Source organism: Argiope bruennichi, chromosome X1 (assembly GCF_947563725.1).
Source record: "Argiope bruennichi chromosome X1, qqArgBrue1.1, whole genome shotgun sequence".
Taxonomy (NCBI): domain Eukaryota; kingdom Metazoa; phylum Arthropoda; class Arachnida; order Araneae; family Araneidae; genus Argiope; species Argiope bruennichi.
Window position 1 is genome coordinate 67460842 of NC_079162.1, and position 60948 is coordinate 67521789.

At 28.5% G+C, this 60948-nt stretch overlaps 1 protein-coding gene across 2 annotated transcripts; it reads left to right on the forward strand.

Moving 5' to 3' along the window:
• The first annotated feature begins 23903 nt into the window (after positions 1 to 23903).
• LOC129959063 (uncharacterized) lies at positions 23904 to 50890 on the forward strand. 2 transcript variants are annotated; one of them, XM_056071857.1, is made up of 2 exons: positions 23904 to 24055; positions 49838 to 50890. In XM_056071857.1, the coding sequence occupies exon 2, from the start codon at positions 49883 to 49885 to the stop codon at positions 50330 to 50332; it is 450 nt and encodes a 149-aa protein (XP_055927832.1). In that variant the 5' UTR covers positions 23904 to 24055; positions 49838 to 49882; the 3' UTR covers positions 50333 to 50890. The 2 variants fall into 2 exon arrangements, with proteins under 2 accessions (XP_055927832.1, XP_055927833.1); XM_056071858.1 differs by lacking the exon at positions 23904 to 24055 and adding an exon at positions 37815 to 37952.
• Positions 50891 to 60948: the final 10058 nt, after the last annotated feature.

Here is a 60948-nt window from a genome sequence, read left to right on the forward strand (position 1 = left end):
CCGATGAGTTTTATCTATTTTACCAAACGTCAAGGTTGAAATGTTTTCAAACAGTATTCTTGGGACATGATTTAGGTAGATGAATCTATCTATATGGCATCGTAAATTCCTATGTAAAAACTAAGCATTATGATTAAGCTGTCTTAAACCCAGGAGATGTGAACAAGAAGTATTCCAAAGATATTAAAGAATTCCAGATGCTTAGAATCTCTCGAGCAAGATGGTCTAAAATAAATTTCGTGCAATTTTATTTTATTGAAAATGTTTAATCATGTTTTTTTTATCTTAATACAACCTGAAATATTCACAATAAGTAATTCAGTCTAAGCTTATTTCTGCTTCAGCTCTCTTTAAACTTGAATCAAGGCATATCGTTTACAAATCTATGATTAAGTATTTCGGATACAAATATTTAATATTCTGGAAAGTGATCAAGCCTATTCTCCCTAAAGTTATCGATACTGACAGATCTTAATGTTAGTGACAAAATATTTCGCTAAATTCAACTTGAATGATGGTTAGCCTAATCGTAATATTTAATTTCACTTATTGTAAATTTGTAACAAGTCAGCTACAACAAATCATACTGACTCAAATCTGGTATCGACACGACACAATCTATACTAAGAATCTTTCTGTATGTAAAATTGTATCTTCTAGTTGGATTCCAGTCTTTCGTTTATACTTGAATCATGCTATTATGGCCCTTAAATAGATTATTTTCTTTTTACAGATAAAACTCTACGGACTCTACATCATTTATTTTCATATGTTTGTAATATATCATTTATAACTAAGTCTTTCAAACTGAATCGGCAGCGGTGGCCTGGTGGTAAGGTCTCGACTTGTGAGCACGAAGAACCGTCGTGTAAGTGGGTTCGGTGCACGTTAAATCCGTCCCGGCCAAACGTCCTCCCGCTGGTGCAGCTTGACGCGGAGAGGGGGGTGCCCCTCGGTGTCGTCCTCGTCACTTGACTGTGGTTCAAAAGTACGAGGTCCGTCCCAAAATGGCCCTAGTGTCACTTTAATGAGTATTGTGGGCCTTTTCAAAATTCTAATTTAGAAAGAACTTTTATTAACAAAACTTTTATAATTATTTTCTAGTCCGAAGTTTCTATTTTTATGATATTCATAATGATTTTCAAAAAATAGCTTGAACACCTTATGAGGAAATCAAGCACGATGCGAGAAATACTGCTCAGCCATAAGCAAACTCTTATATAACATTAGAGGCATTCGCTTTTACATTCATATTTTAAACAGTAATATAAAATTCCATTGTCAAGAAAATTACCTTCTATTAGTGTTCAAAATTTCTAAGAATAAATATTCTAATTTGTATTTAATCTATATATCTTATTTTCTACTAGAGCAGTAAATTCTTATTATTCTAAGTATAAATATTTTACTCTAATTTTTTTTTTTTTTTTTTTTTACGATTATTAATTTTAGCTACTTTATTTAATACTAGCCGCCTTTGGCGACCAGCCGGTTCGCCAATCTTAATGTTCGTTAAAATTTTAATAATTAAATATTTTATGCAATTTCTACTTTAATAGCTTCTTCATCAAAATATTTTAAAACTTCAAATTTTGATTATCATATAATCCATTCATAATATTATAAAGGCCTTCAGTCATAACGTAATATGTATCTCTCTCATTTTCTGTTAGCACCCGTAGAATTTATGGTTTAAATTAAAGTGGAAAGAATTTATCTTCAATTAATATAATAATATTTTTTACTGAAACAAAGCATTTTTTTATAATCTGATTACTGAAAATAGAGTCACTCAGCGTTTAAACTTTATGGGCACTAAAGAATATCTTTTTAAATTTATGTAATATCTCAAGAGTTGGTCAAGAAAATTTTCTTAGATTCATTATGAGCAGATCGATTCATTAACAATGTTTAAATTTAAATGCATCAAACACTAAGAAAACAAAACGAATCGTTTAAAATAAACGGTTGAAAACAGGTTTTAAAAAAACTACTTAAAAAACGATGTACTTAAAACTATAAGCATATACAAAAAATATATAACTAACATAAATACAATTTACTTACAAAAGCATGCAACTAACCCAAAAATAATTTAAATCATTCATTGATAACGTTGTCATGGCAACAATCAGAACAGAATGCGCATGCGTGAATTTTCTTCGCCGGTTACGTAACGCAAATACGTGATTTTTTTTCTACGCCAGTTGGGGTAACGCTATGCGGATTAGAAATTTTTAATTTCCTTTATTCTGTTTTATTTTAATTCAAAAGTACTTCAGAATGAATCTGAAAGATTGATTCATTAACAATGTTTAATTTTAAATGCATCAAACATTAAGAAAATAAACAGAACCGATTGAAATAATCCGCCGAAAAATTTTAACCCTAGCCTCATTACTGTTGGGAGAAAAAAAAACTGAAGCCTTTCTCGTTTGGCGCTGGAGATAATGGAAGATTTTTTTGGTGGAAAAGTTGGCGGTAGGGAAAATGGAAGATTTTTTTGGCGGAAAAGTTAGTTTTTAATTAATAATTAAAATTCTAATTAAAAATTCGAAAAAAGAAACCCCAGGTGCACATTCCCAACCTCCAAGGTATACATGTACCAAATTTGGTAGCTGTATGTCAAACGGTCTGGCCTGTAGAGCGCCAACACACACACACACACACACACACACATTGAGCTTTATTATAAGTATAGATTAAGTTAATTACTTCATATTATGTACTTTTTATTCCGAGATGTCAAAACAAAACTAAAAATTTTGAGATTTAATTAGAAATAGAAATACTTTAAGTAAACTGGAATTTTAATCTCATTTATAATATATTTTAACTTTAATCGAATGTCCAGAATTCTATCTTTATGTTTTCCAACATCTTTTAATATCGTTATACGATTGCTATATTTTTGATAATATTTCAATTACAGCACAGAATTTCGAAATTCCAGCACACGAGGAAATGAGTGAAAATTCGATTACAAAACTTCATCCTTACAAAATAAAACTTGCAAATTTAAGTAAAAGCTTTTAAAAATAAGTTATCTTTTGACTGGCATCGAATCCCAATCTTCTTCTAATTCCAATCTCTTTTATAAAACAATACAACTTAAAATATACTCTCCAATCAATAAAAAAATCTAAAAAAAGAAGAATTTTAATCATTTGTTAACTTAAAAGCTATTTACAACAATAAAAGGCAGGTGTTTTTTCTTTTATTGTTTCTACTTTGACGTGAAAACAGATAAAAGCGTCTAGACGGTTTCAAATGTTGAGATTCCAAATAAAAGTTTAATTTGATGAAATGATGTGAACAACCTTCCTATTACGTTGAAACTCGTAATAAAATCCTACGACGTGAAAAAAACGGGGAAAGTAATGTCAATGATTCAGTAAAACAAGGTGAGTCATTACGTTTCGGAAAATTGTTGTAGAATCAAGTTTTTTTTCCTGCCTCTAAAACCCGATGCCTGTAATTAAAAGTTGAAGAGCTGGGAATTTCTTTGTGTATTTCGTTTCCATTTGTTTTGCATTTGGTGTCTTTGTCATAGATTGTTTGAAATATTCAGTTTATTGCAACGAGATATATCATTTTACAATGTATTAGACAAGTTGGTCCACACAGGGATTTTATACGCTCTAATCGGAGCCTAAAAATCAATTTCTAAGCCATTGGAGATAGTCATATAGTTTCAATTGAGGAAAGTGCTTTAAATGACATAAGGATTATATTTTACCCTCCTTCTCTTCTTGCTGAAAAAAATATAAATATTAATTTTTATACAATACCACCTGTCCTATTAATCATGTTTAAAAAACTATTCATGGCACACTAACATTTTACATAAAAAAAGTCAACCTCTTTTACTATCGAAACTCATCGAATTACGGAACTTTAAAGTTCATTATTATGAATCAATCAATGGCCACCTCGAGAAAATAGAGACTGTTGATTAGAAAATATTCATTGGAGCAGTTACTGATAAACTCAAAAATCATATAACTCGATCTGTTATACGATTCATGACTCGATCAGTTTGGTTCGTAGAATAGGAGCCCTTTTTTAATGTTAAAGTTTCAAAAATACTTTACTAAATATGATTTATAAAACCAGGGATTAAACAATTTATGCTTCATAATTTTTCAACTTTACATTCATTGACTGAACAAACATAAAATATAATTCTTTATGTCATTTAAACATTTTTTCGATTTGAATATATTTTTATCCGATTAGTCTATCACTAAGGATTTAGAAACTGGGCCACGTTTATAATAACTCCTTCCAAATATCCTGATGTTTTTATGCTTATTTTGATGAGTCCGTTCACCCCTCAGACCAATAAAAATATTTCAATTGCTTACTTACACTCTCCGGTTCATCCACGTCAATTGCAATACATATCGCGCCTGCTTGTTAACAAATATGCCAATATTTATTTTTTAAAAATTCTTTCTGTGGTTCTTTTAGTAAACTTTTGAATTTGAAACTACATACTTGCGTAAGAAAATGACAAAAACTACATAACATAATCATTTTTATTCAAGTAATTAATATTTATAAAATTTTATTACGTAATAAATATCATTGTTCATATTATCAAACTGTTGAAACAAAAATTATGAAACAGTAGAAGATAAGGGGAAAAAAAGCAATTAGGCTAACTTCTGGATTTAAAACATGATATGATTGCGAGGATCTTTATTTGTTTACTTTAGCTCAATTTATAGTTATTTACATGTGCTCTGATGAGCTTTTAGGCACTTCAATCAAGACAATTGATTTACCTTCTTGCGCAAGTATGTTTTTGTTTGAACTGAATTCTTTAACCGGGACACTTACTTTTCTAATTAGCCTAATGGTACATAAACTTGGTACAGTAATATTCTCAAACATCAGGCTAACGATCGGGTTTTTCAATTAGCCTTTCATACTAATTATCAAAATAGCGAAGTTTTTTTTTTTAAGTATTATTCCGTCAAAGTTACGAGTTTGCTTTCTTATCTATTCTTTAAAACGAATCAGCGTAATTTTGTGGCTTCCTTAAACAGTTAAAGAAAAGCGGTAACTGAATTTATCAACTTACCAGATTATGCAATAGCTAAATCACAAACCATTCGACAACAGTATAATTGATTTGTTTACATTAGTTTTATTAACATACAGTTTTCGAACTGTTAATTTAAGACGGGTCAGGTAATTCTGAATCGAAGTCATACAAGCCAGCATATTTCTTACAAACATCCACACCACACTATCCTATATTTCATACGATAGAATTTAATGTACATTAAATCCACTTCTATGCTAGAACTTTTTGGTACTGGATTTCGAATCCTTAACTGGACTCCTTAAATTTGATTGAAAATGGGCCTTATGAAGTGCTAACTTCCATGATACTGTGAATCACGTAACCAAATAACGAATTTCATAATCGGAATAACACACCTGTAAATAATTTCTTTGAATTGAAATCATCAAATTGTTAATTTTGTATAGTGTTTAGATGGATTTATGGCGAGAGAGCCATAGGTAATTTTTTTCAAATTGATTATCAATTATAAAATTTTAACTCTCTTTGAACCATATTGCTCATTTCTTTTGATCTGAATATCGCCATTTCTTGTGTCTCAGATTTGCTTGATAAAAATAGATTCATAATCTACATCGTTAAAATGAATAATCAATTTCTATGCTTTTAAAGAATCTAATTTTGATTTTTTTTTGTAACTTTGTTCTCTAAATGAGCAATTAATTTTCCTATATATAGTTTAGATGGATTTACGGCAAGAGAGCCATAAGTTCTTTTTTTTTCAAATTTGTCGTCAATTATAAAATTCTAACTCTTTGAGCCATATTGCTCATATCTTTTGATATGAATTCTTTGTTTTCCTGTTTCTCAAATTTGCTGGTTAAAAAAAGATTCATTGTCAACTTTTTTAAAATGAATAATCAATTTCAATTGCTACGTCTTTTGATCAATATGCTCTTTTGCAGAATCTAATTTAATTTTTTTTGTAACTTTGTTCTCTAAATGAGCAATTAATCTTCCTATACACAGTTTATCTTTCTGGTGTTTATTAAATCTTAAATGTTTCTTTTTTTAGTTCGGAGATTTTTTTATGCCTTCTGGGTATTATAAAATTTTATTATATTAAATAAGTAAAGTCTTATAAAATCTATACAGTTCCGATATTTATTTCTTCACGCAGACATTCATTAATTAAGAAAATGCGTAAGCATAGATTGAAGATTTACAAACATTTATTGCAAAGATATTATTATCCTTTATAAATAACATCTTCTCAAAAATAACCTTATTCTGAGGCATTCTGCGTTCGTGCCGACAGTAATAACAAAATATCTTTTTTAAGATTCTTCTCTTTAGAAACAAAGTACCTAAAGTCTATATATTTCAAACAAAGTATTACCAAGAAAATATTTCCTTTACTGGATGATATACCTAGAAAATCTATCTACCTCCCCTTCTCTTTATTCCTTCTTAAAAAGAAATAGATTTTATTCTTTGCTCACCTCTATCCTTTGATATTATTAAGAACTTTTCTTGTTAACTTTTTTAGCATAGAAATCATTCAAAGCTATAAAAAGCTCAACACTCTTAATATTAAAAGATCCTAAATATTTTTTAATTGTTTTTCGTTTGTTTGTTCCATTTGTGCTGCTTGGTCAGTCCCAAGACTGGATATAAACATTTAGTGACCCTTAGGCAATGTCGATATATATATATATATATATATATATATATATATATATATATATATATATATCTTAATTTAGCTCATATTAACTTCATTCTAAAATATTCTTTTATTTCCTGATCCGGTTCCCACCATTTTATTTGATTAATTATGCACTCACTTTGCGCAAAACTGCTGAATTCAGTAGGTTCTCACTGTCTGAGAGGAGGGATAAAAGTCCTAATGCTTGCATTATTCTTTTAAAGATACCTAAATTTCCCTTTCCTAAGACTACGCTTGTCAAAGAAATTCCTATCAAAATCTCAAAGTAAAACCAAGGAAGGGAAAATTTTTTGTCTTACTGAAAGAGTGAAACAATAAACTGCGAATCACTAAGAATTATTTCAATATTTTGTGAATAAAAAAATAAAATTGATTAATGAAATCATTTTTACTTAAATAGAGAAAAAGAATGACAGCATTTTTATAATAATTAAATGATATTTAATTATAGTATAGAGCATTTTTTTTAAATTATAAAAATTAAATATATGCTTGATATATTAAATCCGATCCCTATCAAAATATTCTTGGAATACATTTTATGTTATTTATAGAGTATGGTATGATCTATCAGATCATATTCCATGCTCATTCTGATTCTTTATTGGAATTCATGAGAACTATCTGCAAAAGTTGCATCTGTTACAATTTATGACCCAAATATTCTTATATATAATTATCCTGTTATGAAAATTTACAGGGATATTATCACTTCTTTCATATGCCTTCCTTTAACTGATGAGACTGTCGCTTCAAACTTACGAGATTCGACATTAAATATTGTCTTCTGCTTTTGTTAAAAGTATCTTTTCTCTAATCTAACGCATCAAATGAAATCAAATATATTACTTTTCTGTATTATAATACTAATACATGCTGGCATTCTTACATAAAAAATAAGTTTAAAAAATTAGAAATATTCAATTAATTAATTCGAGCTTAGTCCTTTCATAAGAATTTAATAATTAAGATCTCTACTGCGTCGAAAAGTTCTATGAAATATTCCAAATATCTGACTGAGAAGAATATGGTATGATGGCAGATACCTGTCTACGTCACTCGAGGTGCCTACCTTTCCCTTCTTTCTGTAGAAGGCATTTCTTGTTCAGGAATGCAAATAATGCGGAGACGGACGGTTCTTGCATTCACGGTTCAGAATTGCCCGATCCGTTCTCTAAAGTTCTCATTTAACTTCAGTTTGGCACGTCTCGCAATCAATTTGGAATTTAATATAGATAATCACACTGTTTTACATCATTCAAGAATTTCAAGGCCTAATATATTGCGATCTACCATTTTTTAATTATATCTTAACGCATAAAACCTTCATCGTAAGCACTTTTCAGTGTTTTGTTTTTGGAAATTTTTTTATAATTTTCTTTAGAAACACTGGAATCAAATTTTATAGTTCGTTTGGCATATGTATCTCGTCATTAAGCCTATCAGTTCGTATCCTAATATATAAAATCATATTGTTTTACATTCAAGAATTTCAAGCGCATAATTTAATTCAATCTACCATTTTTAATCATATTAATTATTAATTAGGCATTTATGAGTTTTTAAAACTGTTACAGATTTACTTAGAAAAAACACGAAATAAATATAAAAAATGCCAAGTGTTCCTGACTACTTTTTAAATAATTCCTTCTTATTTTCTAGTATATGAAGTACACAAGAAGAAAATATGTATTTGTCAAAAAATGCTACCTGAAATTTTGACGAATGTCCCTAATCCAAAAAGAATCATTTTTTGAATTATATCTCGTTCTTTATGAGTGTGATAAAACGATAATTCAACGCTTTAAGCAAGGCAGATTAAATTTGGTATGTTATCTTTGCACTAAATTTGTTTATTGTTATCAAATTTAGAGCAACAATACATTTAGAAAAAGTTTTCTGTTCGTCTTTTCGAGTACAAGCAAACTGGACTACAACAAAACATAAAGAGCTATATGGATAAGATTTGGCGCTCATTTAAGCATATAAAGTGTAGATTTGTATTAAATTTTAAACTAAATCTGTCAAAGAGTCAATCGTATGTATGTCTATACATTTGTATAGATGTATATTCTATAATTCAAAAACGCAATGGCTTAGATAAATGAAATTTGGTATGTGGTCGTGTTACTACAGTTGTAGTTCTGTGCTAAATCTTGATTTCAATCCATTGAAAAAATATTCCCCAAATGCATATTTTGTTTTCTTTAGTATTTTAAGGAGTACGAAATGCTCATGTGCAGGATTTTGATAGTAAAGATGTTAATGACATTCGCTATCTCGCGCACAGTATATTACGGACTTTCAGCTACCATAACCTTGATAAAATTCTAATCAATCGTTACTGAACAGACCAGCCACTGCAGTTCCCATTTTTCAAGTCAAAATTGCTAGCTCTAAATCTCTTAAACCAATTGCGGATCCTCGTAATAGTCGCTACAACATTCTTGCAGTCTTAGTTTTCCGTACACGTAGTATAGAAAAAAAACAGTAATGGTCAAAAAATTCGAACTCTAGATTTTGAAGAATTTCCACGTTTTAGACCTCCTTGCGTTCGAAAAACGCATTTTTGGAAAATGCCCATCTGTCTCTCTGTATGTGACAAAGATACAAAAATCTTTGAGCTAGAAAGATGAAATTTGACATTCGATCGTTACACAAAATTTGTGGATTTCTATCAGATTTTGAGCAAAATCCATTCAGAGAATTCCCGGTCACTTTTGTTGTGAGAAAGTTTTGGAGAAACCGATCTCTCTGGTTTTAAAAGCAATGAAGCATAACATGCCGCAAATGCTTCCTTTTGCTATCTATACTAAACATGTAAAACAAATTTTTAAAAAAAATGTCATGTCATTAACAAAAATTCTTTTAAAATAACTCCAAGACGACTGAAAACTATGTTATAGACAAGTTAATGGATAAGCCTGTATGTTTATAACAACATAGCTAGTTAAAGTCAGTGCGAAAGAAACTTGCGGGACATTCTAATATTTGACTGAAAAATTACCAGGAAATATCTTTATTCAAATAAAATTTTGCAGCATTAGGAATGCTAGAATGTTTTAAAACTTTAAACATTTCTGGAAATACTTACGACATAGCATTTAAAAAAATTTCCGATATGAAAATCTGAAAGCCAACAGAAGAGTAAATTTTGCAGTTCATTCACTACTTATTTGCATAATAATTTCAGAGAAAAAAAGTTGTTAGAAATGAAAATCAGCTTTATCACCTGCTCGGTCGAGTTGAAAACATTTTTATTTGTTTATGAGCTGAGTTATAAAAACTCGATTCTAATAATGCTTATTTCTGTTTTTCAGTTTCCCTGAATAGTATTTATTTCTATTTTAAAAATATACGACCATCTATATAGAAAAAGAATAGCAGTTGATCAATATTTGGAAGTAGAAAATCAGCCAAAAAGGGAATCAAATCTAGCTATATTTACTTATCTCATCAAACAGCGCTAGTTTGGGGCAGGATAAAAATAGATACACTTAGCGATCGATGGTGCATCTATATTTATTTATCCTACCAATTGTAATTATGTATTTAAATACGAGCTTGGAATGTTCTTTCTGCAAATACTCTTACTTCTTCAATCCCGTCTAGAAGCGTAGGCAGTAATCCCGGATCAGACATCTGCGTTTGATTCTACATCTTCTTACGTTCGAAATAAGTTTCGAAATATACAAAATAGCATTTGCTTTCTTTTGCCTAAGATAGATTATAAGGGAAAAAATTCAACAGTGCACCGGATTTTCTACTTATCTGGCGTATTACTTCTGTAAATTAATTAATTGGAACTATATTTCTATTTAATTTGATTTTATTCTTTTTATCATTTTTGATGAAAACTAAAACTGGAATGTAATCTGTATAAATTCCGTAAATTCTAGCCTGTATAAAATCTAATTCTATCCGATTCTATCTAATATCATATTAAATTTAATCACGATGCTTATTAAGTTTGCAGAAACTGAAATGTTTTGTGGAATAAAAATTTAGATAAGGGATTAAGTGCTGTCTTCGACGTCTGAACTTCATCGAACATGAGCGACTTGTCAGCTTATTGCTTAACTAGCCGCCTTTGGCGACCAGCCGGTTCGCCAATCTTAATGTTCGTTTAAATTTTAATAATTAAATAGGTTGAATCGGAGTTTAACCCTCTTCTTCGCCAAGTTGCGATAACGCGTCAAAGCTGGCAATCTTTATTATGCACTATAATTGAACATCTGCTCCTTTGCTTTTGAACATTTTGCAAGGCCATTGTTGGCGATTTTTAAAAATTGCGCAAGCAGGGGGTTAAACTCCGATCGTACCATTAAATATTTTACGCAATTCCAACTTTAATAGATTCTTCACAAAATATTTTAAAACTTCAAATTTTGATAGTCATATAATTCGCTCATAATATTATAAAGGCCTTGTCATAACGTGATATGTATCTCTCTAATTTTCTGTTACCCCTCGTAGAATTTATGCTTTAAATTAAAGTGTAAATGATTAATCTGTAATTAATATAATGATATTTTTTACTGAAACAAAGCATTTTTTTTAATAATATGATTACTGATAATAGAGTCACTGAGCGTTTAAACTTTATGGGCACTAAAGAATATCTTTCTTAATTTATGTAATATCTCAAGAATTTGTCAACAAAATTTTCTCAGATTCATAATGAACAGATCGATTCATTAACAATGTTTAATTTTAAATGCATCAAACAATAAGAAAATAAAATGAATCGTTTAAAATAATCGGTCGAAAACAGGTTTAAAAAAACTACTTAAAAAACGATGTAATTAAAACTATAAGCATATACAAAAAATATATATAACTAACATAAATACAATTTAATTACAAAAGCATGCAACTAACCTAAAAATAATTTAAATCATTGAAAACAGGTTAAAAAAAACTACTTAAAAAACGATGTACTTAAAACTATAATCATATACAAAAAATATATAACTAACATAAATACAATTTACTTAAAAAAGCATACAACTAAACTAAAAGTAATTTAAATCGTCTGTTGATAATGGTTGCCATGCCAACAATCAGAATACAAAGCGCATGCGTGAATTTTCTTCGCCTTTTACGGTAACGCAAATGCGTGAATTTTTCTACGCCAGTTGGGGTAACGCTATGCAAATTATACATTATTAATTTCCTTTATTCTGTGTTATTTTAATTCAAAAGTACTTCAGAATGAATCTGAAACATGGATTAATTAACAATGTTTCATTTTAAATGCATAAAACATTAAGAAAATAAACAGAATCGTTTAAAACAATCCGCCGAAAAATATTAACCCTAGCCTCATTACTGTTGGGAGAAAAAAGAAACGGAAGCCTTACTCATTTGGCGATGGAGAAAATGGAAGATTTTTTTGGCGTAAAAGTTGGCGGTGGGGAAAATGGAAGATTTTTTTGGCGGGAAAGTTAGTTTTTAATTAATAATTAAAATTCTAATTAAAATTTCAAAAAAAGGGCCCCCAGGTGCACATTCCCGACCTCTAAGGTATACATGTACCAAATTTGATAGCTGTATGTCAAATGACCTATCCTGTAGAGCGCCAACACACACACACACACACACACATTGAGCTTTATTATAAGTATAGATAAAGTACATTGGTCAAAGATCAATGTACTTTATATACGGACGGCTGAAATTTCAGTGTCAATACGGACGGTTGATGTCATATACGGACGGTTGATGTCATATACGAATGGTTGATGTCAATACGGACGGTTGAAATTTCAAAACTTTTCATAACTTTCAATATCCTTTTTTAAATGTATAAAACATAATTTCATTCGTTAACTAAAAGGTAGAAAATATTTATTTCATTGAAAATCTGTAGATCAAAACAAAAAACATAACAAGCTGATAAAAATTCTTTTGCCTAGAAATTTTATTGAAATCCATGTAGCATTTAAATTTTTAATAAATGTTTAAAAATCTTCTTCCATGTGATATTCACTGCGATTTAATGTTCTTATAATGTTTTCTATGTCGAATGTACCAGGAAAAAATGATTATATTTACATAGTTGCATTTATTGAATTTTATCCCACACCACCCACAAAGAAACACAGAAAAACTGTAAAAGAGTTCTGCTTTCATTCGGGGTTCTCACCCCCTGGGGGCACTAAAAGGAGTTGCCAGGGGGTATGCAGTTCTTCATTGGCAATATGAGCAAAACCACTTCGGAATATTACAGAATATTGTTTTCAAAGCCTTAGGCTTTTATTTCTTTACTTACAGGCTCTATAAATTATATTTCGATCTTCAAATTTTTAATAAAAATTTTCTACATTTTCATATATTTTTAGAAATGTGTGCTTTTTTTTCAATTTTTAACTACGAATTGTTATTTATTTTTTTAGTTTTAATTTTTATGGTGTATTATTATAAATAACATGCAGCAACATAAGTAGTTTTTCTCCCCTCAAATTCACAGTCAAGGATCGCTTGCTTATATGAAACCAAAAAATTAATCGAATAAGTGGCAAAGGATTTCTGTGAATATGAAAATTTGGCAAGAATTTTAGCAAAAAATAGAAGTTTTATTACAAAGTTCCATGCTTAAAAATGTGAAATCGAATTTAAATAAAATCGAGTAAAAATGAGGATTCTGGCTGTGAAATAAAAAATAGTGTTTTCCACTTTTCCAGTTATTTGAATCTAATCTGTATTCGTGTGTATATTCTTCTTTCTTATCTTCCTACAATGGCTATACACCAAATCATTAGAAATGAAATGAAAATAACATTGTGAGAATAAAACTGTCTGGACTATCTCAAATATAAGAAGGGAAGTTAGCTGTTTAATTATGGATAGAGGAATTTAATTTAATTATGGATAACTGAATGAGAAATTAATATATTTTCCCCACTAGGATATTTTTTCCAAAAGAGTAATGGTAGAGAATTTTTAATGGCTTAATGATTAAACAGCATTTGCTCAAAATTGTATGAAGATGAAAAATTTCTACAGGTCTCTAACGTCCGTCAGGGAATTGTATATATTATTGTGATCAAAAAGTATACGGAATGGTAGAATAACATAAAAGGTATCAATTCCTCGGTTTAAATTTATTTCATTTCCTTCAAGATAATCTTCTCTTTATGCAATACACTTCTGTCAACATTTTTCCTATCGTCAACACGTGCCTTAAAGCCGTTATACTGAAACCTCTCCAGAGTTCTTAGTAAATTTACTTTCGTCGAATTAATGGGCTGGAAATAGGGACTTCAACGAACAATATTAACCTTAGTAATAAAGAAAAGTCCTACGTTGTCATATCAAGTGAGTATGGAGCTTGTGGAAGCACATTTGTTGAATGTTTGCTTAACAACTCAAAAAAGTAATGCACTGTGAGAAGGCGCATTATCGTGATGCAAATATTTTTACCGCAATGCAGGTTGTTTTTGACGAGTTTCTTCATGGAAATTTAAAGCAAGCAAAATATTCAAATAATAACCTTTACTGACTGTCTAGCAGTTAAGAAGAATTTTATAATGTGCAACACCCCTACAATCAAAGAAAAGAATCATCATTACCTTGATTTTTGAGCGACTTTGACGTAGTATTTTCTGTCTTGCTTTGCCTTTCAAGCGCCACTCACTCAATTGGTGAGTTGTTTTTGTATCAAAAACACGTATCCAAGTTTAATCATCAGTAATAATGCGTTTTAGAAAGGAATCAGGTTGAGAAAGCATCTCTCGAGGCACTTGAGCACGCTGTTGTTTTTGGAACTAATTCAAAGTTCTTGGAACAACTCGAAATGCAACGCGTCGTATTCTAAATGATCTTTTAAAATTACTTAACAGGAAGCAAATAATATAGGAACTTGTTCAATAATGTCTGTTATCATCAAACGACTATCACCAAGCATCGATTTTCTGCCCTTATTTTTGGACCATTAATTGAAATGGATGGTTTACCAAATCTACGACTGATTCTCTATCTCTAAAACCTTTTATACCTTGTTATATAAATAATGTTGTTTTTCCTTACTATATAAATACTGTTTTTTTCCTTATTATATAGATACTGTTGTTTTTCCTAAACAGTTGTCTTCAAAAGTTTTTTGCGACATTTCAAATCCTTTCGTAGCAGAAATTTCATTACGAAAACAAAATTTAATGTATGTTCCTTGCTCATCAACATTTAACATTTCGGAAAATCAACAGAGTAAAAATTCTTATCTCAATAAAAATAAGTTTATTTTCAGACGATAAAACGAAATAAATTTATTACCGTTACCAAATGTTTACAGAAGAAGTAAAAATGTTTGATAAAAGTTTGCAGGTGATATCTGTAACGGATGTGTTTTAAATGCAACATTAAGGACTCTTTTTTGATCACAGTACTATAATTCTGAGTTAGATATTTTTGTGATAAAGTTTTCATCTTTGGAAATAAATATAAGGTACTTTTAATAAATTATTAATTTAAAGATCTCTGACTAGACTTTTTGGTTCTTTTTCCTATTCAGAAATAAAAATGGACCATACAAATTTTCTTTGTCCGAAAGAGGGCGTTATTCTCGTGAGCAGAAATAACACCTGTGTTTATACATCATTGTTCGAAATCCTAGCTGCATCGAAACTTTTATCCTTAATCCCATTCAATAACCACAACCTTTGAGATGGTATCTGGTAAAAATCAATTAATATACTAATTATCTCTTTCTAAAAAGCGAAAATTACGCAATCAAAAATTTAAGATAACACTGATATGTTCTGCTTTAAACTTCAAAAGAAAAAAAGTTAATGGGAAATTTAATTTGGGGGCATTTTGAAGGAAAATGAATTTTCGAATAGAATGTTATTTAATTTCAAAGCAAATTTATCTTAATAAAACAATCAATAAGAAATTTTCTGGTTGGGATATTGTTAGTGAAAATTAAATGTAGAATAAGTGTTAAATTCAATGATCTACACTAATAAGTTAGGTGTAATGTTTTATTTTCTGGACTCTAAAGGCAATCAGGTTTCTTCTCTTTTATTCCTAGAAAGACCAAAGAATTTCTTTAAAAAAATTATTGTATTTATTTAAAATTCTATGAAAATATTTCGTTTTTAAAATAAAATTTGTTCCAGAGAAAACTGCAGGAGGTATAACATGATTATATTACGAAAAATTGACTAGTTTGCTTTATGATTATTAGAGTTTTTGCAACCATAAAAAAATAAATTAAAACTTGGACTTCTTCTTTAAGGGATATTTTTGAAACAATTATTTTTGAAAACTGTTGGGCCCAGCTGTTCAGTGGACTGATAAACATAATAACTAGCCATGGTACAATTACAGAAACAGCTGTCTTCGAAATACGGCGCCTCGTGCAAGTGAGCTCGTGTTACAGCGCCTCGTGCAAGCGACCTTTTTCTTTCGTGGAAAAAAATAGGAACCCTGCTCTGTGATCAGAAATCCATAATTAAACAGCTAAGGTCCCTTCTTAATTTTTGAGACAGTCCAGGAAGGTTTGAGTTACCAACAGAAAGTTCAAATGCGTAGTTCATAAAAGTCTTTAATTAGATGAATGAAAGTTCTAAGATTTAGAAGAAATAAAGCACATTTTCAGTGAAATGTGTAAATTCAGTATACCTGAAATGCTGCCCAAATCATGGTAATTGTGATTATTTTGATTATTTAGTTTGACAGAAATATTTAAATTCCATAAAATAAAACTAATATTTTTTTAAAATGCGATTATTTCTATTCGATTGAGTTCAAGTCTCTAACAATTGTTTATTTCAATAATTAATGTTCTTAGCATCGATAATTGAAGACTAAAAGTGGTAAACAGTTAAAGGCCAAAAGAATTCAAACACATCAATCAAAGGGTCAATTGAATAATTCCTTCTAATGGTGATAAACGCGAAAAGCATCTATTAGTCCTCTTAAGATGTTCGAAACAGTGTATGAAAAGGTCGTTAGAGTGAATGTTTCTGCTGTTGTGAATATTTTTTTTGCAATTTCTCACAATATTTGTTCTTTTAACCCTTCACAAATCAAGCAATAAATTATATCTCGTAATATGAACATACAAAATACGTCTTGAATAAAAAAAATAACGAATGAATGAATGAAATGATTAACAAGCAATTCGGAAGCATTTTATTACGAAAAATTATTTTTAAGATTTATGTTTTGACATTTTACTTTCTCTCACATAAAGAAAAAGACATCACTATTCATATTATATGATTGCATAATATACCAAATGTGAGATGTGTGTGAATGTGCCCCTCTGTAAAAAGGGGTTGTGCAAGCGAATGTGATACATGAAGTAGCTAAGTCGGACTCTTGGCCCTAATTGGCCCTACTGAAAAAGCAAGAGACGCTCACTCAGCTTAAATCGCTGTCAGATAACTGTCAGCGGGCTTGTAAAGTGCCATAAGTCACAACACACATAATACGTCAAAAAATTCAAACTCGAGATTTTGATGACTCTCCACGTTTCAGACTTTCCAGAGTCTGAAAAATACAATTTTTGGAGTTATGTATGTCTCTCTGTCCGTCCGTCCGCCTGTCGATGAACAGGATACTTTCCCAAAACTCTTTGAGATAGACAGATGAAATTCAGTATATGTCTTTACACCAAATGTATAGATTTCTATTAAATTTTGAACGAAATCTTGTTCACAGGAAGTCTCTCTGTCAGCCTGTACAAGTGCCCTCTATAATTACAAAACAAAAGAGAGCTAGGTAGATAAATTTTGGTATAAATTTGGCTATTCAAAAAAAATGCCAATATGTTCGTCTGTCTTAGTATAAGTTAATACTATAACTATAAAACAAAGAGAGCTATATGGATAAAATTCGGTACACAGATTTAACATCCAAATTATAGATTTGTATCTAAGTCGGAACGAAATTTGTTAAGGGATTGGCCATCTTTCATCTGTATTTTTACATAATCGCAGTTGCTCGGAAAGGTAATGACTTAAATATATGAAATTTGGTATTTGATTTTATGACAACAATTTTAGCTCTATGGTAAATTTTGGTTCTAATCGGCCTGAAAAAAGGCGTCTAAAATACACATTCCGTTTTTTTGTGTGTGTGTGTGTGTGTGTGTGTGTGTGTGTGTGTGTGTGTGTGTGTGTGTGTGTGTGTGTGTGTGTGTGTGTGTGTGTGTGTGTGTGTGTGTTACAGTATACCTGTGAAAATACTTTTATTCGGGAGCATGAGAGAAAATTTCATGGAAATCTCTCGCCAAATCCGAATTAAAACAGCACTAAGAAATTTATTCCAACTCTTTTAAGCCAGTGAATGAAGATTTCAATTATTATAATACTTTAAAATCTTGATTTAAATGTGCTTCTATTTAGGGGAAAGATTTTAAATACTTAGAATTTATGTAATGTTAATTGGTAAATGCGACAGAATTGACTTCACTATTCTTAAACGGAAATTAAATGTATTTCGTCACAGAAAATTTCAGGTAAATTAACATTCTATTACTGAACTACTTAATTATTATTACGTGAATTTTTTCAACAATCCGTTATTGAAAACTAACTCATAAACTTTGAAATCAGCAATAGAAATATCAGATATAAGGTATATTTAGATTCATTATTTTTACTTATATTCGATTAAAAGCATTTCTCAAAGGTTAATACAAATTTACAATTCATTTTTGATATTAATGCTCAAGTTCTTGAATTCGATACCACGCCAAATTCGACGAATTTTTGTAATGTTTAGAATCATCACTATACATATTGTATGATTGTATAATACGTAAAAATCCATTGACTATTTGCTTGATATACAGTATGGTTGGGTTTTTTCCGGTGAAATCCGGTTAGTTTATATGAAGCCAAGCATCATCAGCTTCCTTGATATAAAGCTTTGTAAGTGCTTGCTTGTTATTTGGCACATTTTATAAAAGCGAATCCTCAACTCTAATTTTCTTAATATTCAAGTCGTGCATCAAAATTTTAACCACGATTCCTGCTGGCAGAAATGACAACTAACGAATGCTTGTCGGCTCTAGGGCAGTCTTGTGAATGACTTCCTGCCAAGAAAGAAGCTCCGTCACAACATGAATAAATAAAATAAATTTACTAAACACAGTTCAGAATAAAAAAATAAAATTACAGTTTTTATTTAAAAATATACTTAGAATATATGTAATTTTAAGTGTGAAATAAAATTTTAGTAGTTTTATATAGTAATATTAATAAGAGGAATTTTTAAAAAAATCATATTTCTCAGTTGTGGTCCTATCCCTGAAATTGTATATCTTCGGCGTTTTTGCAGCTGTAGAAAGGAAAATAAAAGTTGGCGTAAGGAATTTTTGTATCTCAGAGAATGAACTGCAATTTACTTACATTAAAAATTACAATCATTAAAATGTTTCTCTTATTTTGAAACCATGTTTTCTCAATTAATAAGTAAGACATGCTGCCATAACATTAAAATGCTCCATTATTCAAGTCACTATAACTTACAGTCTTACTATATCTGAGAAGATATAAATTAAGGTTAATTCCAAGGAGACATAAATTCTATTAAGAAATTAAAAGAGATTAGAACTTCTTGTCCAAACATTGTAGCATATTTTAAGATTGATTCGTCTTTATTTTCATTGCCCTTTAAAAATTTGCTCTTATTTATAAAACTGATAATGTACAAGTTATCGTTAATTAATATCGTCACATCGCATGTGTATATAAAAACAGTTGCAATAACGATGAAAAATATTGTTGTAAAACATAATCAGAAATACTTTGAAAAATTTATGAAAATTATAGAACAAAAATTGTGCAGAAATAACACTGATATTATTAAAAAGCTAATTTTTTAAATTATAAAATATTATAAACATGATTTGTGTACTGTAATGTACTCCGAAGTTATTGAGTAAAATTGATTCTTTTTTTAAATAAAAGTCTAATTAAAATATTGATTAGATCTACTTTTTGAGTACCTACTATCAATAAGTAATTACCTGTTAAATATGGTAGCTCTTCGATAGAGCATTTTGCACGATTTTTAGTCATGGCTATAAACATTGAACACGTCTCTAAATATTATTATGTTAAAACATAAAAGGCTTAAAGAGGACGCATTCATTTATAATTCAATTATTAATAGTTATTGCTTGTCGCCTTTAATTTAATCATAACAACTAATTCAATTCACTCAATTATTTGGTCTTAAATCATTTCCAAGAATACGAGATTCGTTAATGGAATTTTCGAAAGAGGGCCCCATCTTTATTTATAACAATGTACTTCTAAGGTAACGACAAATAATGTATCCAAGAAAAAAATTTATTATCAGCTTCTAAAAACTGTCGGAAATGGTTTAACAGCAGCAAACAAAAGTGTGTTTGACCTTTGGAACAGAATTACTCGACATTTACGTGTTTAAAATCCTTAACAATACGTCATACCGTTTTTTGTGGTCATAGTTAGGATTCACAATCGAATCGTTTCTTGATGGCCCATTTTTCGACTACTGGTTTATGCTGAGCAACTACGAAAATGATGTAAGATTTTGAGTCGGTGTCACTGGCATTAAATGAAGTAAAATGCGCACAGAATTTTATTCGATCGTCACACTTTACGTCAACGCTTCGGTTAATTGCATAAAATCACTTCCTCGTTTCACGAAAACTATTAAAAGAAGCGAATCAATTTTCGAAATCTTATCTTCCTGGCTATTAAGTATGTCAAACCCCATAACTTACCGGGTCTTTAGTGACACCTGAAGACAATAGAATTAAGAATTTATTGAATGAATTAGCATTTAAACTCTGATTATTCTGTCGCGTTTCGTACAATATAGCAATTCTCTTTTTTCTATTTTAAGTGCCTGATAGATGAGTACATCACATAGTTTTAATAATCACATAGTGACTCAAGTAAATATCTCATTAAATGCTAAAAATATTTTTTTGAATAATGTGATTTGTGAAATATTTAATCTTTCTTGGAATTAAAAAAAAAGAAAGAAAAATAATACACATATGTAAAAGCAGAGTAGTGAGTTTTTGACACTTTTGTTCGTTAGAGTCAATCCATAGCAACAGATAGAGCGTAATGCAAGTTAAACGCATCATATTAATTAAAAATCTGAAATGGGAACGGCGCTCCTAAAACCCTTCAATGAAAATATGGCGTCAATTTGGCGATATCCTATGAAATAGTACAAGTAAAAAGAGTTACGTTTTTTTATAAATATAAAATCGCAACAATGAACATTTTTAGTCTATTTAAAAAAACTTTCTGATTCAGAAATTTATATCAATAAATAGAAGCAATAAATACACATTTAGTTAAGAAGTTTTCTTTTTTCGCTTTCTGCTTCAAAATTAGAAAATAACAAGGTTTTTAATTTGGGAAACAATGTCCGACACACTCTTAAACAACTGAAAAACACGTTGATAGCCAGTCACATAAACGCCACGATGTATATACAATAACACCAACCAAGTATACAAAAAACCATCTACTCTCATCATCGAAAAAAGATTTTTTCTTGTTTTAAAATAATAGGGATTTTTCCCTTTCATATGTGCTAATATTTTATTTTTTAAAACAAAGATTTCGATACCTGGAGAATGCAATAAATGCTATGATACATCTGCAGTCATAATCATTTTATCAGCAGCTTAATGATTTATCAGCTGCTGTATAACGCAGTCACTGATTTACCCTGAAATTCATTCATAGTTTTCCTAAAAAATTTGAAATTTAACGCTTGTTTCATTTTCCATTTTCTGTCTTCGTTATTTGCACACTGCCACATGAGGGAAATTCGGTAAATTAACTACTTAAAATTCCAGTTTATAAAAAAATAAATCCTCTCTGATTTCTTTATTATTCTAACCAATTTGCTTACAAAAAAATTCTGTAGCAGGATTTGAAGTTTAGAAATCTTAATTTTGATGAAATTTCACTTATAGGATCTGAAAAATACTTGCTGGACTGGATCAGGCAGTTTTTATACAGTCGTTAACTCGCTAAGAGTCTGTAAATAGCATAGTTACAAGGAAATATCTTCCATTTCTTTCCCTGCAGCTGCAATTGAAATGGCAGGTGGAATTTTTTTGACTCCATGATTTCATTTTCCACCATTAAATTCGGAATCCGTCCTGCAACTTAAAACCTGAAAAAAGGATAAAACGTCGCATCACAACATAGAACAATATACATTTAGATATTTCAAGATAAGCACAATGATGAATATTATACGATTTTGATGTCATATAAATATATTTCATTTGCACTGACATTTATATTGAGGAGCATCAGCATTATTATAGCATCAGTAATAAAATTGAAAGTATATTTTTCTTAATTGATAATAAATGATTTCTTAAAATTAATTGATATGATTTCTTAAAATTAATTGATATGATTTCTTAAAATTAATTGATAATATATGATTTCTTAAAATTAATTGATATATTTGATCAAAATTTTATTTTAATTTCAACACTCTTGACGTATGTTCATTGTAATAATGTTCCATAGTTAAAATGAAAATTGTATTTTTTTAAATAGTTCTCAGCTGCTTAGAAATATGTATTACGGCATTCACATGTGATTCAATCACTTGTAATATTCTATGGGCTGTCAACTTCAATGGTTGCTAATTGAAAGAAAAAATATTGACTTTTGTAAAGAAATATTCAACAAAATAATATTCAATAAAGTGATAAAGGTAATAAATTCAATTAAAAATTATTTTGTCTTCATATACAGTTAAAAAAGCGGGCATTTGCCAATAATGACAAAAACAAGATAAAAAAATCTACATTATGATGAACGATGTTTTGAAGTAAGACTCGAATTTGAGTTGGTCATCTTCATGGAGAGACATTTATGTGGAATGGGTATATAATCAAACTTTCTGATCCTATAATATTTTTATGTAATGAATTATTCTTAAATTATATTATTAAAATGACATATTGTTGTAAATAACAGTAGACTATATGACAATATGAAGTAAATTTATAGTTGAAAAGTAATTGTATTTATTTAATAAACAAGTCATTAAGTGAAATTTTAAGCAACGAAAGCATTGCATGTGATTTCTTTAAAGAAAAGTTTACAACTGTATGAGTAGCGTTAGTTACATCGTTAGCATCTAAATTTCAAGTAAGAAATGAGCTTGAAACTTAAAGTTTAGCTAAGTTAAATGAACAATTTATTCTTTAATAAAAGTCTTTAAATACAGTGATATACATTTGAATCTAGGCTAAGTCCGGGTCATGCATTTCTCTAATAGTTATCATTTTTTAATATGAGAAAAGTAAGTCTTTGTAAATCAAATGAATAACCACTATCTCAAATTTAAATAATAACCTAAATATCCAGGTTTTTAATCTAAAAAGCTAGCCTTGATGGTGTTTATTTTTAAATTTCCAAGAGACATAGTTCTAGTGAAACTAAAATTATCAAATATGAATCATAGCTGATAAAAAACAGGCCTGAATTGACGTAAAAAGCATACCACTGAAACTATCAACAGACACATATTTGTTGGAGATATTCGATTAAAAAAAAGACAGAAAAAGAGATTAAATTCTTTGAAAATTGACAGCTTTAATCTTAATAAGGGAGCAATCGCGCATTCATTGGATTCCCACATCAGCATCGACCTTTTTTTTTTTTTTTTATCTCTTTTTGCAAACACGAATATAGAATTGGATAAACATTTCCTGCGGAACAGAAATATCACTGTTTACCAACAAAAGGAATTTATGTATTTGATTTCCCAAACGATATTTAAACTTCCATTTCTTTCCAGTCGCGTCACTCAGAACTTCCTCAGTCGCGCATAATCAGCCATAACAAAAAGTGCTTATTGATGCTGCGGCTGTATTATTTAAGCCTTTCTATTTTATACAGAGAAAAATAAATAGCGTTATCGGGTTGTGGGTTTGGTTCCTGAGGACCCTTTGACGTCACATATCAGTAGCAAGGAAAATAATCCTTCCAATCTGTATCGTCTCAGGGCGTCAGGGGCTCTGAGTCACGGTTTGCGAGGTTTCCCGTGACTTTGTGACGCGCGACTCGGAGTTTCGCGGCAAAAGTTTCGCCGCCAGCTGCGCGCTGCTGACGTCATCACGTGAGGTCAGTGAAACGACTCTGCCGTCACACAGCTAGTGCGGCTACTTCGCGGCTGACTGCTGGAAGAAGCGCATCTCGCTTCTTCATTTCCACTTCATCTTAGTTTCGGTGCGAGTTCCGTGGTCCAGATTTCCTTCTCCTGGGGTTCTAAAAAGATATGCGTGTTTGTTAGTAAGTACTTCTTTCTATCGAATTTTCTTTAAAAATATTAGGGTAGAATCATTGAAGTAATTTTAGTTAAAATACAGAAAATTTAATTTAAACGTATGGAACCATATTTTAATGATTAGTTTTATATAACATTAGTTGCGCTTGTTCTTACTGTTTCACTATATCTTATATTTCTCTTATATAATTTTTTTATTTTTATATTTCTCTTATTATACTGGTGTTTTATAAATTTATAAAGTTTTGAACAATTTGTGAAGGAATCCTATTTATAAATAATAAAAATATGTTATAAACGATATATTCCGCCTGTTTAAGATTCGTAGATTTTGAAGTATCTTTAAAGGAAGAATTTTTTTTATCTTTCTTATTTTTATGGTTTAAAACTAATGTCATTTTCATATATTTACGAACTGTTTATGAATGGAATTTTTTCAAATGGCGCTGAAAAAACGAAGAGCCAGTTGTTAGCTTTGATTGGAAGATTTTCAGTTTCTGTTTCTGAGCTTTAATTAAAACCTTTTAAGAAAGAACACATTTTAAAAAAATAATTTAGAAAATTAGATAATATTATTATCTATTCTAGAAACAGAGTAAAATGTAATTTATTTTGTATTTCTTGATATTTTATAACAAATGTATTAAGACAGAGAAAGCAACGCAACAGATCGAAATGTTTCTTAGCATTTCAACTTCTACATGAAAAGGATTTTACAAAAGCGGTTTAATTCGAAACTTTTCAAATATTTTCGATAAACAACTGCTTTTTTAGGCATTTTTTTAATTACATAGTTTAAATCATCTACACCCTTATGATTTGTTTGTTTTTAAACCCTTATCTCAAATTTCACTTTTGCGTCAATGTTTGACAAAAAGCTCATTGCTCTTTCCTGACTTAGCAATTTTTTACCATTAGTTTGAATAATTTTCGTTCGAATTTTAAAATAATTAGTGCATTGATTTTGAAAAGAACTTGAGATTATCTTTATTTCTTTTCTTGTTTAGTTTTTGATCATTCATTAATTTTAGTGTTTCCATGTATATATGAATTGTATGTTGAACCATGAGAATGGTTCAAAGAGAATAAGACTTAGTTTTTCAAATATAAAAAAAAAACTTTTATTTATATTTCCAATCTTCCTTTTTAATTTTATTAAAGAATATTTTTTCAATAAATTTATCAAAGACTTAATTTTTTAAACATGATATTGAAAAAAATTTTTATAATATTTTATTCATCTTAACTCTGAAATAATTCATGCGGGAACTAAGTGACACTACTATCAACAATTATTCTTCATGTTATTTGTCATTTTCTCATCTCATAATAACATTTTCAGAAAAATAGCTTTTAATTTTATTCTAATAGGCATTTATTTTCATTGACTTTTGTGATATTATGTTGAAAATTCTAATAGACTTTTCAAGACAAAATTGTTGTCTCTATAATAGTTTCCTGGTCAATTTTATTTGTCCTTTTACGAGGAAACATTTCGAATACTTTTTGTTTGAATTCTCCGAATTCGAAGAACCACTGCACGATCCTTTTTATGGTTAGAATCAGCTGAACATTCAGTGTCATGTGTTTCATAAATTTTTAAACCAGTTTATTGAAGCTAAAATGAATAAATATAAAAATCCAAGTTTGATATTATCTATGGGGTACTTTGATAATATTTTTGACTACATAATATGATTGTTTGATATTCATTAAAATAAATACATTATTAAAATCTTCTACTGTCAGTAATTGTTGTATGATTTATCTTTTATAAATAAACATGAATTCTTAGAATTCTTAAGAATTCTTAGAATACATTTTTTTGCATTTAAACATTAGATTTTTTAAAAAAACTTGAGATTCGAAAAGAAATTTGAATGAAAGAAAATCTGGATGATGAATCTTGAATGAATTCAGATGAATCTGAATCTTCCCATCAGAATTTTAATAATTATAAAATAATCTTCTCCTAGTTGTATTAAAATTTTTTAAAAAATTGCATGTAAAACAACTTACCATATGGTTCAGAGCTTTCGTTTCTTTTGTGATAGGTGCATTAAAGAAACAATAAAACTGATATTATTCTTTCATACAACCCAAATTTCTTTAAGGAAGAAAGACCCAACCCTATTATTAGAAAAACTGAAACAATTACGAATGCGTCTTTGATATAACTAATTGGAAAAATGTTTATAAATAGCCTGTAGAAACAAAGATGTCGTCAGTGTTTGAAGGATTCATCAAAGAGCACTACAAACTCTTATAAACAATTTAATGCATTTATTCTTCGGTATGGGAGTTTTAATTCTCAAAAAATGAATGAATTTCTTTCTGTTATTTCACTTCAAAACTAAGAACGAAAAAGCTATTCTTAATTTGTTTCACCCACAATTTCAGATTTTTCCGTGAATGTTTCGAGACATTCGAGAATTTCGTCATTGCTTGTTTTTGTCATATTCAAAAAGTGTTGTTATTTCTTTTTTTAAATTTCTATATGCACTAAATATTAATTTCAAAGAAATAAAAACTGAACAGATAAATTATTATACATTACTGTTAAAAATAATTATCGTCGATGAAAGAAAGATTTAATCGTATGAAACAAAAATGAATCAGTCTTTCGTATTTGTATACATGGTAACATAATATTTATTTTACCTGAAGTGTTTGGAATGAAGATGGGTTTAATTTATTACTTAAATATAATGAATTGAATCTTGCTCAGAAAATTTCACCTGCACCATTTGTATATTTTATTACTTAATGCAATTTGTTATGTAGGGATTTTTTAAAATTAAATGATGCTATATGATGTTTCTTTTATAAAGTGAGGAATTCCGTAAATTTTGGAGTTCCTCTCATTGTACCATTTTCGTAAAATTTTGAATAATTTGTAAACATAATACATTTAATCGTGGTTTTACATGGTTTTACATGGACAATACATGGTTTTTAAAATCGGACATTTGCAAAATCGATAGTATTTTTCGTCTATTTTCAGACGAACACTTTTTAAATCTTTGTGATGCAACCTGTCTAGACAATAACGGTAGAACTGTCTCTTGGAAAATTCTGACTTCCAATATTTTCTATTCATTTCATGATAGTAACGCCTTGAGCATCGTAATATTATGAAATGTTGATTCTACATCCATAAGATTCCTGTCTACCATCAGAACTCTAGTAGAAAAGCAGAAGACGAGCTTTTGCATAAGACCAAAACTTTTCGAACTTTTCTTTATTTTCTCCAGCTCTCTTTAGAAATCTAAACGAGGTGGTATAGAGAATTCCTAAAATTCCCTGAACCCAAGACTCAACGGTTAGAGATCTCCCACGGGGGAAATATCTTGAGATGAAAATGGGAGGATGGGTGGGGAATTCTTAACTTTTCTCTTCACTTCCTGTAGGGTCGAAATTCTCCCGGGCTTGAATTCTTTATTTAGGTGTAATATAATAATGCCTCAGGTCTAATGTCCCGGAATATGCTTTCGTTCGAAGCTTTTGTTTCTTTATGCGCTTACTGGTTGACGTTGAAACTCAAGCTTTGTCTCACTCTCTCTCTTTTTTATTCTGTTCAAAAATGTAATATAAAACTTTCAACTTTACGTTTCTGGAAGATTTCGTTTTTGGTGTCTACCCTCGAGATAACGGTAGTCTTGTTCCACCTTCGATAAATTGGGGGAGTTTTCTTCTTTAGTTCACCAAACTTGATGAATAGCTTTAGAAAGTTTATGAAAATATGTTAAATGGACCTCACTTTAGAAAAATTTGCTTTCACTGATTTAATCTTAACATTGGATGAAGGGATAATAAAGCAGCATGCGTTTATTGGCATTTTTGCGGTTTTTCCTTTCTTTTGCCTTTTTAAGATAGATTATTTTTGCCTAAAAAATAGATTTACGAATGTATTTTACCTGCCATTGTTTAGCAAATTAACTTATGTATTCAGATGTCATACTAGTTCTAGTCTTTTCTCAAATTATGAAAATGTATTTTTAATCAAACATTATGCATTTTTATTCAAGCTTTATAATGAAAGACAATAAAGATAATAGATAATGCGCATTTCATGAAAGATGTTTATGGAAGGAAATTATAAACGTAATGATTTTATCGTTTGTTTTGAAAAGCATTATCGAATATTATTTTGGAGAAGTAAAATATTGCTTCTGTAGAATAACTTACTTTTGCTTTTTATTCCATGAGTTTATAATTAGAAAATTTTCTTTGATCTTGAATTTAAATAATAATAGTAAGCTTCAGTTTCTTAAAAAACGTCAAAGTGAGCTTTTTCGGACGTAATTTTTTTTCCTTTAAAAAATTAACCTCAACTAATGAATTTTTTCAGTGATTAAAAGGTTTAATTTTAATTTCAATAAGAATTTATTTTTATTTCCCTTTTTCTGTTAAAACTGTTTTGAACTGTTAACATTTTAATCTTATGTTCATGATGAAGATGTACACAATATAATTTTATTTGATAGCTGACATCCATACAATTAAAGGCAAAGAAAAGTATATAAAGTCAGGAAAAGTAATTGGGAACAAGGAGTAATTTGAAACATACACTACAATACCTACAATGAGGCTTTACCGAGTTGAGAAACATGAGTTTTCTTTAAGACACTCTGCAGGAAACCAAAAACATTTTTCCGCTTTTTTCAATAATATTTTCTAACATGTTTTTTTTCCTTCTTTAGTAGCGACTTCTGCTTTAGTAAGTGAAACCAAATTTTTCATATATGCCATTAGTCGCTTCCTATATCGGTTATAAGCAAGGTAAGTGACTAAGTTATATATTTCTGGGATCTGTAGTAGTTACGAGTAAAATCCAGTTTTGAGAAACTTCTGTGAAACAGGTAAGTGTTCTCATTTATCCTGACAGTTTTGATCGTAGGATAAATGGGAACAAATTTTTAAAGTTAAAAAAAATCTGTATCTCGCATGCATTTGAAATACTTTATTATATTATTCTAAGTGATATCTAGGTAAGCGGTGCATTTCGTCTAACCATTAATATTTTTGTCGGTCAAATAAACAACTGACTCTATAAAAAAAAACTCTACCATGTAATTTACATATCAATTATTTTTCACGTGTGAAAATTGATTGTTAATAATGGTTTGACGTCAAATATGGAGGAAAGCAAGCAAACGTGATACTGATAGAGAAATTTGAAGATGATGATTTTGATTCTTTTCAACAAGAAACGGAGGTTGGGAAGATTGAAGAAATAATTTCTCTTGAATAGTTAGTCGTTGATTTTTTTAACAGATATGCATATTTTGATCGACTACGTTGAAGATGTCAGAAAGATTATCCATTATTCACATGTCTAAAAGATTGATGGTATTGACAGTAACGAAATGGATGCGATAGGTTTGAAGAACACTAATTTGACTAAATCAAAATATGTTTTGGTGATTAATGACAGTCTACGATTTCTGAGTCAAATAAAAGTTGTATTGTTCAAATTCCATTGTTAAAATAGATTATTTTATGATAGTGTAAATGTCAGGAATACCTGAGTTGCATAGGAAATTGAATCTTCTTCTTAAAGCAGGTGCTCTACTTTCAACTTCTAAATTGAACTTTTAGATATCACTCATTTTAAAGTGCATTTAAAGTCTTAAATGTATCGTGCAGTTCAGTCATTTCCATTTTTATTATGTTTCATTTCCTGGCGAAATTGGAAACAGAATGAGTGTTAATTATTCGAAATTGAAAGTTGAAAAAGTATATATTTTTTTACTGCAAATTAGTAAAAAAAATTGGAACAGTTGAGAAAAGGTAATAAAAAAATTCTGAGGTAATATGGAGTAAATTCTCATCGTTTCAAATATATTCTCTTCGAATTTGTTCGTTACTATGATCAGAAACCAAAACACTTGTGATTGAAAATTAAGAAATCAAACAAGAAATAAATGACCCCATTGATATGGGTTATTGGGCTCGCATTCGTGTCATTAAGAAAGTTCCTGTAGCTGAGATTAGTTAATTAATAAATTGTTTTTTTAAAAAATAGTTGTTTAATCAGACCTTCCGAACAAGATTATATACTCGCTACAATTGTAGGCCTTTTTATGATTACATACGACCTTTTGAAAGGGAAAAAAATGATAACATTTGCAAAATTCGTTCCCGATTACTCTAACTGACCTTATGTCATATTTGGAACTCAGTATTTATCTGGAAAGAAATCACTATTCACTGTAATTTTTCATATCCTTTTTATGCTACTTCATCCAATATTTCTCCTATTAAGTGCCAGTACATCATCCCCAGTTTTCACATCACCTAATAAATAGCTCGATAATCTTGTTAAAGAACCATTTCCTAGATGGTTCTTTGAGTGGTCTTTTCGTATCTTCTTTCTACGCTTAATAACTCATTAAGAAAGTAAAAAGAAGTCGCATAGGTTTTGACTACATGAAATTACTCTGCATCATGCAAAATAAAAATCATGAATGCGTGTGTGGTGAAATATTTTCGAAAAGATCGTTTGGATTTAAAATGATTTTCTTGGACATAAATTTAAATGTAATTTTCTGTATATTAACAAATTATATTGAAATGAAATATTTTCGAAAAGATCGTTTGGATTTAAAATGATTTTCTTGGACATAAATTCGAATGTAATTTTCTGTATATTAACAAATTATGCTGAAATGTTATTTTTATTATGATAATTGCTTGAAAGTTAAAGTTATTAATTATATTTATCATTATTAACTTTTTTGTAATTTTTTCTTAGTAAGAATAATAAAAACCTTTCTTCGGCCGAATGGAAATCACAAGTTAAAAAATTTTAAAAAAAGCTAATGAAACTAAATTTGTTGTTGAGTCAATGGGTCAAAAAATATTTTTAAAGACGGAATATAAATATTTCATATTATAGATTGTAAAGTTATGCGATAAATGATAATTACCAAGAAACAGCTCGAATATTTTATGATCAGATACGCCATCTTTCTCAGATTAAACTCATTTATTTAAAATGTGCTTCTTTTATATTTGGCTGTTAAGGAAATTACTTTGAAATATTAAGCACTGAAATATTTAATTACTATTATGATTTTACATACATTTTAAATGCAAATTTGCGCAATTTTATGTTTATTCATATAAACTCAATTCAGTACAATGCGAGTGTTTATGGTAATAAAGAGAAATGAAATTTTCTGGTAATTTCTTCATTGTGTTGCAATATTTCACATATAATTCACATTTTGTTGATCCCTGTCATCAGTTTTGATCGATAACGCCCAAACTATTAATTATATGTAAATCCGTAAGACATACATCACAAATTTACTTGAAATATCACGATGCTGAAGAATTTTGAAATGACTTTTATTGAAATTCGTTTTAAAATCGCATTATTGTGAAATTTTAAATATACTATATACAAAAAAAATCAATCAGTCATGTATACAAAAAGAAAAAAAGTGAGAAAGAAACTATTAGTAGATTGTTTATTGTTGTTCGAGGCCGCATGTAACAGCTAGCTGATTGAAAAAAACCGAGTCGGGAAAAATAAATAATTACAGCCTGTGCAAATTTTCGCCTTTTTTATTATTCTTTCTTTTATCTAAATTCATTAAAATTAAAGGAGTGAAAGTTTCTTAAGAAATACGAAATGATTGTGTACCTTTTCATAAGAAAGAAAGCAAAGATTAAAGAATTAAAAACATAATAATTTTTTCTAATTTTGATATGGTAGCAAACTGGATTGAATCTGAAAAGGTCTAGTTTAAATTAAACACTTAGACTGTGGTGAAAAATAAGTACTGCGCATTTTTATTTACTGTTTTTTAATTATTTTTTTATTTTTTCAAAAGGCATTGTGCTCTATTCCTTCTTTCTTTTTTTGCATAATTATTAGCATAACTGCAAATAAATTAATGACTTATAAGTTACCATTAATGAAATGGTAATTCTGCTAGATTATGTTTGCGCAATTCAATGATTCTGTAATAAAAATTATTTGTAACGTATTTCTAATGTATTTTGGATTTTGCTAAGTCGACGAATATAGTAAAGTATTTAGCCTTTGAGTTCCAATTATCAATCTAATTGCTCTCGATATTAAAAATAGTGTTGAAAACACATATACAATAAATTCTACTTTGAAACAATACTTTTTGATAATGAAATTTTTAAAGGTATCTAGTTAAAGTTCATCTCCTTCATCATTATAATATTCTGTATATTTACTTTTTCTATGTATTGTACATGTAAACTAAAATTTTTTTTCTTAATAAATACTCCCACGTATATCCTTTCAACTGACAGGGAATCCTAGAGATTCCAAGTTCGGGGATATTCTGTGGCGAAAGAAAGAAAGAAGTACAAGAATGACTAATTAAAGCATTTAAAAATATTTTTAATGATAGTAAAAAAAGCGAGCAATTATTTTTGATACGCAATTTTTTTTAATGTATCACTAAGTTGTTAAAACTTGTTAAGAGGAAATCTTTACTTGGAAATTTTATTCTAATATTTTAAAGCTGAATCGTTTTCATGTTGTTGTTGTTTTCTATAAAACAGCAGATAAAAAGAAAGAAAAGTTTTAGAAGTCCCTAGAAACACGTTTTGCCTGTGTTGATAATGTATTTTAAGATGCTATCTTTTCCTTACCAACAATTGGACGTTAAGATTCAATTGTAAATGCTGATAAGCAACAACGCGTGTGCAGGTTTTTTTTCCTTTTTTTTTTTTTTTTCTTCTTTTTTTTTTTTGTCGAAAGTGAAATTGTTTTTCTTTTTAGTATAAACAAAATTATCTTGATTGAGGCTTTACAACTGTGAAAAACTAAAAGTTTTAAATGTTGCTTTTCGTTCTTACAAAATTTAGGGTGTATGACGAGCAGTAAATTTTTCTCACTCATCTTTAAAAATTCTTACAGACTTTTCCTTTTAAAATTTTTAACAAATGTTTTTAAACTGTATTTCAAGGAAATTTAGGTTAGTTTTTTTTATTTAATGGAGTTTAATTTTCCCTATAACATATTCAAATTTGTATGGATGTCATCCTTAACATTTTGTAATCCATTGAACCAAATGTATTTTTTCCGATTGAAATTTAATTTAATTTTCCTTTTTTATTTTATTTCCTCGATTTTTTGTGTAGATGTAATTCAAATTAAAACAATAAAGATTTAATGAAATAATCAAGAAACTAACTGAACCGCACCTTATTATTTTTTTTTCGACGACTGTTAAGCATCAATGAATTGGAATTCAATTAACTACTAAGCATTTCTTATGAAATAATTTTATCTGCTGAACTGCATTTTTTTATTAATGCACTTGCATACCACTTCAATAATTTTATTTACATTCAGGATACCGGGGATTAAAATATTTTTAGTAAAAGCTTCATAGTTTATCAAAATTAATCCATTCAAGCATTATTCATGAAATACTTGTTTCCCCCCCCCCTTTTTTTTGGACTGTTCTAAGTATTCTGTGGAAATTCCTTTCAAGATTTTTTTTAATCATCTGAAGCAATTTTTCTTGGGTTTTTTTTTCATCAAATTCCTGGAATTGCAAATCATTAACAACCAAGAATAACTGATATTATTAAAGTTTGTGTCTTCGTTTCTCTTCTTTCTTGTATTTTTAAGTCTTCTTGTTTAGCATTGTAATAAATGAATATTATCCTGTCATAAACGATATTTTCATATATTAAGATTTCAGAAAGTACGGATATTTTCAAACTTTAGTTTAGTATCTTGTATTTCTTTGTTGAATTCAGTCTTTAATATAAATCTAATATGTTTTAAAATCTTTTGAAAAATTTCACGATGTACAGTGGGATAGTTAGATAGTGTAAGGGTTCTGGCAGGTGCTTCGAGAAGGGTGCTTAAAAATATGTATTTAGCATAATACTTATTACAAAAGTACTTAAGATATTTAATTATTCTTTATAATATTGTTATTCAATTTAATAATAATAGTAAAATTTAATGTACTACATATATATATATATAATGCATCAAATCGGGCCCACCTAAGACTATAGGTCCTTGGCATTTTGCCAGTCTGGCCACCTTGTTGTTACGCTATTGCGAATGCACATTAATTTACACTCTTAACTGTAATATGATACTATCGAAGGAGACTTAAGCTAAAACCTGAAATTCAAAACTTAACGTAATATTGACCAGAAAGTCTTAAATTGAAAATCCAGATGTTTTTCTCGGAACTTATCTATATCTACCAAGGAATTTTCATTCAGAAAATCCAGGTAAAAATTCCTTAATCCTCCATGTGATATTGTGGATTAAAAAACAACAACAGTGAAATTAAATGAGAAATGTGTCATTCTTTACTGAGATGATAAAATGATTATGTCTGTGGTGGATGAAATCAATAAGAGTAGTTTTCTGGGTTTTTTTTTTAATACTTCTCTTGAAGATATCTACAGAATTACTGATAACCGTTCTGAGGGTATTGAAAAGATAAAAGGCAAGTAGTCCCTTTAAGTGATAAACTGTTGACTAAATTTTTAACAACCGTCTAATTAGCAAAGCCGATTTCAGATTCTCATTTTAAAAGATTTAATCATGTAATAGCTCAAATTCTTCCTAAAAATTCCTCATCACTCACTGAATTCCTCGCCGCTCACTCATTATCTTAAGCTTTTATTCCAAGAATGCATTAAATATTAAGCTGTCTTCATTGCACGCAGGACAAATACTTTCTTTGAATGAAGGAGAAATCCGAAGATAATAAATATTGCAAAGCAATTAATGAAGATAAGATTATAATTAAATTGATCTAAATCCATTATAATTATAATTCTTTAATGATTTCTTTGAAAGGATAGAAAGTTTGGCAGATAAAATCTTTGATGTTTTAGGCTATTAAATTGTGTTAGCAAAGGACAAATATCTAAGCTTTTATTGTACCTTAAATGACCAAGAAGAAACTTTTTTTCTCTTTGTAGAAATAGAATGTTAGAAACATCAGATCGAAAAAAGGTTTTAGATTTCATGTCGTTGTTAAAAAGGCTTTGAATGGGGTTCGTATAGTTGAATACAGCATATTTTTTTTTTTATGGGTTGATCGAATGTTGCAATCTCATAAACAAAAAATAATACATTTAGATGATGCTTGCGTCAGATGGCCAGCATCAGCTACTATCTTATTGGGTTACCATTGTTATTATAGAACAAGAGAGACAACTTCTTCTAGATTATTGACGATTGAAAGAAGTTGCGCAAGCCTGATAAGACAAGGTTTCTATTTTCGCAATTCTTGACTGAGAATTTGTGTAAACTGCGTCAACCAATATATTTTTAACTTAGAACAGTTATTCTCTATTAACATGGCTGCAATGTGTTGTATATAATATATTTCTGGTGCTTGCTGCACTGATAAATTGGTGATATATTTCTGGTGCTTGCTGCACTGAATTCCTCTGAATTTTTAGCACAATTGTTGATTAAGCATGAATATTCATGTATAACAGCATGTCTTAAATCAAGTGGTAATTTTTTGTTACAATTAGACAAACAAATAAACCTAAGGCACGAGTTGCAGATTTTCTGGTACTGTACCAAACTGAGTTATCTTATGTCAATTCAATTGAATATCATTGAATGAGTAACATTGTAGATTTTGTTTGTCATAATAACTCTCTATTTCGATGTTGCGCTATAGAGTTTTAGGAGTAATTGAAGTTAGTTTTGAAGTTGTAGTTTGGAACTTTTGTTTGTAAAGAGGAGTTGAATAAGATGATTTGGAAAAGTCCTGCTCTTACCTAATAGCCTGGATTTACAAATGCTGTACTGATACAGAATGAACTGCTAAGTCCTCCTTTCTATTTTTTATTATGTTGAATTTATCCAGAAACTTAAACTTTTTAAAAGTGAGAAAAGAGATAGCCTGCTATTATCAAATTTGACGATTGAAATGTCTGCATTTTTTATTATATGTATGATCTACAATGAAGACTTTACTACGACTAAAAAATGAAGTTATGGCTCTTCATCATTGTATCGAAATAAAGATCTGTAGTTTGCAGATAATATAGAAAGCTTGATAAATTGTTTATAATGCATAATATAATAATAATTACCATTATATAATCCTAAAATGAACCAAACTAAAATATAAAATAATATAAAATATAATAAAATAATAAATAAAATAATAAAAAAAATAAATATAAAAAAAAACTAAATAACCTTCTACGTAAAAGAAAATTATAGATCTGAATTTATCACAAGTATTAGTTTCATGTACAATTTTCATGTATTCTTTGTTTAAGATGTTTTATTAATTTTGATAGATAGCATTGCATTTTTATGTTATTTCTGATTTTTCCATATACCATTTTTGAAAATGCAACTTCAGGAAAACATCCTCAGATTTTTGTTTTCAGAACCTGTTCTCTCTAGTCATTTCCTTCCACTATAATTAAAAATACAAAGACTTATTCCTTCTGTTCATCTGTTTCTCTTTCTTTACTAAAACCTTTAGAAATGCATCTAGAGGGAAACATTCTGCTAACTTGCTTCTCATGATAAACCAAGCATGCTTCAACTATTCAACAACTCAACGATATTTAACGACTAACACCTTGACCTGTTTTGTATAGTTGGTTGATTACAGTGAAGGACATTTAAAACAATAAAATTGAAATTTCATATCATTTTAAAATCGTGACATCTTGACATAACACTTTTTTTATCTTACATCTCTGAAGTAAATGATCCTAGTATTAATCATGATAATGTCATCATCTAATAAAAAGTATAATTTAATATTTCAATCACAAATTTAAGTTGTTTTAATGCTTTTCACAATAAAAAGTTTTCTATAAAGGCTGTATTTTAGTGTTGAGAGATTCACATTCAACAATTTTGCAACAATTTCTAGAAAACTTTCGTAAATAAACAAAATTATACTCATAAATTTTCTTAAAATTTTCTTTCTGTTCCTAAATACAGTAATTGTCAAGTTATGCTTTATGCATTTCCTGAAAAATTATGCGTGCATAATATCTGAACACTATTTTTATGATTTTCATAAATGTATTAACACCAAAAATTACACAAATGTTTGATGCATTTATTGACATTTTTTTTAAATAAGTCTAATTACATCTTAAGTCATATTCTCAAAACTTATTCTTCTTTTGTTGAAAATTAACTAATTTAATTCTGCGACGCATTTTTATTTACTTTTAAGTTTTGAAAACCTTCTTTTTAAAATTTTACCACTATCTTTAGTAAGATGTTCGAAGTATTTCATTTATTGACTGCTTGGCTAATTTTAAAAACTAATGGCCTCTCTTATCATTATTATTGTGAATTTTTTTCTGTAAATATTTATAAAAACATATGTTCATTAAATTTTGAAAATCTATTAGTATGGGACAAATGTAACTTGTCTTAACGTTTCTAAGCTTATGAAAGAAAGATTTTCATATTTTTGTGCATACTTGAAGATTTCTTTTTATAGAGGTAGCATTCAGCAGAAAATCGCGAAATTCTTTTGTATGGAATTCGTGATATTTCATCATTGTTCTTAAAATGAACAATGAAGCGCTAAAAGCAAACAAACAACGTTATCGTGTTACATATTTAGCTAAGTGAGTCAAGAAACTTAGAATAATAGAACGTTACAGATAATAACGTGAGAGATCGAACACAGTTAGCCATTCCGTTACTTTCCACAAGTGCAAAACAAACTTTTTCCGGTATAAATCAATGATAGATACGCATAATCGCATTGTGCGTCAGCTTAGAAGGTCATAAAACACAGAAGAAAAGCTTTTAGAGCTGCTCATTCGGTTTATTTCGGTTTTCAGTAAAATAATATATTAAAAAACAGTTGCTAAGGACTTGATATGCTTCGCCAATGAAAAAATTTTTTTGAAACCCCGGTATGTATGAGTTTGTGAATTACATATGTTAACATTGGTTCTTTCAATTTAAAATGTCTTTGCTTTTATTTTCATAATTGTCGAAAATTTTTAACGACAGAAAAATGCTGAAATCCAGAAATTTTTTTCCAACTCTTAGTGGAAAAAAAACTTCTAAAATTGACTAATTTTAGAAATTTTTTTTAGTATTTTAGATAAATAATATTTTTGTAAGAAAATTAAAAACAAAAAAAATTTTAAACTATATTAATACAAATAGTTAATAATTTTAATTCATCTACTTCATTTCTTTCTTATTTGTAATAAATGTAAAAAGATTTTTCTGATATGAATTTTGCACTATTTAATTATAACTTATTACATCGTCTCGTTATTTTTGAATGGTAGAAAACTAAATTTATTATTCGTTTTGAATTATTATTTAAAACACTAGTAATTTTAAATTATTTTCGCTTTAAAATTTTATGCTTAGACATTTATTTACAGTTTTATTTATAATCCTGTTTATTACTTTTTTTTTTACTTCTATCGTGAGATATTCCAAAACTAATTTAAATTTCGTTTTACTTTTTATTCAGTTATGTTTGTCTGCAATTTTCACTGTGATTACTTACCATTTTTTACAGTTTCATATTCCTAATCTGTTTATATTTTTCACCTATTTTTCTTCACTTTCCTTCTATTAAGAAATTTCTCAACTTTATATTTCAAAACATCTTTTTCCTACCTACATCTTTTGTAAATTTACTGATGCCATTACTACATCATTTCCTCACAAATATCGGTGAGAAATGTTTTCCCTCAAATATATTCCAAAAGTTAGCGAAGCTTAAAAACACATCATAAACCTAGACCGGATTTAAGATGTTTATTACTTAGCACCATTTGCACTCACTTGCCTTTTAATACATGAAACTAAACGAATTCGGAAAGTTTTGACTACATTTTCGCAGATTGCGGTCTTCTGGCAGAACATTAAATATAATGTGTGTCCTAAATCTCAATAATCTTTGTAGAAACAGAGTTCTTCGTAATTAATTCTTAGACAAAATCTTTTACGAAGATTTTGAAAAATCATCGCCATATTGTTTAACTTGAATAGTTTATAAAAGCTCTGAGTTAATTGAAAACTTGGCATCCGCCAGATGTTTTTTCGAAGAACAAATGATTTTGGGTGAAGAATTGTTTGCAAGGTTTTAAGATGATGTAAAAAGTTTTCCGGTAATTTTGTGCCCATTTAAAGCATTCTTCTATTATTTTCTCATCGTTTAATCTCCCTGTGATTTAAATTATTCTCGGGTTTCTTTCTTTTTACCTTTGAAAGGCGAAAGATTCAGCTGCCTAGCAAAGAGGCTAGGCAGCTGTATCGCTGAAAAATTCTGTGAACTTTGCTATTTATCACTTTGTTATTATTCTGGAATTTTATTTTATTTTTACTTGCTTCGTCATTGTCAAAGGAATCTGGGATAGAAAAATGGCCGCGAATTTATGGGACCTCGTTTATTTATTATTCTGCTATTACTCTCGAATTTTTAACAAGGGCAGTCATTGTTAGGTGACTCTAAGTAGTAGACTTTTTAGAGCTTTTTGGATCCACCATAAGCTCATAAGCCTATTTGAACTCATTTAAATCGCTCTATACATTTTCCATTATTACGAACATAATCATGTAGTATAAGTTGCTTTATTGAATACATTAGTTAGCGAATCAAGTAAAAATTCAAACAATTCAAATGGGTAAAATATTCTTTAGTAGAATATTTTTTTTTTTTTAAATTGGTGGTCTTGTTAGTTAATTTTTACTTTCTTGAAGATAATTGATCTTTCTCTTCAACATGTTTACAATTATGAATTTTTTTCAGAGTTACAGTTGATATTTTTAAAAATTTTCTTTTTGCTTTAATTTTGTAAAACTTAACTCATTTCTTACATACAAAAAACATAATTTGTTCATAAATGCTTTTGTGATATCCCTTATTGCTTTTTAGTAAATATTTTTGAGATAGTAAATCTGAATGAAAAATTTGCCAGTATTTGAAAGACCCAATTTGTTTGTTAACTTAAATAGGACCTTATTATTCAAAATCATTAAAAACTTTTATAAGAGACATCCAAAAATTAATGTATTGTCGCAACACTTTTGAAGTACACTTGAATTGCTCTGTGTAGTTGAAAAGTATTTTTTGTTTTGTATTTTTTTTTCAACATGATAAAGTAATGTTCCTCTCTAATCAAGAGATTCTTATTTCCTTTATAATGTGTCTTTCTTCCATGGGAAAGTTTTTATCTGATGCATCATTTTCATAGATAAGAGCCTTATGCAAAATAAAATTAAACGTACGTGTTAAATATCGTAAAAATATAAACAGAGTCGCGTAAGCATTTTCTTTCAGCTCGATGCTGTCGAAAGGCATTTTATTTATTTACACATTTAAGAAGAACTGGTTGCTTGTTTTAAAAATTGAAGCTTCTTAGAGCTGTAAATTACAAACTCTCAAACAATTTTCGAACCAAATCAATTAATATAAAAAAACAGCAAAATTGATAAGTTTACTTTCAGATTTTTATATTTCATTCTGAAATTTGAAAATTATTTCATATAATGAAATAAGGTTGTTATGGCATTAATTTTTGTTCCTTATATATCTGCTGCTCTGATGACGATCGGAAGTGATCATTTTATATGTAAATTTTTGTTGTCTTTTCAAACTTAAGCTGATTGTGTATATAAAAATACGACGATTAATATACCTGACAAAATGTTGGAGAATTAGAAAATATAAAAAGAAGTCACTATAGAATAATTTTGAATATCTCCTGTAGAACGGTTTTCCCCTTTTAAAAATGAATATCTTGCAAAAACTGAAACTGGAAATTTGAAGATGGCAATACCATCTTTTCTATTATATATTATTATTGTAGATTGTTGAAAATGTCAATTTAACTTCCTTTTTTTGTTGTTGTTGTTGTGCCCCTAGCTGCAACCTTTTCATCTTAGAGAGAAAAAAGAAATGCAAGTTTCATTTTGCACATCGCATAATAAACCTTTGAACAAGAATATTGATTCAAGAATCTGCGAAAAAAATATTTTTTTTTCTTTTAGCTACAATATCTAATACCCTTCTGGTTAATATCTTAATTTTGATATTTTGAGTTTTTTACGTCAGATATAATGATTTCATGTTTTAGTTTTTAAAGAGGTAAAATTTCGGCTAAAAATTGAAGTGTTTTATTTATTTATTTATTTTACGTGTTTTCTGTTACAAAAGTAAAACTTTTTGTTTATTATATAGAAATTCTCTGAGCATTCTCAGAAATCTTTAAAAGAATTGCTCATTTTTAAAATTAAATTAAGCGCTTTTTAGTTACATTTTTCTGGAATGCTCTGATAAAAAAATTTCACTAGAAAAAAAATTTCCTAGGTGATAGAACTAATCTAAAGAAATGGATTTGTGTTTTCTTTCCTTGTACAACTTTGCAATCACTGTTTTCTTCGGCATTTTATATGTTGTGAATTCTTTCTTTCCATTCGTGTTTTTGAGCTAAAAATAACTCAATTTGCTCAATAGACAGTCAGGGTCATCAGGAAACTTTCATGATCAAAACGAAATCGTTGTGTAAAGTTGCGGGGGTGGGTGATATGAAAATGAGAAATTTTTTGACGAAGGGTATCGTGCTTTATTTTTGATGTATATTATTTTTACCATGAATAATTCATCTCACGTACATTTTCTCTGGAATATTATGTTAACGTTCTGTTTGAGGGCTTGTTCTCCCTATGTATCTACTTTAATCACAAAAGTGCATTTATTAAGTTAGGTCCCAAAACGAAAGCTTTAATGTATGCTTTGAATGAACATGCAGTCTGTCCTGGTTTTATTTTATAAAATCCCATTTGAGTGATTCACCCCTCTCTAATATTTATTAATCTGCAGTTTCTACAATATGGGTCAAGGATTAACCTGGAATTTAATCGAAGTTTAGCATTAAATAAATACTTCATTACTTCACGTTATTGAAGAAATACTTCATTCAAAAAATATTGAACTTCTTTAAGGAATGGTATGGAAATTAGAGTCTTTATGAAGGTACGATGGGGTCAAGGATTCGACTGTGCTTTTAATCGAAATTTTTATTGTTGAAATATACCTATAATATGCTTATTAAGCTTTAAATTAACTTTAGGGAATCTAGTTTTACAAATGCTGAAGCTCAATGGAATTATATTATGAAGTGCATTGTCTAGTAATGAATGAATATATATATATATATATATATATATATATATATATATATATATATATATATATATATATATATATATATATATATATATATATATATATATATATAATCAAATTGGATATGTGGGCTAACAACCTAACTGTTAAGATTTAAAGAAAAGAGGTTTGATAATTTCTGTTGTTATGCCAAGCTAACTGAGAATATTAATGGTTTTCTTTAATAAATTCGTAAATTTCTGGAAGTACTTGTGTTTTTAATATAATTACATTGTAATTAATAGTCACTTTGGTAAGCGTCAGTGAGTAAAAAGCTTGTAAACTTTTCCACGTTATTATAAATTTGCATATATTCACTAATAAAACTAATATATTAAGCATTCTCTTTTGTCTTTTTCATTTTTAATAGAAGTATGAAAAAATATTGTCCTTTAATGTTTTGTGAAAATTTGCACCTTTTGTTACTGCCGTCATGATTCAAAAATATCTAAATAATGCTATAATATTCAAATATGTAATTCATATAATTAGAAAATATTAAGTATCCATAAATGGGATTCTCCCAATAAGAAATATACGATTTAAATTTGTTTTGGTTGCATTTTATTTCCAGCTATGGGAAACTCAAAGCTAAAATGTAAAAAAAAAAAAAAAAAAAAAAAAAAAAAAACTCGTTTATTTGACTTTATATGCAAGACTTCATATAACTTTATATTTTTAAATTTGAGAAAAAATTCAATTTTTGTGTTTCGAGTTTACTAACACTATTAAATCATCTTAAATAAGAATAATTTTTCGATGTAACTTACAATACAAATTATTATGAGACTTATATGAAAAATTATCCTTACGATCTTAAACTCTATTATTAATTACTTACTATGTTAATGAATTAGATTACGTTATTGGAAACACTATAATCTTCTGTTATAAGTTAACAGTCTTCTGCTAAGCACTATCAAATCATCTTAAACACGAAAAATTTTTCGATGTATTTAAAAATATAAATTATGATGAGACTTATATGATGAAAAATTATTCTTACGTTCTTAAATTCTGCTGCTAATTACTTACTATATTATTGAATTAGGTTGCGTTATTGGAAACACTGTAATCTACTGTTATAAGTAGATTACAGTGCTAAATAATTACAAAGTAGAATATGTTATTGGAAATAATGTAATCTCCTCTTAAAAGTTCACAAGCTTCTTTGATTGAAACCTCAGGATATAAGATAAGGTCAAATGAATTAACAAGAAACGCGGACTCAAATTACAGTAGCATCTTCGAATCTATCTACACTTTCCTCAATATCAGAAAGGCCAAATGACGTTTTATATCCAATGTTAAAAAAAAAAAATTCTTAATTTCTGCGATTCCGTATTGTAATCATTAAGGGCATTTTTTTTTCAAATGTTGAAAGCCGAATCGTGTAAACCATTTGAGTTCCAAATATAGAAATGTTAAAACTATTTGATTACAGAAATGCGAAATCTCATTCAGTATTTCTGATTCATATAATCATTGCACTAATTTTGCAGATAATTTAATGCTGAATTTAGTTCAAAATTAAAATAAAAACTGCAATAATTTGTTCCATATCTTTAACATGTTAGTTCCTATTTTTAAATTAACATTACATCAACTTTTTATTGAATTAACAAGTGTCATAAATTTAAAAAAAGCTAAAAAAATATAATTGTATAAAAATAGCGAAGATCAAAATAATATGCGTTTTGCAAATATAATTATTTACATTATTATTTACAATAATCATCATTTCAGTAATATGTACACTGTTGAAACATCACCAATTTGATAAATACTATTTGTAGGTACAAAGAAATGAAACTAATTTTGAAAAATGAATAGAATTTAAGCAATTTAGTTGTAAATTTGGAATCGTTCTTTTTCCTAGTCATTCACAAATTTTTGTGTCAGAAAATGCAGTTTCAGAATTATCAAAAAATATGCTACATTGAAATGCGAAATACTTTTAAAAATAAATATTTATTAACATTGAAAGCTTAATTTGGTATTTTTTTTCTACGTAAATATTTTTATCTGTTGCTTTTTTTTTTTTTGAATTTTGAACTTCGATATTCAAGTTGAAAACCGAAATTAAATATGGCATAAAACCTTTAGACATTATTTCACAAGTAACAATAAATAAATAATCTACATTTATTAAAAAGCAAATATTTATATCAGGAATCTTTCTGACCGTTAAAACCAAGGAAGAATAAATAATGGGACAAAGTACTGATCAAAATGAAGAACAATTGTAATAAATAAAATTTTCTGAAAATATACTGGAGTAGTGACAAATAACACATATATAAAAATCTAATGTTGAAAAGAGAAAAAAAAATACTTCATCAATGAAAAGCAGACGCCATTAGACACATAAGAAATAGAATCATATAGAAAAAGACAACCGAAAAACAAAAATGAAGCTTCAGATTCCATTTTTCCAGATATCTTTTATGAACAAAATGGAGAGAAATTAAAAAAAAGTATTAGATGTTATTCTATTAAATTACCCTAGGACTGTCATTTTAAGTACTGTATGTATGGGTAAAAAAGAGTTATTTATTTTCAGCGTCTAAATGGTCTTTTGCATTAGATGATGTTTACTCTAATCCCCTTTAAAAATACAATATTCCATCAATGTAAAAATAGATAATACCAAGATGATCTGCCTCTATAATGGAAAATGTAATGTGTTTTCCTTTCAACTGTTAAGAAGACTTTATTTTAAAAAAACATTGCGTGCACAGGGTAAGGGAAATCTTCTGAAATATAATCATGCTAGATGATACTTATCGTTTCAAAACATTTTTTTTTTAAAGGTTATATGTGCTTACCTTTTTTATTGAGCCGTTTCCTGAAAATTCGAAATAAAAACGGTTTGCTTAGATTATTAATGTTGGGAATCTATTTCCGGTTTCATAACTTTCTCTTTCCAGGTCATGTCCCTGGGACGACAAAACAAGAACACCTGTTGTGTAAATAATATCGATTGTTATTCTTTTCCATTGTCTCGGTGTTTTGATGGATATTTTGTTATGTTTCTTTTGGTTTCCAATTTGTGTATGATGTAAAAAGTAAAGTTTTATTTTATTATAAATTATATGAACGTTTAATTTATCTAGGATTATAACAAAAAGGCGAGAATGGTAATTTTATTAACAATAAAGAAAAGAATCAAATGATAGTATTAAAATTTAACCGCTGTGATACGGGTAATATTCAAATAGTTTTTTTTTTTTTGACATTTCAGTTCCTTAAAATTATAGTAGTTATTGATAATATGAAATTTGTTTGCACTTTCACAGAATGAATGTTCTCAGATTTGCTTACTTTAATAAAAATTCATATGAAAACGTTTTTAGAAATATATGATAAGATCATATTTAGGAGGTTATCTATTTATCAAAGTTCTGATTTTTTTTCTATTTCTGTTTTAAATAATATTAAGATAAGCAATTTTATTAACTTTCATGACTGTATGAAAAACAAAACTTCTAATGATCGTTGTTATTCATTTAAAATATAACTTGAAAATACTAAATATTTTTATTAAATATTAGAATGACTGATAATGATTTTAAACAGCGTGTTTAGTGTATGAAAATAAATTAGAAAACAGCTAGAATTTCGTACATTTCATATTAAGTTTTTCTAGCTAAAGCATTTGTCAAATCTTTTCATTCTTTATTTTGAGAATTTGAATATACCTCAGAATCTATTTGATGTTTAACATGCTCATACAGTAAAAAAATTACTGTGATAAATAATGTTCAGAGTCGAAAAAATAGTAACATTAAGAAGAAACGGTGTAAAAAATGCATATTAAAATTATATCATCGACTGAAAAATCAAGTGATCTACAGTTTTATAGACAATCTCATCAAATAGAAACTTTAAAACTATTATTATTCATAGTATTTGGCCCATTTTTTTTCATATGTATTGCGCAAAATAAGGAATCGCGTGCAAACATTTATACAAGAAACCAATCATTGCATATGGTTTGCGTGTCTCTCTTATCATTTTGTTATTTGATTCTGGAATATTAACTTTTACATAGAACCATTAAAAGGTTTGTTCAGTTTCCTATTATACATCAAATGAAATATCGCAAATAATATCTTAAAAAATGATCCATTATATCTAACCTTATTTACTTCATCTTAAATCTTTAGTCTTAAGGTTTCAAATATCCATTATTCATTTTCTTCTGAATGTCTCTAAAAAAAGTCACGCACAATTCCATTAAGTATCTACCTTTCTATTCAATGTTTTTTATCGCTTTCCTTTCTGATACTTGAACATTTCGAATGTTTTTTCGATTTTCCTGACTCAGAATATTCTTTATTCCCATCATTTCGCGCCTTCGTAACCCTGAAAAAAAAAGGTCATTGAAGCAGAAAAGTAGCCACATAAGTAGATTTGTCTCGGTGCGTCTGTTCACTTGTAGAAAATACCGCCATTTTCGTGACCACTTATATTTGACTCAATAGACTTCCGGGACTGGTAATGGTACCTTTCTATATTCTTTGCTCCATTCGAAGGCCATATTTACTTAGTATTTTCATTTTCTTTGGTTATATTATATTTATATATATATATTATATTATACAAAGTTATATTATATTTGTACTCTGCGCTTCTTAAAGTTAATAATAGTACCCTTTTTCGCGCAATCTTCTTTAAGAAGTAAATAATTTAAACATGTAAATAATTAGGTATAATTAATAATTATATAATTAATATAGTTAGGTATAATTATATAATTAGGTATAATTAATAATTAACAATTAAAAAATTTGCGAATACTTGCACAGAAAGATAGATTCAAAGGAAGCAAATAATCTGAATTTTCAGAGTTTTTCTTTTCTTTATATTTTAAATGTAAACAGCCTTTATTATCTCTGGCATCTTTATTTATTTTAGTGGGGGGAAAATTCTACTGAAAATAACCTCAAAAGTTATTTTTTTATATAACTTTTTATTCTGCGTTTCTAAAAATAAATAATAATAATTTTCTCATGCAATCCACTTTTAAGAAGTAAATTATTGAAACATGTAACTAATAAGTATTCGAAAAATTTAAGAATACTTTCACAAAAAGATTGATTCAAAGGAAGCAAATAATCTGAATTTTCAGAGTTTTTCTTTTCTTTATATTTTAAATGTAAACAGCCTTTATTATGTCTGGCATCTTTATTTATTTTAGTGGTGGGAAAATTCTACTGAAAATAACCTCAAAAGTTATTTTTTATATAACTTTTTATTCTGCGTTTCTAAAAATAAATAATAATAATTTTCTCATGCAATCCACTTTTAAGAAGTAAATTATTGAAACATGTAACTAATAAGTATTCGAAAAATTTAAGAATACTTTCACAAAAAGATTGATTCAAGGTTGAGCAAATATCCTAAATTTTCAGGTCCTTTCTTTTCTTTTGTTATTTAAACGGCCTTTATTCTCTCTGGGATCTCTATTTATTTTAGAGGGAAAAAAGATTTTTCCGCTAAAAGTAACTTTTAAAAGTAAATTTTTATTCTGCTTTTTTTTAAATAAATAAATAATAATTTTCTCATGCAATCCACTTTTAAAAAGTAAATTATTGAAACATGTGATTAATTAGGTTATTATTTTGTAGGTTAGGTTATTATTTTATATTGTTCACATTTCCCTTTAGAAATATACCTCAAAGTTTATTTATTTATATAAATTTTATTCTGCTCTTGTTTAATTTAAAAATAAAAGTTTTCTCATACAATCCGTTTCAAGGAGTAAATACTTTAAACTTGCGAGTAATTTTGTTATTCTTTTGCATTGCATGCAATTGAAAAAATTATGAATACTTGTATAAAAAGTTTAATTCAAATGTGAGCAAAAAATTTTCAGGTTTTTTTTTTCCTTGTTTTTTTTAACTAAACAATTTTTACTTACTTTGTTTCCGCGAAATAGGGTAAATTCACGTGTATATGTTAAAAAAAATAACAATAAATTAAATTGGCAGCATTTGTGAATTTAATTTTTAGACATCAAATGAAACTCTTTGTGTAAGCTCTTATATTAATAAAATATTAATGTTTTATATAAAATAATAATTTATAAATTACGTAATATATTGGTAAGATTATTCCAAATTCAGCTAAATACGTGCTTTAAGGATTATTTTTAATATTTTTCGTACAAAAATGAGTGAATTTTTATATTCAGTTATAGAATTTATTAAAGGAGATAATTCAAGAACCCCATAAAAATTCTTTAAAATAATGAAATCTAACATACATGTTGACAAAACAAATAATAAAAAGGCTTGCCTTTCGAAATCAATTTGTAAGGCATAAGGAACAATACATTTGAACAGATGCATAGAAGTGAAACAAGTTTGGGAAAGTGCAAGTGGACAGCTCTTACGAAATTCTTTATGAAAATAGATAACAGTCTCCATAGAAACTGACAGCCTTTCTTGCTTATTGCTTGTGGACAAAAAGAGTTTTTCTTGTAAAATTTATGAAAGAAAATGGTTCTGAATATTTAATGCTTACATAAAATGAATAAATACAGATAGAATTTTTATCTGTATTTCAATCTATCTTTATAGAAACCAGCATGAAATTCTGCTAAAGAAAATGTATGATAAAAATACCAGATATCCGATTTTAAAAAGTTATGCTTAGTTGTTGCGGGAGCAAAGACTTCATGTACTGCTCGCGCCATCTATGATTCAAAGCAGTAACTAATTCAGATTCCTTAAAATATCATCTTGGAATTTTCGATTCTGCCATTATATTTATTGATGGTATTGCATAATAAAATACATATATGCTCTGAAATTGTATATTTATAATCATTTGGAATTTATAAAATAATAAAAAGAGATTAAACTATTCAAATTATTACATTCGGGATAATTACTAAGAAATTATGAAAGTGCGACGTTTTTATTTTTTAGTCTTAGTAGCGGTTCTATACTATACTATTAAGATATTTTTTTAGAAATTAATTAAGAATTAAGATTTTTTTATATAAAAGGTGATTAATTCTCATAATATCCTAATTTTTTAACAACTTTAAAATGATGTTATAAATCGTTTGGTTATATTTTTAATAACCAAATTTATTAACTGAGTAACTTTTTAATTTATTAAATTATTAACTGTGTGCAGTTTTAAAGTTATCTTTTCTTTATTCAATATATTGAAATTTTTGACAATAATTGAGAATTTATTTTATCTTCTTATTTAAGGATTTTTTTTTTTTTTTTTATTCAGCCAGTTCAAAATTCCTTTTTTTATATTTCTTCTTATAAAAGCTGTTTTTAAAAATTCAATTTTTTCCTTTTTTTTTTTTTTTTTTTTTTTTTCTTCCTTAGGATGTTTGGCTAAATGTATGTCATGTGTTATAACAATTTGGCAACATTTTTCTCTTATTTTTAGGTTTCAAATAATAAACATCTGAAAAAGAGAGCCTCCATTTCAGTGATAAAAAAAAGTGGGCAGATTGTGATACTCGCTTTTGAAGTTGCATTGCCAGAAAATTCAGATTATTTACATAGATCGCCAGTACTATAGTTAGAACTCAATTTGCTGTTGTTTAATAATGTAGATTTCTTCTTACAGGTTTGGAGGTGGGCTCGGGAGACAAAAGTGTATCCAGTGTAGCACATGGGAAGACATCAACGCGGAAATAATTCCAAATCTTGTTCTGCTATGGACATCGACCCTCGTCCTTCTTGGAATAATTTATGCCCTAGTTATATCGAAGCTCATCGTAACAAACTCATGGAAGAAGAATCCAACGGCCCAGTGATTGGCTCTCCTCCACCTGCAGGTCCTCCCAGAGTCTCGTGGGACGGAAACTACCCTGATGATGTGCCAAAGCATAAATCGCAAAAGTCATCAAAAGATCAAGAAGCCATTGATGCAGCCGACTTGTCAAACCGCGTGCAGGATATTCGACTTCAACCACCGCAACCTATCATCATTTGCGAAACCGTCGAAGACGTGAAGACGGTCCTGAATGAAAGCGGATCCGCAAGCTCTGTATCCCTGGCTGTACCACCTGTGGATATCTCAAATGAAAAGAAACGGCCACCCTTGTCTGCTCCTTATTAAATGTCTTATCTTGGTGTTGTGTTTGGAAATTCCACAATGGCAGTTTGCGAATCGAAGCGCACTGCTAATTTTTGAATGTATGAAGCCATTTTATCATGACTAGGTGTCTATGATAGAGCTTATGTAAAGTTGACCGTTTTTAAGTTTTTACTCTCGTCAGCGAATTGCGAGGAGGGGATTGTGTATGTGTCGATGTTCTTCATGTGCAGTCTCCATGATGAGTGTGTCTTTCCTAGTGTACATTTATGCCGTTTCGGCGAACTAAACATTATTTATGTCTTTGGTTAACTATTCATTTTATGCATGAGGCCCTGTACTATAAGGGTGCTTTTAAAATCAACCTAAGTCATGGGATAGTTAACGGCATTTATTTCTTGTATATTATGTCTAGATGTAATGTTGTAGTCTCTTAAGTTGTAGATTTCAAATTGGATCTGTGTAGCACAATGTTTTGTAGTGTTTGTGGATGTTTTAAATATTGATGTGTTCCCTTTGTGAGAAAAATTATCTTGTTTTCATTGATGTAACTTAATAAATTAAAGCTCTATCATATCTTTATTTTGTATCATTCGGCATTTCACATTAAAATGACATTCATTAAATTATTTCAACTTTGTTTTCAGTGCAATAAAGTGTGTTTCCCCAATTAAAAGAATTTTTGTTATTTGAATTCATGCAAAATTTTAACAATTCATAAATCATGAAAATACAAATTGTATATTTCATCCGAAAATTCATATTGAATTTTATTCTCAAACAACACTTCACACTTCATTCTCTGACGGATTGATCCTACTCATCGATAATTAGAATTCTTCACACTTCATTCTCTGACGGATTGATCTTACTCATCGATAATTAAAATTCTTCACACTTCATTCTCTGACGGATTGATCTTACTCATCGATAATTAGAATTCTTGACAAGCAATTCCAAAAAGCTGATAACAGCTGGTGAAATGTTTGAAAACTCTTTTCACAACCATAAAACCATTCTTGCTTCATTTCAATTTGAAGTCAAATAATTAATTCTTTTATTATTATTTTTTTTCGTTGCAGAGTTGCGGTCTCAATTTTGATTATTTATGACATTCATTTATCATTTGCATAGAATACAGATCAATTTTTTTTAACTGTTGATCTTTCTGTGTGGAGTCGAGAGTTAATGAAATTAAGACAAACGAAAAAATGAGGAATAAGAAATACGATTGAATCCAATTTTATGAAAAAGCAAAATAATTCTTATTAACATTTTAAAAATTCAGTATTTTCATAAATCATTCTTTTCTTTCTCAGAAAAAAAAAGCTATACATTTTATTATTTAATAAATAATTTGGACACAAAATTAGAAACCCTTATATGCCTGCTTCTGGAATAAGAAAATGAGGAATAAGAAGTACGATTGAATCCAATTTTATGAAAAAACAAAATAATTCTTGTTAACATTTTAAAAATTCAGTATTTTCATAAATCATTCTTTCCTTTCTCAGAAAAAAAAGCTATACATTTTATTATTTAATAAATAATTTGGACACAAAATTAGAAATCCTTATATGCCTGCTTCTTCTATATGAAACTCTCCTGCCTCTTCTATAGTTTCCTGAATTCCAATAGAATTATTTATTTAAAAGAAATTACATAGTAAAGGAAAAACCTCCAGTTATAGAATTCATTACAAATAAACAACACAAATACACACAAAATAAAACCTATAAGTAATAAGTCATAAAAACATTAGAAAATGTGTATATGTATATGTTTTAATATGTGTTTGCAGCCAATATAAAAATGTTTAAAAGCATGTAAAAAGTTATTAGTTACGTACGTTTAATGCTATATAAAAATTTAAAAGTTATTATATCCTAACCTTTAAAACATTAAAAAACATATATCTGATTTGAAAGCTGAATATTAAAAGCTTTAAAAACTTATTATGAATTTAAAAATTGAACATAATCAACATTAAAAACACTACAGGAATTGAAACAACAGAATATAATCAATCTTATTCATAGTTCAAGAGGCATTTTAAAGTTGTAAACATTTAATTTTAGAAATGTCAAAAAGCATATTAAAATTCTCAAGCTCTTCAGAAATTTTATTGACTATATTTTAAGATATATATAATGAAAATATATCTTTATGATTAAATTTGACGAACACATTCTGTTCACAAATTAACTGTTGACTCTTAAACACTGACAGTTACAACAAAATGCATACAGCTAAGTATGTCATAGCAATCAATCATTCATTGATGACTTTATATACATGCATAAAAAAAAGAAAGATCACTTCGGGATCCCAAATTAGGAATGTCAAAACACATAAAGTAGGTAAAGATATATTATAGGAATAAAAATTATCATTTTCGCAGAACAAACAGCGCATAAATTCAGTTTGTATTATCTCAGGAATTTCCGACTTTATTTTATTGTAAGAATACCAAATAAGGCTGCAGTATCCAAGATTAAATAGGACAACACGGAAATACAGAAACTTCAAAGACAGCTTATTATAAAATTCTTTAGTTTTACATTTAAGAAATCCAACTCCTTTTTTTTTCAGGATTTGAAACAATGCCATCAATAAGGTTTGAAAAATCAAATTTTGTGTCATAAACAACTCCGAGATCAGAAACTGAATCGCATCAAAATGAAACAAATATATTGATTTGATAAGACTGAATCCAAAGCTGAGATTTCCGAATGATAACTAATGATGCTACATTTTTCAATGTTCAGAAATAACTTGTTGGCCAGTCACCTCTGAAACAAATTATCCTAATCACTTTGCAAAAGAGCAACATCTATGCTTGATAGTATGAATCTAAGTTATTTGAAGCCATCAACAAATAAGATATTCTGAAATTTTTTTTAATTCAATAAAAAATTTTAATAAATAAAATAAAAAGCAAGGCTGCCAAATTAGACCTAATTATTAAAATAGTTATTCTTTTTTTTTTTTTTTTTTACATAACTGAGACAATAATGGTAGCCCAATATGGTCTAATGGTAGCCCAATAGCTAATTTCTAAACCATTAAATAGAAGCGTATAGTTTCAATTGGAAAAGCACTTTAAATGGCTCAAAAAATTATATTTTATGTTACTTCAATCAATTATTGTATTATTAATAAAATTACAAAATCTAAATTTTTTACACATACTCCTGTTCCTATTAATAATATTTAACAAAATGTTTTTAAAATGCTAATATCTTTCACAAAAAAACTCCGTTAATCTGAGATCAAAATTGACTGAGTTATAAAAGCTTTGAATCATTTTATACCAAGACTTCGAAGAAATGATCAGAAGGCGGGTCCTTCTTGCAATCGTCGTTAATTGTTTTAAAATAATAAAACTTGATGCTTTCTATTTCAATCATTTTTTTTATTTGAATATAATAGTTTGCCAAAAATATTTTACTAAATATGATTAATAAAGCTGTGGGATAGAGAAAAGTTTATATTCGTGAATTTTTTCAGCTATAATGTCATCATTTAAAACGACATAAATATAATTTTTTACATCTTTTAAATCATATTTTTTTCGATTTGCGCTATATATTTATCTCTGTTCAGAAATTAACTATTGGTTTACCATTATGCTATACGCCATTATATCGTAAAACGTGACAAGATTTTCGAAACATGGAAATATTGCTTGCTATTGAATTTTCAACAATATCACCATATTGAACAAGCAATATTTCCATGCTAGTCAAATTAGATATCAAATTACCCAGCAAAATTCATATAATTGAATATAGGAATACTACAAGTGCAAGAAAAACAGATACCCAGTGTTACGTAAGCATGTTGCCCCGCCTCTCACTTGTAACGCCCTCTAGCGGTATATGTAAAAAACCATCAGTCTTTGTAACATCATCGACGTAGCAGCAAAGCCGAAAGGCAAGGCTCAATCCAACTCCCGAAAGCGGAGAAACAATAAAATCTTTAAATTACAAAAAAGGTCCGTCATCATTATCGAACCTCTCCACCCAGAAGGTAAAACAAATATATCTTGCAAACATAAACTAAAGCTTTAACATATCTATAAAAATTAGATAGTTATTGCTATTTGATGTTATAGTCTTTTCTATAAGATTTTATTTCTTCAGAAAATATAAATTTAACATTTCCATTAACCTGGCTAAATATCAGAAATATGAAAAAATAAAGTTCATTTCTTTTATTTTACTGCTTAAGCTTATTTCTTTAAAAAAGTTTTTTTTTTTTCATTATGTTTATTTCTTAAACCTTACTTAAGCTTTTCTTTTATTTATTTTATTTTACTTTTATATTAAATCTTATTTATTTTATTTTATTTTTTATTTATGTCACATTTTTAATATATTTCACTAAAGATAGAAGTAAATAAATACGATTTTGTTTGAAGATTATACAGCACACAATAAACTTTCTTACTTTGGAATTAGAAATCATTTGTAGTTAATCTATGTTTATTTACCAGTTCTACTTTCCTTGGGAAATTTCAAATTATGAATAGATCTGAAAAGATAATCTATAGTTCGACAAAGCTTTTTCTCAAACTTAAAATATCCCTCATAAATTAAACACAAGACTAATTTAACACAAGACACATTAAACACAAGACTAATTTCATATAAAGTTTTCACCTCCTTGAGGAAATCAGTTTAAGTGAAATCAAAAGTATCAGTTTGCAAAGGAATGTTTAATTATGTAAAGAATGGTTCATTCCGCTAAAGTGGATTGATTATTTGCTGAATTTGAGGATAAAGTACCCTCGCAATTAAGACTGCTGAATTGATATGTCGCCAATCTTAATTTGTACACAAGGAGCTAATTATCTTTTCACAACTGGAACGAGCTTTTCGTGAAGAGTTTTTATCCGAACTAAAGTTAGGGTAAAATCAATCTACATATAGATGTGATTTAATGTCACCTACATAAGATAAATCACCTTCGATGCAAGCTTTTGAATGAATTATGGGCCTTTAAAAGTTATTTATTCATGATTCGTAAAGACACATTAATAGCGAAAACAATTCAGAATAGTAAAAGAATTAAATTGATAGTGTTTATTTCGAACTAAGTTAAAAGATCGAATTACAGACAAAATTTAATATTTTAATAGAAAATTCAAGGAAACAAAGAAAGAAATTCGAATTATCGAAGAATTCAGAATAAAAACTCTGGAATTACCAAAGTTTCTCTGCAATAATATAGATTTAACGCATCTTTTTCAGAACAAGTTTAGTGTAGAAATCAGTATATAAGTAACAATATTCTTTTTCAAAGCAGTACACTTTATGGGATAAGAAAAGAAATGCTATATGTTCCCTAATCCGTCGTGTTAACCCTCAATATCGGTTCAAGATATTTGTCCAGTCGAAATTTAGGGGTCTCGGTGACGTAAAAACAGCTGCATTCCGCCAGCCATAAATCTATTAAGGGTAGCTTTATTTTCCAACATTTTGGTGTTGCAATTTTTTATGAAATATTGCAATTCGAAGACAACATTAAATTACACAATTCTAAGATGTCCAGCTAATAAATGTTTCCAGAGCAAGAAAACAAAAGATTTTATGTAGTTGCTAGAGCTAGAATAATTTTCTAGCATTAAATATACACACATAAAAGAAAAAACGCTACAAATAGACTAAAAAGTATACATATTTTCAAATTTTTTACTTCGTCTTTATTTAAGGATGCTTTTTAGGAATATCTTTCTTAAATAATACTTTTTTAAAAAAAAATTTCTAAACCCTAATACTTATGAAAACCAGGGGATGCATATTTTCAACACAGAAAGTTCAAACAATCCTTAAACATTTTTTCAAGGACAGATTATAGTGAATGTCAGAAGCATAATTTTATGAAGCTTCTTAAAATTCCAGAAATAATTTATGATTTAAATAATGTTGTTTGAATAGCGCCGCCGTTTATTTTGGACTGTCTTCATCTCCAGTGCAGAATCAGGCCCTGATACATTCTGATTCTTCCGCAATTCAATAATATAGAATTATGCATAAATTCAAAGCTAGAACTTACAGATGCATCAGTAATAAAACACTAGGAAGTTGATGTGTTTCAAGATGAAACAGCATGATGATGAATATAACATTCACTGTTTTCTTAGACAGGCAAAAAAAGAGAGAGCATCACTATTTAAATTTTTGAATATCAGAATCTAAATTTTTTCCATGTGGTGAAACTGAAAATATTTATTAAAGATTCATAATATATAGTCATAGTTCCATTTTTCTTAAACTATTTCCAAAGTAAATTTAAACACCTTTCAGATATTCCTTTAGAATCGCCTGATATAGAGCGTTTACTTTCAGTTATTGTGAATTTAGTTATATACCTTCGGTTTTATCGCTTTCATAAGTGGAAGCCAAAATATTCCTCATTGCATTGAATTTTCAAAATTTCGGATTCATCTTATTTATCTATGGAATCACTAGAAAAGGATTCGGATTCAAAGAAGTTTTTACAGAATTTTCAAGGCTGTTTTTTTTTTCTGAAATTAAACCAAAAAGTAATGAGAATGTGTGGCTTTTTATAGTTACGACATATTCAAATACGCTATTTTGAAATATTAGAGAATCTTAAGTTCTTAATTTTCCTGCCTTTAAGACAAAGAATAATTCACATCTTAGTAATGCATTAATTCTACTGAAAATGTGAAATGTCGAAACAGAAAGCTTATTCCACTAGGAAAATTTATATTTGATATATTGATTCGATTGGTAGGTATCAACACTGCTGTTTTTGATAAAATAAGAAACGATGCAATTCTCGAAAAATCATTATTTTCATTTGATATATTTGTGGTTATTTCTTTGTTTGACAAAGAATTCTCTTCCGCTGATCCCTGAATTCGTTGCACAAATTTTTTCCCATTTTATACCCAGAAACTGAGAAACTTCAGCTGTGAAAGTATTAATGTAGTATTGTCACTGTGCAACAGTACCTTAATTTTCATTTTTTAAGAGAATAATTTTCAATATACAAAGTGTTTTTAAAATATCTGACAAAATTATAAAATCAAGTATATGGACCTGAAGTAAGAGACTTTATAATAGAAAGTCTGTTCTTTTATGGCGTGTATAAGTTCTAGTTAGAAGATATAAATAGCAGGAAAGTGATAAGCAGGTAAAGTCCAAAGCAACTTATAGTTTAATGGATAAACTTTCTATTTTAGGTGTTAGAAAAAGATATTATCAACATTGATACAAGATTCACAGCTGTGAAGCATGGAGTGACATATATTAGCAAAAATATAAGACTTGTTATGTCAAAAATACATTGCACTTTTCTAACAAGGACTGACAGTCGCTCTTGATCTTCATCGGACTTAGTGAGACTTCATTGATCATGAATTTAATGTGCCCTTAGAAGAAGAAAATCGGGCATATCGAATTTGGTGATCAAAAAGCCTGCTAACTTCTTTCAGATCCGATATCGTTCTTAAGTAACGCCTAGTCTACTGAATTGGGCTAGGGTCTCATTGTGCTAAAATCTCATTTGACCGCCAACAGTTATAGAAATGTCAGAAAGAAATCCCGACAAAATGTAAATAAATACCTTAAGTATAGCCAGTTCAAAGAGTAGGGGGAATATATTGTCCTACTAAGATGTTGTAGATAATACCAGCCCACACATCAATGAAGGCATATTGTCTTGCGCCGTGTGAACTATCACGTGTCCAAATGTAAGGATTGTGGATATTAAATATAACTTATTATGAAAAATTTGCCTCATCAGTGAATAAGGCGTTCACAGAAAAATTGCATTATGCTGACGAAGCAATGTTAAAACGGATTACATAATCTCCAGGTTTCTAAATTTGCACTCTCGGTAAATGATATGGGTGCATTTCTCCTTCACTTGAGCCTTCCAAACGATAGCACGACTCCCATCCAACAGTTCTCAAATATCCTCAACTGTGCATAATGCAGTTTCTTCCAATGTTGATATTGTGTGATTTTTTCAGTTCATATAACGCCTGCATGCAAATAATAATCCATTCTTGCTCAAATGCCGGTGAATTCACTCCATTCAATTCAACAACTTTTTTTAAAAAATATTTTAGAGATTCAACAACTAATCACCCTGGAGTCCTCTCACTACACATCCTTTCAGCAACTGTTCCACTTTCGTGTGAATGCGTAAAATGCATATTGGGGAGCTCCGCATTCCTGTATCGATGCATTTTGCACGAAATCCGCGTGGGGAATGGTAATTAACGAAAGAGAATCGCTTTCAACAACAGTCTAAACAGCGCTCTTTACTGTCTGAAAACACATCTTCCATACACACTTTCCAATACAACATCTGCTTTTATCAGTTTCTTCCATCTGCCTTTATATTTTCACCAGATAATTTAGAGATCCTCAGTGCAACTGTGCAGAACAAAGTATATTATATCCTAATACAGGGAAACTTGCTGAGGTTGTACTAGCTCTCGCATTTTGATAAAATGATATTGCAGCGTCAGATTCTGTTATAATCGCGTTGGTCTCAATCTCACATTCCAAGGGGATAACGTTCGCGTATGGTTTCACAATACCAGTTTCACTTTTCCATTCAAATTGGACTAAAGTATCGAACCGGATACTTAACACATTCATATTCAGCAGGTGGAAGTAGATTTAAATGATGCAGTATGAACCCTTAAATAGTTTTTTCAAGAATGGCGCTCTTCTAAGAATGATTAGGAATGCTCATCTTTAAAAATTCAGAATGCGTGGACTTTCGATCTTGCATAAGATAAGTTTTTGCGTAGTATATTTGTTTTTATTTGAATTAATAAGCGAACTCTTTGGCTTATTTATAACGCCATGATTTTCCTAATGGCATTTATTACTAGAAGGATTATTTTCCAATTGATCTAGCACCATTCACTAGATAGTAAACATTTAAAGAATTAATTTAAAGAAGGATTTTGAGTTAATTAATCCATAAATGTTCTTTGAGTTGGAAAAAATAAAGAAAATCAACTAATATCTTCAAAAATAAGTTTCATTATGTTGTAAACAAAAATAAAATAACAAAAATAAAGCTACTTAACAATATTAAAAATAAAATTTAATTTTAAAAAAAAACATTTGAACTGATTTTATTTGATATATTACGATTAGTTGAGTGGTGATTTACTATTCTTGAATTTTATTGATTTAAATTTTCACATTTAAAAAAATTGGTACTACTTTATTTAGTTTTAAAAATTGCATGTTGTTTTCATTGAATGACACAGATTTTAGATACTTGAAAGAGCATTAAAGTTCTGGAAAAGTTTAAAGTTGTTTATGATACATATTTAGCACTCTAGTTGCAAAAATATTTCAGAGACATTGCCATTTTTTAATTAAAGATGAGAATCTTTAAATTGATAAATGACATGGATCTAATCAGCTGACAAAAGTAAAATTTTAGGAATTTGAATTTTTTTATACGTGAGATATTGAAAACAATTCTCTTGAAAGTGACTCACAATTAAATATTCTGTCATTTCATTTCATAATATTTGTGATATAAAAACTACTTATATAGAAATTAAATTAAGAATCTAAATTAGGAAGTTGAGGAAGGGAAAGGGGACACCAAAACAAGCATTGCCTAAATGCTCTCACAAAGCGCAATCCTGCCTTGTTTTTGTATTAGATTATTTAGTGTCTTCTACTATGCCAACTTATATAAAGCGCAGGCCCAAAAAGTAAGATTTTTAAAAAAAAAGCTTTTAGAATCTGAAAATAATTAAAAAAAGCCAATATCTTTTTAAGAACTACCAAAAGTTATGTAAGCGATATAATTTATAGCGATAAGAAAAATCATTTGCTTTTGCTTCTGTAATCGTAAAATCATAGAAATTGCAATTATTTTAATTCGAGAGATATCTTTAAACTGTTTGTTAAAATAGTAACGCATAGCTGAGAGGGGAAAAGTTTTATGGATAATATTGGACAATGTTCTAAAGTAGTAAATGTATGCCGATGCTATTAGGTCAAATTGAGTGAAAGGGTAGAAATAGTTAACAAGTCAGCCAGAGCTTCAAGACTACTTTTAAATACAAATTAGCATTTTCTATAAAATCCCCATTTTCCACTTTTTTATCGCTATCCTCTTGTAAAAAGAAGGAATATTTAAAATAACCGTAGAAAATTTCTAAATCCTAGAATAACCTTAAAAAAAGGCACAAAAAATTAGGGTTTACAAAAAACAGCCAGAACGGTGGTGTTAAGATGAAGAAGAAAACTGTGCTGTCTCTGACTCTTCATTTGAAAAATTGCTGACGATATAATCATGTTAATTAGATTCTAATTAGGAGAGGGGCATTAAAATATCTTTATAAAAATTAATATAGGCAAATGTAAGAAACTCAAATATTGTAAAATACACATACAACAGCGATAATTTTTATTTATCAAGTTTTCTTATTATTCTAACAGTTTTCTCTTGCAACAATGAAAGCTTTTAACTCAATTTGTCACAAAAATTCGTATTCACTACTAAAGAAAAATTTTTAAAAAAAACTTGGAATCATTGATTAGGTGTACCGCTGAATTCTTTGTATTGGTCTTTATCCTGACCTGATTGTTTTCATTCAAAAGAATCGATCTTTAGCG

Coding starts and splice junctions, on each gene's coding strand:
- LOC129959063 (XM_056071857.1), top strand. CDS start 49,883: ATGGGAAGACATCAACGCGGAAATAATTCCAAATCTTGTTCTGCTATG.